This window comes from Oncorhynchus mykiss, chromosome 16 (genome assembly GCF_057628025.1).
Source record: "Oncorhynchus mykiss isolate SJ-2025 chromosome 16, ASM5762802v1, whole genome shotgun sequence".
Lineage (NCBI taxonomy): Eukaryota > Metazoa > Chordata > Actinopteri > Salmoniformes > Salmonidae > Oncorhynchus > Oncorhynchus mykiss.
Window position 1 is genome coordinate 58,637,817 of NC_143037.1, and position 65,157 is coordinate 58,702,973.

The 65,157-nt window shown below is 43.1% G+C and overlaps 3 protein-coding genes and 1 pseudogene across 16 annotated transcripts; 3 read left to right on the forward strand and 1 right to left on the reverse strand.

The window, feature by feature from the left end:
- Positions 1–1,956: 1,956 nt before the first annotated feature.
- On the forward strand, positions 1,957–2,084 carry LOC118939603 (U5 spliceosomal RNA; annotated as a pseudogene).
- Positions 2,085–2,459: 375 nt separating this feature from the next.
- Positions 2,460–14,151, reverse strand: LOC110492355 (SH3 and cysteine-rich domain-containing protein 3). Of its 6 annotated transcripts, XR_016487409.1 has the most exons (14): positions 13,877–14,147; positions 13,330–13,391; positions 12,998–13,076; positions 10,767–10,920; positions 10,559–10,656; positions 10,372–10,432; positions 10,196–10,293; positions 10,006–10,069; positions 8,851–8,998; positions 8,310–8,362; positions 8,092–8,186; positions 7,914–7,965; positions 5,390–5,527; positions 2,460–3,503 (listed from the first exon to the last, which is right to left on the reverse strand). XR_016487409.1 is itself a non-coding variant. In XM_021566596.3 (13 exons), exons 2-13 carry the CDS (start codon positions 13,344–13,346, stop codon positions 3,405–3,407), a joined length of 1,008 nt encoding a protein of 335 aa, XP_021422271.3. In that variant the 5' UTR covers positions 13,347–13,391; positions 13,877–14,151; the 3' UTR covers positions 2,460–3,404. The 6 variants fall into 6 exon arrangements, 4 of the variants coding, with proteins under 4 accessions (XP_021422271.3, XP_021422270.3, XP_090059631.1 ...); XR_016487408.1 differs by having other exon boundaries at positions 10,196–10,432; positions 13,877–14,138; XM_021566596.3 differs by lacking the exon at positions 8,851–8,998 and having other exon boundaries at positions 13,877–14,151.
- A 641-nt stretch (positions 14,152–14,792) lies between these two features.
- On the forward strand, positions 14,793–26,487 carry LOC110492357 (uncharacterized). Of its 6 annotated transcripts, none has more exons than XM_090203502.1 (15): positions 14,793–15,006; positions 15,880–16,086; positions 16,423–16,531; positions 16,883–17,022; positions 17,208–17,310; positions 17,394–17,562; positions 19,732–21,876; positions 22,225–23,141; positions 23,256–23,373; positions 23,601–23,746; positions 24,029–24,253; positions 24,362–24,709; positions 24,920–24,972; positions 25,145–25,211; positions 25,329–26,487. In XM_090203502.1, exons 3-15 carry the CDS (start codon positions 16,493–16,495, stop codon positions 25,398–25,400), a joined length of 4,542 nt encoding a protein of 1,513 aa, XP_090059628.1. In that variant the 5' UTR covers positions 14,793–15,006; positions 15,880–16,086; positions 16,423–16,492; the 3' UTR covers positions 25,401–26,487. The 6 variants fall into 6 exon arrangements, with proteins under 6 accessions (XP_090059628.1, XP_021422277.2, XP_021422272.2 ...); XM_021566602.3 differs by having other exon boundaries at positions 19,732–20,810; positions 20,895–21,876; positions 24,029–24,709; XM_021566597.3 differs by having other exon boundaries at positions 24,029–24,709.
- Positions 26,488–26,847: 360 nt separating this feature from the next.
- Positions 26,848–55,836, forward strand: LOC110492358 (kinesin heavy chain). 4 transcript variants are annotated; one of them, XM_036947340.2, is made up of 29 exons: positions 26,848–27,508; positions 29,151–29,238; positions 29,518–29,591; positions 29,879–29,983; positions 30,128–30,176; positions 30,290–30,345; positions 30,509–30,596; positions 31,220–31,344; positions 31,670–31,774; positions 32,090–32,238; positions 32,649–32,797; positions 33,549–33,733; positions 34,027–34,095; positions 36,148–36,354; positions 36,583–36,729; positions 37,209–37,397; positions 37,661–37,778; positions 40,919–40,980; positions 41,079–41,191; positions 41,357–41,458; positions 41,634–41,694; positions 44,788–44,859; positions 44,971–45,075; positions 47,912–48,128; positions 48,396–48,561; positions 48,690–48,775; positions 53,570–53,597; positions 53,741–53,826; positions 53,994–55,836. In XM_036947340.2, exons 1-28 carry the CDS (start codon positions 27,380–27,382, stop codon positions 53,817–53,819), a joined length of 3,123 nt encoding a protein of 1,040 aa, XP_036803235.2. In that variant the 5' UTR covers positions 26,848–27,379; the 3' UTR covers positions 53,820–53,826; positions 53,994–55,836. The 4 variants fall into 4 exon arrangements, with proteins under 4 accessions (XP_036803235.2, XP_036803236.2, XP_036803237.2 ...); XM_036947341.2 differs by having other exon boundaries at positions 48,693–48,775; XM_036947342.2 differs by having other exon boundaries at positions 41,082–41,191.
- Positions 55,837–65,157: the final 9,321 nt, after the last annotated feature.

Sequence of the window (65,157 nt, forward strand, 5' to 3'; positions counted from 1 at the left end):
TCTTACACCCACATTATATCAGAGTCCTAATTGTTTAAAAATATATATATTCGGGCACTCTGATTAAAGCCAACGTATCATCTTGTGATTTCTTTATTCTGTATTAGCTAAAAAAAAGTTAGAAATTATACAGCATGCAGGCTTTTAGCATAGCCCCTTTTACACACCTGCTGGTTTACCCCTGTGTAAATGTATTTGAAATTGCAAAAATAGAAGTGTATAATTAGATTTTTTATCAACTTTTGCATAACGACCATTTAGATGGAATATAATCAATCTATGTTATTAGATTTGTTCAACATATATTGTGCACCCTTTTACTTCATATTATGAGGCATGTCTTTAACTTGCTTCAAAGTAGCCTATAGCCAAAATCCCACCATAGAAACGTTGAGGCAATTATTTTATAGACTTCCTCATATGCGTTCTCCTGTTCTATTGGTTTTCTTTCAACATTCTTTAATTGTCTATCAGCCAACGGCCTTATCCTAGTCATATTAACAACCCATGATAGTTGTTGCATCTTTAGATCTTCCCTGTTTCAAAATCTCTAACAGATATTTCCATCTTAGATATTTCCCGCAATTGCATTTTGGAACATTCGCGCATAGGCCTACTGCCATGTGCACATTGCTGTGCTTAAAATGTGAAGAAATAATAGTTTATTAACATTTTAAGCTAAATGTTCCATCAGCCATATTAACAGATGCAGCATATACCACCACTACACTACTTTGATACGCATTTTGGGGTGAGTATTAAGAAGTGAGTATATACACAATGGCCACTGAAAAATAAGTGGGTATATGGCGTTTTACCCACGGACACCTGCTACTACACCATTGAGAGAAAGCCCCATTGTCCCATTTTTTTTAGGGTGGCAGGTAGCGGTTAGAGTGGCCAGTAACCGAAAGCTAGCTGGTTTGAATACCTGACTGACAAGGTGAACAGTCTGTTGATGTGCCCTTGAGCAATGCACTTAACCCTAATTTGCACCAGGTGTGCCATACAACTATGGCTGACCCTGTAAAACAACACATTTCACTGCACCAATCTGGAGTATGTGACAATGCAACATTTTCATTTATTTTTTATTTATCCATTATCCTTCACACCGTCACGGGCCACGGCCCTCTTTTCAGAACACCCAAGAGTGATTTACATCATTTGATAATTCAAATGTACTTATGATAGTGTCAGTGTCACAAAAGTGACAGGGCCATATCAAAATGGTTGAAGCCAAACTGCCACCGTGCGCGCTGCAGCGTTTATGTTCTGTCATGGTGGTGTGTAGTACTTAGTATTGACCAAAGCGTGTCGCTAGAATTATTTGTATGATGAAAACAGTTTGGATCATATCGATTTTGCATGAAGTTGATCAATTACCATATATGATGCTTTATAAATATACACGTATGCATAATAAAGGCTTCCAGATCTAATGAAGTTAGTTAAGGTTACGACAGACGAGTTTAGAGAACGTAGGCTTTGTTTGAGAAATGCACGCACTAAAATGGGAAGAGATGTTAGCTATACTACATAAGCATGTAAATGTGTTGAACTCAGTGGCTCAGTAAAATGTAGACGTAACGCATTTGAATTGAGTTTTTTCCCTCTTTTGAGTTAATTACCTTTATTGACAGCTATAAATAATTCTTCAGGCATAATTCGATTGAATAAAAGTCGTTGAGTATGGGCACTGTACTATAAATATTCGAAAATTAGGAAGCGGGTGTCATTCCCAGCATGCCTGTCGCGCATACATTTAGGCTATTAAATATATAAATATAATAATTCTGCCATATTTTGCCATTAAAATTGTGTGATGAATTTGATTTTAAGTTGTGAAGACTGCGATACTCTGACCTTATCGTTTGGGTGATATTGCTATGTAAACCGTTACCGGGTTTTATAATAAATTGAAGTGTGAGGGAGCCGTTTCCTTTGTTTTGTGTTACACTCTAGTGTCTTCTTTTTGAGATCGCTTAAATCTTTCGCCTTTTACTAACGATTTCCTTGGAGAGTATCAACACATTTATATTGAGTATCAACACATTTTTTGTTGTCCGGCCGTATGGTTGAAAACGATTGGTAGTTGTTGAGGAGGTATGTGTTCTAACCATACAATGTTCTGTTGTATGGATGCCTATTCAAATTGTCCCCATTAGAGCCATGCTTGCGTGTGAATATATATAGAATATAATATTTTAATATATAGATATCTAATACTATCATATTTTGAATAAATGTAAGACACTATTTACAATAATTCCATGTGACACTGCTAGCATTCACACAGGACAATGAAGGCTGCATTGTCCCCATCACAGGATCAATACATGACACAAGTAGTATCTGTATTGACTATTTTGTAGACACAAGCTGAACTGATTCCGTCTTTAGGTTGGACACAAAAGTCATGAATCATGGTAGACAAAAAAAAATCAGTGAATGCAAAATACTGATTAAAAAATAGAGGACTTTATTTTGAATTGTGAATTGATTTCACCACTATGATGGTGTCACAGAGGATGCATATCAAGTAAGACAATAAATGGGAAAAGCCTGCACTCCACTGTTAGTACTTAAATAGTAAATTCATAACAAAGGACTGTTGCGTAATGTTACAATATTGTATCAATGATTTCAACTTCATTTGTCTGGCAAAAGTTTGTGGGTCTCTGTCAGCCAGGCTTACATTGTCTATTGCTCTAAAAAATACAACGAATACACAGCACACTGGTATGTTAAAGATGTTAAAAGACCGGCCCAAGCTAAAATAAAATTACAACATGCACTTTAACAAGCCCTCTTGAACATTTGCATCAAGGGGAAAATGAAGCACTAGAATTTCAGCTGACTATATATAAAAAAGGAACTACTACAATAAGAGTAAGCAATACATTAGCCTCCAAGACAATTAGGTTTGCACAACAAAAACAATGTAAAATCCTAGTTACTTAATAGATACAGTCAGTAGTTACAGCCATTGGGTTTAGAAACTTTTTTTGCTTCAAGTTTCTGAAGATGTAGTTTCAGGTTGTCCGGTTTTGATCACATTAAAATGGCACAAACATGTTCACTTTTTAGGTGTCCACCACACACTCCTGGTCCTACGTCACACGTCTCTGTCCAGCTCGGATTGCATGGATAGCTGATCCAGTTCACTAGGGTGGGTAGGCTACAGTATTAAGTTACACTCAACACAATTTACAGAGTTCAAACAGCTTACACATTCACCAGATCAGCTCTATAGGCCCCTAAAAGTGGAAAATACAAGTGTTTGTGTAAATGTTGTGTTAGAAAATGTTGTGATCATGTGTTTAGGTCTTGGGTTTGGTGTTATGTGGTTATGGTCCTGGTGACGGTGTGACTCTAGACCTGTGGTTGTGATCCGGTCAGGCTCAGATCTCCTGGAGCAGGTCAGTGGGAAAGAAGCCCAGCTTGCGGCCTGTGCTGACCTTCAAGTAGCCATTCACCTCCTCTCCCTTCTTCACCACGATCTGCAACACAAAGAGAATGGAGGACAGTGTTGTGGCAAAGTACTTAAGTAAAAAATACTCTAAAGTACTACTAAGGTTTTTTGGGTATCTGTATTTTACTTTACTTTACTATTTAAAGTACCAGCCAAAGGTTTGGACACACCTACTCATTCAAGGATTTTTCTTTATTTTTTGCGTTTGAGCCAATCAGTTGTGTTCTGACAAGGTAGGGGTAGTATACAGAAGATTTGGTAAAAGACCAAGCCCATATTATGGCAACAACGGATCAAATAAGCAAAGAGAAATTACTGTCCATCATTACTTTAAGACATGAAGGTCAGTCAATCTGGAAAATTCAAGAACTTTGAAGATTTTTTCAAGAGCAGTCACAAAAAACATCAAGCGCTATGATGAAACTAGCTCTCATGAGGACCGCTACAGAAAAGGAATACCCAAAGTTACCTCTGCTGCAGAGGATAAGTTCATTAGAGTTAAATGCACCTCAGATTGCAGCCCAAATAAATGCTTCACAGAGTTCAAGTAACAGACACATCTCAACATCAACTGTTCAGAGGAACCTGTGTGAATCAGGCCTTCATGGTAAAATTGCTGCAAAGAAACCACTACTAAAGGACACTAATAAAAATAAAAGACGTGCTTGGGCCAAGAAACATGAGGAATGGACATTAGACCAGTGGAAATCTGTCCTTTGGTCTGATGAGTCCAAATTTGAGATTTGTGGTTCCAACCGCTGTGTCTTTGTGAGACGCAGAGTAGGTGAACAGATGATCTCCGCATGTGGTGCCCACCGTGAAGCATGGAAGAGGAGGTGTGATGGTGTGGGGATGCTTTGTTGGTGACACTGTCAGTGATTTATTTAGAATTCAATGCACACTGAACCAGCATGGCTATCACAGAATTCTGCAGCGAATACACCATGCCATCTGGTTTTCACTTAGTGGGACTATCATTTGTTTTTCAACAGGACAATGACCCGGCGTTCCTTATAAAGCTGGTTGAGAGAATGCCAAGAGTGTGCAAAGCAATCATCAAGGCAGATGGTGGCTACTTTTAAGAATATAAAATAAAAAAATATATTAAGACATGTTTAACACTTTTTTTGGTTACTACATGATTCCATATGTGTTATTTCATAGTTTTGATGTCTTCACTATTATTCTACATCACTACATTCCTAAAGAAAATAATGTACTTTTTACTCCTTACATTTTCCCTGACACCCAAAAGTACTTTAGAATGCTTTGCATGACAGGAAAATTGTATAATTCACATACTTATCAAGAGAACATGCCTGGTCATCCCTACTGCCTCTGATCTGCTGGACTCACTAAACACACATTCTTTGTTTGAGTGTTGGAGTGTGCCCCTTGCTATCCGTAAATACAAATGACAAGAAAATGTTTGCTTAATATAAGGAATTATACATAATTTTACTTTATGTTTACTTTTGATACTTACGTATATTTAAAACCAAATACTTTTATTAGTATTAGTATTTTACTGGGTGACTTTCACTTTTACTTGAGTCATCTTCTATTAAGGTATCTTTACTTTTACTCAAGTATGACAATTGGATACTTTTTCCACCACACATGACCAGACACACACGCACAGTAGCAACAGTCATTACAGTCACTGTCCACATGCACACATTCATCCATACTGCTCATGATCATAAAACAGTTGACATCAGTTACCTGTGCAAAGAAAAACTAAGAAACATTATTTTCATAGACAGACAGCTGACCTGGGTCAAATACTTGAGCTGGGCTTGATTCAGTGTGACCAGCAGTAGCTAAATAAAGCACACCTCAGTTACACTACTTTCAACTGCTGTATGCGATAGTATTTGACTCGGGTCTGATACAGAGACACCCATTTCTTACCTGGTCTTTTTTCAGTGTTATCTGACCCATCTCTCTGTTTCCCACGACGGAGCGTGTCACCTTGAACACCCTCTCTCCCGTTTTTATTCTAATGATGTAATTTGTGGGGAGGTAACCTGTCTTCTCCCCAATCTTCCCCTGAGAATAAAAAATTGCCCTTATTTACAATGGTGACAATAAAATAGAAAGTAGATCTCATGAGGCACTATTATTATTATTATTTTTTTATTTCACCTTTATTTAACCAGGTAGGCCAGTTGAGAACAAGTTCTCATTTACAACTGTGATCTGGCCAAGATAAAGCAAAGCAGTGCGACAAAAGCAACAACACAGAGTTACACATAAACAAACAGAGTCAATAACACAATATAAAAATCTATGTATAGTGTGTGCAAATGTAGAAAAGTAGGGAGGTAAGGCAATAAATTCAGTGGGGCAAAACATTATTTAGTCAGCCACCAATTGTGCAAGTTCTCCCACTTAAAAAGATGAGAGAGGCCTGTAATTTTGATCATAGGTACACTTCAACTATGACAGACAAAATGTAGGATTTTTTATGAATTTATTTGCAAATTATGGTGGAAAATAAGTATTTGGTCAATAACAAAAGTTTATCTCAATACTTTGTTATATACCCTTTGTTGGCAATGACAGAGGTCAAACGTTTTCTGTAAGTCTTCTCAAGGTTTTCACACACTGTTGCTGGTATTTTGGCCCATTCCTCCATGCAGATCTCCTCTAGAGCAGTGATGTTTTGGGGCTGTTGATGGAGACTGGCTAGGCCACTCCAGGACCTTGAAATGCTTCTTACGAAGCCACTCCTTCGTTCCCCGGCCGGTGTGTTTGGATCATTGTCATGCTGAAAGACCCAGCCACGTTTCATCTTCAATGCCCTTGCTGATGGAAGGAGGTTTTCACTCAAAATCTCACGATACATGGCCCCATTCATTCATTCTTTCCTTTACACGGATCAGCCCCAAAGGATGATGTTTCCACCCCCATGCTTCACAGTAGGTATGGTGTTCTTTGGATTCAACTCAGCATTCTTTGTCCTCCAAACACGACGAGTTTAGTTTTTACCAAAAAAGTTATATTTTGGTATCATCTGATCATATGACATTCTCCCAGTCTTCTTCTGGATCATCCAAATGTTCTCTAGCAAACTTCAGACGGGCCTGGACATGTACTGGCTTAAGCAGGGGGACATGTCTGGCACTGCAGGATTGAGTCCCTGGCGGCGTAGTGTGTTACTGATGGTAGGCTTCGTTACTTTGGTCCCAGCTCTCTGCAGGTCATTCACTAGGTCCCCCCGTGTGGTTCTGGGATTTTTGCTCACCGTTCTTGTGATAATTTGGACCCCACGGGGTGAGATCTTGTGTGGAGCCCCAGATCGAGGGAGATTATCAGTGGTCTTGTATGTCTTCCATTTCCTAATAATTGCTCCCACAGTTGATTTCTTCAAACCAAGCTGCTTACCTATTGCAGATTCAGAGGATAAATAACAATATGGGGATGAGGTAGTTCGGTGTGCTATTTACAGATTGGCTGTGTACAGGTACAGTGATCGGTAAGCTGCTCTGACAGCTGATGCTTAAAGTTAGAGAGGGAGATATAAGACTCCAGCTTCAGTGATTTTTGCAATTTGTTCTAATCATTGGCAGCAGAGAACTGGAAGGAAAGGCGGCCAAAGTAAATGTTGGCTTTGGGGACGACCAGTGAAATATACCTGCTGGAGCGTGTGTTCGGGTGGGTGTTGCTATGGTGACTAGTGAGCTGAGAGACTTATAGATGACCTGGAGCCAGTGGGTTTGGCAACGAATATGTAGTGAGGGCCAGCCAACGAGAGCATACAGGTCGCAGTGGTGGGTAGTATATGGGGCTTTGGTGACAAAACGGATGGCACTGTGATAAACTACATCCAGTTTGATGAGTGTTGGAGGCTATTTTGTAAATGACATCGCCGAAGTCAAGGAAGTCAGTCAGTTTTACGAGGGTATGTTTGGCAGCATGAGTGAAGGAGGCTTTTTTGTGAAATAGAAAGCCGATTCTAGATTTATTTTTGGATTGGAGATGTTTGATGTGAGTGTGGAAGGAGAGTTTAGTCTAACCAGACACCTAGGTATTTGTAGTTGTCCACATATTCTAAGTCAGAACCGTCCAGAGTAGTGATGCTGGATGGGCGGGCAGGTGCGGGCAGCAATCGGTTGAAGAGCATGCACTTAGTTTTATTAGCATTTAAGAGCAGTTGGAGGCCACAGAAGGAGTGTTGTATGGCATTGAAGCTCGTTTTGAGGTTAATTAGCACAGTGTCCAAAGAAGGGCCAGATGTATACAGAATGGTGTCGTCTGCGTAGAGGTGGATCAGAGAATCACCAGCAGCAGCGAGAGTGACATCATTGATAAATACAAGAAAAGAGTCGGCCCGAGAATTGAACCCTGTGGCACCCCCATAGAGACAACTAGCAGAGTCATTGCTAGTTTTGATCATTGTCAGCTTGCATGAACATTTTTCAGGAACACTTACCCTCCACCATTCCTCATTTGCATCATCAATTATAGTGATTCGATCACCAGGACTGAAAGACACAAAGGTTTGTATATTTTTATGAAATTGTATCAAATGTTTCATATTACCACAAGACTGAAATGTTGGACATAAAACCTAATTCATACAATATAAGGAAATGTATTGGTAAACCCACTGGAAGTCAAGGTCGTCTTTCTCAATAGCCTTGAAGCGATACAGAGCCAGGTAGTAATGTGACTGATTTCCCATGTTTCCCATCTCCTTCTTTTTCTGTAGCAAACATACACCAATGTTTATTTAACTACTAATTGTATTGATGTACCAGACAGGGTGTTATTATTGATATTTACATGGTTAGTGTATACATGATGTCAGGCAGTTACAGTCCCTTACCTTGTCATCTGCTTTGTCAGCCTTGTCTCCTTTCTTATCCCCCTCTGGCTTTCCTATAAGGACATCACACAGGGTCTTTGTAGAGTTTCAATACAACAATGGTCAACTCCACAACTTTATAGTCAATATAACATTAATTTTATGTTGCTCCTTGACATTCAGCGTGAGATACATGTTTTGTTCTGTACTGGATGTCATTCTGGTTAGTCTGGGAAAAGGTTGACATACATACAGGACCAGTCAAAATGTTGGACACACCTACTCATTCCAGGGTTTTTCTTTATTTGTACTATTTTCTACATTGTAGAATAATAGTGAAGACATCACAACTATGAAATAACACATGGAATAATGTAGTAACCAGAAAAGAGTTAAACAATTTAAAATGTTAAATATTTTAGATTCTTCAAAGTAGCCACCATTTGCCTTGATGATAGCTTTCCACACTCTTGTCATTCTCTCAACCAGCTTCACCTGGAATGCTTTTCCATCAGTCTTGAAGGAGTTCCCACATATGCTGAGCACTTGTTGGCTGCTTTACCTTCAATCTGCGGTCCAACTCCTCCCAAACCACCTCAATTGGGTTGAGGTTGGGTGATTGTGGAGGCCAGGTCATCTGATGCAACACTCCATCACTCTCCTTTGTCAAATAGCCCTTACACAGCCTGGTGGTGTGTTGGGTCATTGTCCTGTTGAAAAACAAATGATAGTCCCACTAAGTGCAAACCAGATGGGATGGTGTATCGCTACAGAATGCTATGGTAGCCATGCTGGTTCAGTGTGCCTTAAAATCTTAATAAATCACTGACAGTGTCACCAGCAAAGCACCCCCACACATCACACCTCCTCCTCCATGCTTCACGGTGGGAACCACACATGCAGAGATCATCCGTTCACCATCTCTGCACCTCACAAAGACACGGTGGTTGGAACCACAAATCTAAAATTTGGACTCATCAGACCAAAGGACAAATTTCCACTGGCCTAATGTCCATTGCTCGTGTTTCTTGGCCCAAGCAAATCTTTTCTTATTATTGGTGTCCTTTAGTAGTGGTTTCTTTGCAGCAATTCGACCATGAAGGCCTGATTCACGCAATCTCCTCTGAACAGTTGATGTTAAGATGTGTCTGTTACACAACTGATTGGCCAAAACGCATTGAGAAGGAAGGAAATTCCACAAATTAACAAGGCACACCTGTTATTTGAAATGCATTCCAGGTGACTACCTCATGAAGCTGGTAAAGAGAATGCCAAGTGTGTGCAAAGCTGTCATCAAGGCAACTTTGAAGAATCTTAAATCTAAAATATGTTTTGATTTGTTTAACATTTTTTTTGGTTACTACATGATTCCATGTGTTATTTCATAGTTGTGATGTCTTCACTATTATTCTACAATGTAGAAAATAGTAAAAAATAAAGAAAAACCCTGGAACGGGTAGGTGTGTCAACTTTTGACCGGTACTGTATATTGTTTAGCATCTGCTTGACAACCAACCACCCCTTATGCTTCGGTTTATTTATCATTCACTTTGATGAGCTTCAATATCATTTCATATGGCACAATATGTTTAAATAAAATACGTTGTTTTAAATAAATAAAGTGTATTTCTGTATAGTTGATGCAGTGGAACCATAGATGGCATCACCTTGAATTGTCACATGCTTCAATATGGACATACTCATCCTTTTTCAATACCTTCTGCCTGCTCGTCTTCTTTGGGTTGTTGCGATTCCTCTTCCTCCATCATCATCATCATCATCTTGGAGGGAAAAAAGATGGTTAACATGCCATTTATGATCCCTATGCAAATGGTTGTCAGTAAATTACACCACTTATTGTCATTCATTTATTTTTTGGCTAATATGGACACGAGGTCCACACTCACATTCTTCTTGTCCTCAGACCCCTTCTTGCGCTCCTTGTTTGCCATGACGACCCCAACCCGCAGGGTGTCAAACACAGGGTCGTTACGGTTGGAGTGGGCTAGACAGGAGGGAAGCAGCAGAGAGAGCACATAGTAAAAAATAAGTTGAACACTTGTTGAGATGGTTAGTGTATTACCTGCATCTGTTTGGTCACTACTGTATAGAGGGGAGCTGTAGGCCCGTCTGAAACCTGGGGGCTATAGGAGAGACAGCAAAATGAACATGTAGAATAATTGTTGTTTTTGGCAACTGCATGCAATGGCAACTTAGTCATTATAATGTCAGAACAAAATCATCTAAATTATGAATTGAAAATGTCTTACAATTTTGCCAAAGCACTTCTGATACTCGACATAGGACTGGCATGAGTGATGGATGTTGGTCTTGCAGTTTTTGCACCTTAGAGCAAACTTGTTGTTGACTGAAAGGTTGAAAAGTCAACTATAAGAAGCTAGCCAGTATTATTAAGCTTCAGCTTTACAGATACTATTAATAAATACAAGAGCCACTGTGGCCAATGTTATAACTTACGGACTATCATACGAGCACAGACGTCACAGAACTTGGGCGTCTTGCAGTAGTGGTCCTTGAACTTGTGTGGTTTGTCATTCACCAATATAACAACGGGCTCAGGCTCAGGCTCCTTCTCCTCCACTTCCACCTCCTCCTCATAAATAAAGTATACCTGCAGAGAGGGTGCCTATGTCTCAATACTTTTACAGATTTCCTTCCTTTCCCCTGCCTAGTGACCGCTGATTGGTATATATTGGATTGGTGTATATATATTATATATTTCTTATTTGCCTTGTTTTACTTTTACATCTGTATTGTCTAAAAATTGTTCAATATTACTGCACTGCTGGAGCTAGGAACACAAGCATTTCACTACACCCGCAATAACATCTGCTTAATATGTCATTTGATTTGATTCAGCTGGAGGTAGAACATTTTTATTGAAATCCAAAGAATGAGTCTCATCAAAACAATGATTTCCTATCATGATTGTTATTTATATCATACAGTGCATTCGGAAACTATTCAGACCCCTTTCCTTTTTCCACATTTTGTTATGTTACAACCTTATTCTAAAATGTATTATATTAGTTTTTCCTCATCAATTTACACACAATACCCAATGACAGAGAAAACAGGTTTTTAGAAATGTTAACAAATATACTAAAAATAAACAGAACTACCTTATTTACATAAGTATTCAGACCCTTTGATATGAGACTCAAAATTGAGCTCAGGTGCATACTGTTCCCATTGATCATCCTTGAGATGTTTCTAAGACTTGAGTCCACCTGTGATAAATTCAATTGATTGGACTTGATTTGGAAGGGCGCACACCTGTCTATATAAGGTCCCACAGTTGACAGTGCATGTCAGAGCAAAAACCAAGCCAGGAAGTCAAAGTAATTGTCCGTAGAGCTCCGAGACAGGATTGTGTCGAGGCACAGATCTGGGGAAGGGTACCAAAAAATGTCTGCAGCATGAAAAGTACCCAATTGTCATACCTAAGGAAAAGTAAAGATACCTTAATAGAAAATTACTCAGGTAAAAGTGAAAGTCACCCAGTAAAATACTACTTGAGTAAAAGTCTAAAATAATTTGGTTTTAAATGTACTTAAGTATCAAAAGTAAATGTATATATCCTTTCACATTCCTTATATTATGCAAACCAGACGGCACAATTTTCTTGTTTTAAACATGTATGGATAGCCAGGGGCACACTCCAACACTCAGACATCATGTACAAACAAAGCATCTGTGTTTAGTGAGTCCATCAGATAAGAGGCAGTAGTGATGACCAGGGATGTTCTCTTGATAAGTGTGTGAATTGGACCATTTTCCTGTCCTGCTAAGCATTCAAAATGTAACGAGTACTTTTGGGTGTCAGGGAAAATGTATGGAGTAAAAAGTACATTATTTTCTTTAGGAATGTGTTAAAGTAAAAATCTACTTAAGTAGTACCTTAAAGTATTTTTACCTAAGTACTTTACACCACCGTCAATAACACAGTGGCCTCCATCATTCTTAAATGGGAGAAGTTTGAAACCACTAAGACTCTTCCTAGAGTCAGCCGCACGGCCAAACTGGGCAATCAGGGGAGAAGGGCCTTGGTCAGGGAGGTGATCAAGAACCCCGATCACTCTGACAGAGCCCCAGAGTTCCTCTGTAGAGGTGGGAGAACCTTACAGAAAGGCAACCATCTGCAGCACTCCACCAATCCGGCATTTATGGTAGAGTGGCCACTCCTCAGTAAAAGGCTCATGACAGCCCAAATAGAGATGTGCCAAGCTTGTAGCGTCATACCTAAGAAAACTGGAGGCTGTAATCGCTGCCAAAGATGCTTTCAATGTTTAATTTTTGATACATTTTCCAAACATTTCTAAAGAGTAGTTTTTGCTTTGTCATTATGGGGTATTGTGTGTAGCTTGATGAGGGATTATTTTAAAAAAAATCAATTTTAGAATAAGGCTGTAATGTAATAAAATGTGGGGAAAGTAAAGGGGTCTGAATACTTTCCCAACTGCACTGTAGAAAAATTTCCATTGAAACCATTATTTTACTTCTGGAGAGTAAGTGGTAAATGAAAAAGGCTAATGATTTAGCCCACAGTGTCACCTTACTGCAGAATATAAATAGGGGAGCATATTAAACTAATGAGGTTACTGTATTCTGACCATCCTAGTTGGCTGCTATTTTAAACTGTTTGAGGGATGGTGTTACCAACAGTGGCAGATTGTCATGCTACTCACAGTATTGTCTTCTTCTTTCACAATATTGTCAGGGGCTGTGGGGTTATCGTGGATATCCACAGAATGTTTATCTTCAAGTCTAACTCAGAGAAACAAACAGAGACTATTAAGCAACATCAACAAACAAGGATATCTGACATTTTTTAAGGGCGGATATTACAGTAGTATTGTTACGGTGGCTGAGCTTTACATTTTTACCAAGTTTTACATGTCTATTGCAATGAATAATCTAATACTTAAATCTTTCCCTCGTTGTTTTGTTTAGAACCAGGTAAATCTATTAAAAAGGAATATCCTATGTATTCAGTTCAGCAACAGGAGAGCAGACTCACTGGTCATATTGGGCCATGGTGTAGTGTGTGAGCTCTCACTTTCGTCCTGCAGTGCTACCCACCTAAGACAGAATACAGTTTAGGGGAACAGAAACACTGGCTCTCAATTTGAATGGGACCATTTTAATGAGACACGTGACCCAATCATGTCCTCTCCTCTCGCATGTAGTAAAGGGGGGAGGGGGAGATGATTTACTCACACAAGCCTGCACACACACACACACACACACACACAATCTCCAAAATACACTCGTCCACTGTACTATTTTGGGGCAGGGTAACTCAATCTCATCATGGCTAAATTTGGGTGCCTTGCCAGACTGGGCATGAGCTGAGAGATTCTGAAAAATTACAATGATATAAAACCAGAATCAGTCTTAGTGAGAATTTGACATTTCAGTCCCCTCTTAATAATGAAACTTAAAGAATTTGCTATATATCTAAATGATAAAATATATAATATCTATTTAGAAAAGGACTAAGCTGAACAGATCACACATATACACAAAAAAAAGGGGCATGCAATATAGTTACAGTTTAGACATACTTGTTCCTACTGGTTGCTAGTCCAGTCAATGAAGAAATGAAATCTGGTATGTGGATGTATGGTAAAGGCTTTCTTCACCAGTTTGCTTTCATGTGTGATGAGCAACCTGTCACACCGGAGGCCTCCGAACCATTCCAACTCTTGATATTTCCCTTTTCAGGTTCATGCAGGTAAATTCCAAAAAGCGATCCAATGGTTAGTGGTTAGAGCAGAGGGGTGAGTGAGTGAGGGACTGTAAAGGCAGGCATCAGTTTGAGTGAGTGAGACAGCTGGGTACCGGTGACGAGGGGAAATCCGATACTCACACCCATTCCTTGGCCCTGTAGATCGGTCATGGCTAGAAGGGATCCAGCTTTGTCTCACTAAAATGGGGGAAAAATGACTTTTGATGTTAATTTGACACAAGCTGGATCCCTTCTAGCCATGACCCCGCAGACCCCTGTCACAGCCTGAGAGGACAGGCCAAGACACACACAGCCAACTGTTGGCTTACTGTACAAACTGCAGGCATAATCACTATTGTTTTAGTTGCTCTCATTGTTGTCAACATCGTTATGACAATTGTTTATTTTTATGGAAAATACTGACAAAGGAATGGAATGGAAATAGGCTATGTTTATCTTTATTGTACTGCCAGGTTAAAGAACATTTTAAACATAAAGAAAAACTTGTAGTTTATATATAAGGAGAGGATCTACATAATATATTAAGTACAGTACTGTATTGTGAAAGACTGATGGTAGTAGAGGTAGCTAATCCATGGAAGAAAACATGACATTCTACAAAAGCCTATTTTTCCGTAGCCCAGTAGAAGAACAGAGAACCATGGCCAGTTTATTCTTCATTTGGGGGGTCGCGTCGGCTACCACTACAAAGGTCCGGTTGCATTGTGGGTACAATAGTCCCTCGCCGCCCCAGTGCGCATGCTCCATAGAAAACTCCATTATTTTTTTTGCACGGAATCTGCAAGAAAAAATAATAACTGTGAAATAGAGATTAAAAGGTGCATCGGATGAGCTCCATTTTTGCTAAACATACACCAGCTTGATTGAACAGTGTCTGGAGATAACGACTGAATAATTTGGCGACACGATCAGACATCCTTGGGTCTTGGGACACTCCAGAATCAAGTAAATTTCTGTCAACGCTAGCTAGCCATCTAACGTTAGCCTAGCCCCGAGATCATAGGCGCAGTAAAATGAAGCATTATTGTCCTTTGTTTTTAACGAGACGGGCAAATGCAGCTAGACAGACGGATAGTTGATTGATGGCGCAAATCATTTGCACTGGAGGGTTGATCACCACATTGTCTGTCTAGATAATGTTAACATCCAAAACAATTTAGCGTTAGTAAGCCAGCTAGCTAACTCTGTCCGGGGTTCTCCCGCGAGCTTACTGGAGAAGACTCCAAAAACTTCGCGACCTTGTTTGAGAACAGAATGGTAGAATACATTTCGCACAATTGCTAAGAGCTAGCTAGCATGCATGACAATATATAAACACATTTCTCCCAAGTTCCCATTATTGAAATGTTACTATTTTGCAAGGTGTGTCTGTCAAGCTGTTACGACACTTTAGACTGCAACATTAGCTAACTAACGTTAGTTGGATAAAGGTAGCCTAGCTAGCTATGTAGGACAATCATTGCTGTGACTGTGATTTAACTTTATGTGCCGTTTCTGTAATGGCTATATTATAAAGTATAGTGTGCATGTGGGCTAGATAACTATTATCAAGTTACAAATGCTGTTTTCCCTTTCAATTTCAACATCCAGCTGCACACACCACCAGTCTCATTTAGCTCGCTAACTATCTAGGTAGCTATTTGATAATACGTCACTCAATTGAAATACCACTACTAGGCCTATCCTAATATATGCATCCCCTTCCTCGAATGCTATGTGGCTGTGTTTCAGAATCGAGAGATTATTTTTGTTCATAATTTTCACGTATTATTTTTTTAGGGCTATCTAACGTCAGGTCTATCTCAATCTTCTTTGCAGTCAAACTGTGGCCTTAGTGTCAGCTGCAGAGTTTTGGAGGAGTTGACCTCTGAAGCAGGGCCAGAAGACTTAACGTTAGTTCTTGGAGAGTTCTGCAAGGTGTTGGGGGGTGGTTGGCAGAGTGTGTGTGCTTCTCCCCTGACACAATGGCCTTCACACGGTGGATACCATAGCCAATAATATATTTGGCATTTCAAAGATGACAAGGTAGGCTTGAGAACATGATATCCTTCCTCACTCATCAGGCTAGCCCAATAACAGAGCCTAATGTTACTCCAAGTCCAAGGACCTTACATGTTCTTTTTAGAGGCGAAATGTCCCTGGCATCCAAAACAGCTAAATACTCCATCTCAATGTGAATGGATTCTCAGTTGCGGTACGATTCTAGAAACATAATGCCCTCTACTTTCATATCACATCAAAATAATTTCACAAATGCAAAATATACACTTACTGAACACTGTTTTAACTGGTTTTAACACAGTTGCAGCCAGCAGTATTTTTCAGTGACAAGTTTGTGGCGTCCGTCTTCCGTTTACACAGGTGTTCGGAGACGCAGATAGCTAATTAGCACAATTGGTCGACTCTGTTTTCCGTAAACAGACGCTGTAACATGGAAATATGGCCGTGTGGGAACCCCAACCCTATAAAGGTGTGTAGTAATTTAACCTTCTTTTTTTCCTAACAGATATGAAAGATAAGATATGTTTTCAAAACCGTACCGCAAGTGATGTGTGTAAACGTTTAGCACAAGCTTAACAAAACTCCCCTGGCCAGAAGATACTATCCACAATAGGTGCTAAAGGTAGTTAGCATTGATGAATGGGCTATCATCAGGCATGCTTTATGTTAGAGACTTTATATTGGTTTCTACGAGTTGGAACTCTGGTTGTCTTTTTTGTGGGATAACATTGGTGTCAGAATCTCAGTATAGTGGTCGTAATAGTTGTTCATCAAAGCATGTATTCATTCTACATTTGTTCCTGCTTCTTCTATCCCAAAGGTGCTGCAAAGCAGTTTTTACAAAATGATGGGAGGCAGTGAGAGTGGCAGTGGAGACAAGGATGGAGTTCACACTGTGGCAATACAAGTCCCCATTGGCTGGCAGAGGAGAGCGAAGGACGGGCTTGTGGTGTATGTCAGGTAAGCAAGTTCAGTAACACAGGCGGGTAAAATACTTTTTATACTTGTGTTATAAGCATATATGAGCCATTATAATGTTTTCATTTCCCAAAAGCTGGTCTGGAGCAGGGAATTGTAAAATATATTTGATTTCCCCTTCCCTTTATTTCATTGCTCATCTCCTGCATCCCTGTCCATTTCTACAGTCCAAGTGGCGCAGTCCTGTCCTCACTGGAAGATGTTAAGTCATATCTGTTGACCGATGGCACATGCAAGTGTGGCCTCGAGTGTCCGCTGGTCATCCACAAGGTGACTCCCTCTACATCTCACTTATTGTCTCACAACCAGTTTTGACTGGGGTTTGCTGAATGTATGTTCCTTTGTCTCTGCAGGTGTTTAACTTTAGCCTAGGGGTCAAAATTCAACAGCACAGCCAGCCGGTGGGGAAGGCAGAGCAGGACATGACAAAGCTCTGTAACCATCGGAGGAAAGTGGTTGCCATGGCAGCGCTCTGTCGCAGTATGCAGGCTTCACAACTGCCCTATGTTGCCCGTCACACAGGTAAATACAGTGCCTTCAGAAAGTCACACAGATAAATATAGTGCCTTCAGAAAGTATTCACACCCCTTGACTTTTTCCAAATTTTGTTCAAAATGGTATTCAAATTGACTTAAATGCCATTTTTTTGTCAACGATCTAAATACTCTGTCAAAGTGGAAGAAAAATACTAACATTTGAATAAAAAAATAACAATAAAACACTATCTTGATTAGATAAGTATTCAACACCGTGAGTCAATACATGTTAGAATCACGTTTGGCATCTGTAATCACTTTCTCTGTAAGTCTCTGAGATTTGCACACCTGGATTCTACAACATTTGTACAAAAAAACTTTTTTTTCTTCAACCTCTGTCAAGATGATTGTTGATCATTGCTAGACAGCCATTTTCAAGTCTTGCTGTAGATTTTTAAGCGGATTTTAAGTAAACTGTAGCTGGGCCACTTAGGAACATTTAATTTCGTCTTGGTAAGCAACGCCAGTGTATACTTGGCTTTGTGTTTTAGGTTATTGTCCTGCTGAAAGGTGAATTTGTCTCCCAGTGTCTGTTGGAAAGCAGACTGAACCAGGTCTTCCTCTAGGATTTGACCTATGCTTAGCTCTCTTACGTTTATTTTTTATTGCAAACAGGATGCATGCTCTGGAATATTTGCATTCTGTACAGGCTCCCTTCTTTTCATTCTGTCAGTTAGGTTAGTATTGTGGAGCAGCTACAATGTTGTTGTTCCATCCTCAGTTTTCTCCTATCACTGCCATTAAACTCTAACTGCGTTAAAGTCACTATTGGCCTCATTGTGAAATCCCTGAGCGGTTTCCTTCCTCTCCGGCAAGTGAGTTAGGAAGGACGCCTGTATGTTTGTAGTGACTGGGTGTATTGATACAGCATCCAAGTGTAATTCATAACCACCATGCTCAAAGGGATATTCAATGTCAATTTTTATCCATTTACCAATCAGTGCCCTTTGGAAGTAATTAGAAATCCTCCCGGGTCTTTGTGGTTGAATCTGTATTTGAAATTCACTACTCGACTGAGGGACCGTACATATAATTGTATGTGTGAGGTACAGAGATGAGGTAGTTATTCAGAAATACTGTTAAACTCTCTATTGCCCCGAGTTCATGCATTTATGATGTGACTTGTTAAGCAAAGGTTTACTCCTGAACTTATTTAGGCTTGCCATAACAAAGGGGTTGAATACTTTTTGACTTATTTCAACATTTTGAAAAACATAATTGAATACATTTTAAATGTGGGCTGTAACACAGAATGTGGAAAATGTCAAGGGGTGTGAGTACTTAATGAAGGCACTGTGTCAGCGCCTAAAAAATGAGTAGATCTAATGTAACAGAAATGAAGTGCTTTAAGGATCATTAAACGGCTATTGATGGTCAGGTACCAAAACATTTTTACATTGTGCTCTTCAAATAGTGCTCTCAGAAATGTCATTAATCATGTTGGTTAGGGCTGTGACAATATGGGATTTTGAGTAACAGTTAATTGCCATGGTTATTGTTGTAATTGCCATTTTTTTGTGAAAAATGTTTTGAGCTTGCAGTATTATAATACATTACATCTTTGAAAATTAGCTACGACATACCTATGATACAACACAGCTTTGAAAATGAGCTACGACATACCTATGATACAACACAGCTTTGAAAATGAGCTACGACATACCTATGATACAACACAGCTTTGAAAATGAGCTACGACATACCTATGATACAACACAGCTTTTAAAATGAGCTACGACATACCTATGATACAACACAGCTTTGAAAATGAGCTACGACATACCTATGATACAACACAGCTTTGAAAATGAGCTACGACATACCTATGATACAACACAGCTTTGGTGACACCCGTCTCAAAACAAATGGTTATGACCACTTGGAACTTTTGGAAACAAAGCTTCTACTCCTGACCATGCCTTTTTTCTCGTAAAATGATTAGGCTACCAACTTTACCCACTTCATGTAAAAATTATTCAAAACTGCTATTGGGTAAACTATATCTACTTGAAAAGGAAGTTGAATCTCACCCCCTACTAATGTATTAAGAATTATGAAGGAAAATGTGAGTTCATGGTTATTGCCCAAAATTGTCGGTTACACTATTATACAATTATTGTGCAAGCTCTAATGTATATTTTTGTTGTTGTTGCAGAGGTCACCAGTGGCATTATGGAGAACAGAGATCCTAAGAGGATGAGAGTGGACAGGGAAGAAAAAGAATGTGGCACTTACACCTCCAAACACCATCTAGTCCAGTCCAGGCCCAACAATAACCTCCACCCCAACTCTTGTGGCAGTCCTAAAAATTCTCCCCAACTTGTGTATTCTTACAATGGCTCCTCGCCCCTCTCACACAATAGCACTAACTCTTATCACACGCCTGATATTTTGAGGAGACTGCCACCTCCTCTCAATCTCCCCCCCAACACCTCTCCATTCTCCAGCTATGGGGCACCTCAGAGGTCCCTACGCACACCAACGCCTCAGAATCTCAGTCAGGGTCAGAGGGCACCACAGACTCCAGAAGCCCTCAGATCTCCTCATATGGGGCCCCTCTCTCCCCCTCATCCCTCCTCCCCTGGGACACTGGGGAGGGGAGGGCAGAGTCATCAACATGGTATCATCGTTGGGTCTCCCCTGTCCCCCTCATGTTCCCCCTCTCCCTCTGTGAGTATGAACTGCCCCTCTCCCCGCCAGCGCTCACGCCACCCCTCCGCCTCTTCTGCTCACTCTGAGCAGGGGGTGGGAGGGGTGGTGCTTGGGGGCTACCCCCCCAGAAGGATATCCTCTTCCTCCTCACACTCTCCTATACCAGGGGGGTCCCCTATCCTCCATTTCTCAAAATACAAGCTTGAGGACATCTTAGAGCAGTTTAAGAACTCTGGCAACAGTAGCACTAATAATCACATCCTTCACCCAAACTCACTGAGCAACCAAAACAATCCTCATATCCTCTCTCTAGCTCTTGAAAAGGTTGGGAGGCCCACAAAGGCACCTGCTTCTGCCTCAGGCATGGAGATCAGTGCTGGTCCTTCTGGTTTGCCTCTTGGAAAGTTCTTGAACCACCAGAAGCAACCCCACCCAGCTTCTTTTCCTGCCAGTAGTCTCCTCTCGGCAGCAGCCAAGGCCCAGCTGGCCAGCCAGATGACTCACAACCAGAGCTCCAATTCGCGCAACATCCTCAACTCAGCCCTCTCTTTGGAAGTCTCGAGGGAGTCTAAGCAATTGAAGGTAACAAACAGCACTTTACACAACAGCCTTCCCTCAATCGCTAGGCCCCTGTCTGCAGCCTCCCCCCTGCTTTCCCTCTCCCAGCCCCTAGCCTCCAGTCCCCTTCACCTCTCCCGTACGGACCGGACATCCCACAGGAAGCGGCAGCGGCGTTCGCCCACAGTGCTCAGCATGCTGAAGGAGTCCCAGATGACCGGTCCCAGAACCCCCGGCGACGTGCTCAACCTCTCCTCGCACTCTCAACCCTCCTCTACCTCAGCCTCGCCTTACCCCGCCATGTTAGAGAACCACCTCCAGGCCCTAAGACTCTCAGTCCGGCACTCTGGCACACTCGCAGGGCCCCAGAAGCAGCCTGACGGCGCCCTGGATTTCACAACAATCATGGCAGGTCAACCGGATCCCCCCACCCAGCCTCTCTCTGCTCTGCTTCACCTGCTCAGTGTGCAGAACGCTCAAGCCACTGGAGCGCAGCCCGGCTCTGGACACTGCACAGGAGGCATGAGGCAGAGCCCCAGGCAGTCTCCCTCGCCCTCCCATTTAAACATCAGACCATTCCCCGTGCAGTCCCCCACTAATCACAGTACCACACAAGGCCCATCACAGCCCCTCTCTCCCTCTCAGTCAAAGTCCAGGCGAGGTAATGCACAGTCTCCGTCTCGACCACATACGAGGACTAGTCCCAAACAGAGACGGTCTCCTTCCATGGCCCTGTCCAACGCTCAGTCAGCACAATATTGCAGTAGCCCCTCGCCCACCCCACACACCCCTAATAGGCTGTGGCAGGCCCAAAACCAACCTATGGATGCCACCACCATCCAGTCACCCATTGGCCAGGCCTTTCCTGAAGTCAGTGAATCAATGGAGATGGAGAGCATGTCAACACTAGGCCCTGGTCTCAACAGCACCTCCACCTCCAACCATAGCAGCAGCGTCACCAGCTACAGCAGCACCACCTCCCCCAGACCCCTGGATCTCAGTAACCACATGCTGGCACTGCTGGCAGCCTCTTCCACCACACCTCTTGGGGAGGGGGGCCTGGACAGAACCACCGGCAACAACACTACAGGTGAGGATGAACCTTTAAAGTGTTGTATTGTCACTTACACCGACCGGATAGGTGCAGTGAAATGTGTTGTTTTACAGGGTCAGCCATAGTAGTACGGCTCCACTGGAGAAAATTAGGATTAAGTACCTTGCTCAAGGGCACATCAACAGATTTTTTACATTGTTGTCTCAGGTATTCAAACCAGCGACCTTTCAGTTACTGGCCCAACGCTCTAACCGCTAGGCTACCTGAGGCCTAGGAAAATACACACATTTTTCATTAGACGTGTTAAGATTTGTTGAGTACTGTCTGTTTTGAAAAAGAACCTTCCTAATGCCGTTAATCCTGGTTCTCTCCAATCCTCTCTAGGGGTGCAAGAGCCTCAGAGTGTTGATCTTCAGGGCTCCACAGTGACCAAACCCCCGGGAGGCTGCAGCCCCCAGACCCTGGGGGACTCCACTTGCTCCTTACCCCTGGCTGAAGCCTTCCCCTTCATGAGTCAGGAGCAGCTTCTCCAGCTTCTATCTGCCACGGCCGGCCTGCCCTCCCTCCTGGACCCCACCATCCTGGGCTCTCTGCCCCTGGGCCTGTGGATTGGCGGTCAGCAGGGTCACCTCCCCATCTCCAACACACCTCAGCAACACCATCAACTGCCCGATCAACAACTACTACAACAATCAGAACAACAACTACTGTTACAGCATGAGCAACAGCAGAAACAACACCAGACTGCCCATCTGAACCACAACTTTCCATTTAGCTTATTCCCCTGTCTAATGGGAGGTCAGGGAGAGCTGCCTCTGAATCTCCTGGGTCTGTTGAACCCACTGCTACCCCCTTCTGCTGCCCCTACCCCAGGCCAGGAGTGTGATCTGGGGATGGGGGAGAAACTGGGCATCCAGGCTCTCCTCATGGCCTCCCTGCTACTAGGCCAGCAGCAGACTGCCATGTTGCCCCTGTCTGGGCTTGGCCAGCTGAGCCTGGACCTCCCCTTCCGGCAGCACATCCCAGCCCTGTTGGACGGTTTGTCTCTGGATAAAGGGTCTGGACTCCTGGACCCGTCATCCCTCCCCGGCCCTGGGCTCCTTGAGGCCCTCCAGGGCCTGCTTCCCCCCGCCGATGGGCCCCTCCAGGCCCTGCAGTCGCTCCTGCTCTCCACCCCCCTGCCTCCCCCGGCCTTCCTTTCCCTCAGCCCTGATCTGCTAACTGCTGCCCTGGGCTCTACTGGCCTCCCGCCTGCCCCTCATCTCCCCCTAACACAGCAACCCCAACAACCCCCACCTCAGGTAGGTTCTCTCCCTTAGCCTGGTCCTCTACCCTGTAGTTTTCCCTTGTCAAATAGTTAACACTGTATCTCTATTAGAGATGTCAGTTTGATGTTTGATCCTGTCTCCATCTAGGTCTCAACTTCAGGCCATGATGGGGGGATGGAAACTCTAATCCCCCTGTCTGTCCAGGGAAAGGACAACCCTGTCCTCCACCAGTTACTGCCTACTCTCCTCAACCCAGGGGTTCTAGGTTAGTCACAGCAACATTCATTTACACTGCTATAAATATCAAGGTTTTGTTGTCAATTACAAATGCGGAATCATAGTTAGTCTTTTCTATTACATTTCACTTTACATTTACAAACTTTGGGAACAGCTACAACAAAGCTATATCTTGTACATTACCCACATATTGCTTAGAATGTCACCTTATCCCATTCACAAACAGTTTTAATGATGAACCATGTGTATTTGTAGGAGACCTGTCTGCTCTGACCAGCCTCCACAGTCTTCTGGGGCTAGGTGCAGGCCCTCTCTTCCTGCCCCCCGTACAGGCCTCTGCCTTGGGCATGCCTCTGCTCCAGGGCCCTGATGGGGCCATCAACCTCCTCAACAACATCCAGGTACTTGTTGTGTTCCACTTATTTTTTTTAGGAGTGGCGCAGTCCCCCTCCTTTTGTAAAAAAAAAATGATTTATTGAAGAGATGGTAGTAAAGTGTTTGAAAGGCCAAGGGAAGGAGGGGGAGTAAAATGCCAGTGTGACGGTTTCGAACCCATGCCGACTCTGGCATACGTGTGCCGGGATCAACGGCTGTAACCACTGGACCACACCGCCCATTGTTTTCCACTCCTGACACAAGCCTTGTCCTGTGATTTTTGAAATATCTCTATCTTCCTTCTTCAGCTCAACATGGCACCACCCTCAGAGGGAGAAAAGCCAATCTCCTTACAGGAAACAGACAGCTCCTCCCTTCAGGAGGATATTCCAGCCAATCGGCTTACCCCAGAGACTGCGCCCAGCCCCTGTCCCGCCCTGGCCCCCGTGTCCCAGCGTGGAGAGGGCTCCGTGGTGAGCGTCCTGGACCCCTACGCTTCCTTCATGGACACTATCTACACCTCCTTCCTCCAGGTCAGTGCTAAAGAGCAGGAAGCAGTTCAGTCTGGGCCGGATGCCTTCGGTGCCTTACCGCCCTCCTACCCTGGGGAGCGTCGTTCCCCCTCCGCTCTCCTCCCTCAGGTCAGTGCCCCCCTCTCCCTGAGCCCTCGGCAGGCCTGCACCCTGAGGAACCCGGACCTGTCCCGGCTCAATATGGAGGCAGCCCACTCCCCGGCTCAGGGCACCCCTAAACCCAGCAACGATGGCTCCAACACGCCCCTGCAGAACAAGTTGGAGTTCCCAGAGTGTCACACTAACCCTCCTCTGCTTCCCATCTACCTGGAGGAAGCCAAGACAGACTCGTACAGCCAGGCTGTGTCCGATCGGCAGGGGGACAGACCCCAGGCAGGAGGGTACCAGAGTCCCAGAGACGGGAGCAGCTGCCCCAAGGAGGAGACTGGGGGTCTACAGCACACGGAGCAGGGCAGGGTGAGTCTGGCTGCTGTTTCCTTTAGTTTATTGTCCTGATTTAAACACAGTCAAAAAGGATCCCTAAATCCATCCTCCAAGCCCAAAGGAGGTCATTTTATTTTACCACTGCATGGCTAAAAATGCCATTTAGACACAATATTGCATTACAAGCAGTGAAAGATTGATGTAATTTGTGCCTTATTGATTAGTGTCCCTTCTCCCTTTCAGAACCAAACTGCACAAATGGGGGGAGCCAGAAGAGGCAGGAAAAGGAAACAAACGTGAGCTCATTTTGATTCTGTACTTGAATCTTTGATAACGATGAGCACCGATTTACTATTCTGCCCATCTTCTCGATGGCACTTATAACACTGCCACTTTTCCAAAGAACAAGGAAATGTAATACCAGTGTAAATATACTGATATTATTGTGTGTTTAAAAAACCAAATCAGGCTACAGAATGTGCTAGAGGACTTCAGAGAACTGGATTCTCCAGCCCTAGAGGAACCTAAACCCAGGGTAAAACACTAGACCACCCCACAACCCTTAACTTCATTGGACCTATTATATCAGTTTGTCCCTTAGTGTCTGCCGTCCAGACTGCTAATGATGATGTGATGTGTGTCTGTGTTGTAGGTGGTGCTGCTGAAGCCTGAGAGGTCGGTCCGGGGCAGGAGGCGGCGGGGAGCCAGGTCCCAGAGACAGTGACGGGAGCAGGTTCACCCCAACCCCGCCCCTATCACTGCTTTATATTGTCCAAGCTCCCCCACTCTGTTTTTACACTGCACTAATATATTGTCATGCCAACCTCTTACCTTTTGAATGGGAGTGATCTAGATGAAAAAATGAAAAATAGTTATGTGGATGCTTTCACTTAGGTCCTCTCTTAAGTCTGTGTGGTTGCTTGACATTGTGATTGATGGAGATCCGTTATGATGTGTTAGAATTATGTCTACAAAAAACTGCACTGTTTCTCAGTGTGTTTACTGTGAGTCAGGATAAGAGTATCTACTTGAATGACCTACATTTGCGCTCTGTTTGAGATTGTATGATGTCTGTGTGCCTGTGGATTGTGCACATTTGAGTGTTCAAGATGCTCAAGGTAGAAGTTGCCCCTGACCACAGATCTAGAATCAGATTACCTGGGGAGGGTTGTGTATCACCAAGCAGATGAGTTAGCCAGCTAAGTGTACTGCCTAAATAATCTGAAGTCGCATTTTCAAATTCATAAAGATAGATGTGAAATTGGCAAGACTCGACACTTCCAACAACCCACATTCAAGATAAGCTTTCTTATAGAACCTGCTCTATAAAGTGGTCATGCTTTGTGATACACCCCTTTGTATGTTCTCTGTGGTGTGTTTAGTAAACGATGCACATTTCAATTAGGTCCTTTCACAGGGGAATGGCTGATGAAAAAGTGTGAGTTATGTGTGGGGTTTTTAACTCAATGTATTTTTGGGTGGGATGTAGTTGTACTTTCTCTCATTGTCCTTCGGATCGCTGTGCTATACACTATTACAGCCCAGTAATGCTGGCATATCTTATTTAAATGAAAAGAAGCAGATTATGCAATTTCTACACATGGAGATTTGTAAATATGTACAGTTAATGTGTTTTATTTTATATTGTTAGAGACAATGAATTGTGAATTTTCGGGGAATTGTAATTAAGTATTTTCTCATTCTACCCTTGCTTTCAATACTTATGTTAAAAGAATATTAAATTGTTGACTGTAGCTTTCTTTTTATATGGGAGTCTTTTTTTTATTTAATATTAAACTATTTACAGAAAATGTGCCTCCTTATTTGATTTTGGCAGCTTAAATCTACTGAATTGTCTAGCAAGTAACCACCCTCTTATTTGCAAAATTATACGTGTTGCATCAGTAGAAAGGACCACGAGCCCAAACTCCGCTTTTGATCAATAAATGTAATTCTTTCCCATTGTGAATGTGGTTAGCTTTACATTCCGGGAAGAATGCCTTCCTAGCAGAGAGAAGAAACAATCCAAACGACAAAACGTTCACAATTGAAAAAGCAACATAATTTACTTAAGTCTTGGTTGCATATGAAATCTTTCATTTATATATAGTTGAATCAAGCAGTTGATTCCATAAAGCGGAATAGGCCTACGTAAATGACGTTCTGATGCTGCTGATAGGCTACATCCGGTGCCTGGATGCTGATATGGATGCTGAGGCGGGTACCACTTTAAAGGGAAGAGGCAGACCACGCCCTACGCTCCACACAGTAAAGAAGTCTCACCTTCAACCAGCCTGACCGACTGTGCCGCCAACTATCTGACAACGACACATCTGAGAAAAACATCCGTGACTACGTCCATCTTTCAAGATTTAGCCAGAGGAGGAATTTAGCAAAAAATCTATATATTCTTACAAGGATGTAACCCATTGCGATTTTAATTCGAATTTACATGGCCTATTTTTGCTGCGACATGCTCGAAGCATCATTTTTGGCCTCTAAATTGTAGTTTATCTGTTGTCAACTGTCAAGCGTTACCTCTTGAGTTGAAATATTGTTCTACCTTTAAGACATACGTTTAAGGACGTTTCTGGTTGCATCTTAGCAGATCGTTCATTCATTATTTTACGATCGACGGGCTGCAAATTGCTTTAATCTGATTCTCGATTAGTTTATTCCAACCCCATCCGTTGAATTTGCGCAATGGCCGATGTAACCTCAGAATGTAATATCAAAGTTTTGTGTCGCTTTCGCCCCCTGAATCAATCGGAGATTCTGCGTGGGGATCAATTTATCCCTACATTTCAAGGAGATGACAGTGTCAACGTTGGGGTAAGGCGCTTTGTTTCTCATATGCTCATTAATAAATAATTAACCTGTTATAATTAACCTGTTATGTTTTCGTTTGGACTGCCAATAATAACAATGATTTGTGATTGAAATTAGGCCCTACCTGATGATTTACAATCGTTATTACTGCGTAGCCTAGCCTGTAAAGGCAAATGTGATTCTATTCAGTGCAGTCGGCTCAGTGTAGGCTCATTTACTGGTCACGTTTTATTTTCTGCAGTTACATCGGCCCCCATAAAATCGACACCAACTTACATTAACCTTTTCCCTGCTTAGGCTATGAATAACATACATGAAAACGGGCTGAAGATACTACACGCCTATTTGGGTGATCAACCTAGCCTGTCTATAACACCAGTGTTATGAAACAGGCAGGGAGCAGGTCTCGAACCCTCGACCTTCTAGCCCGAGGTCCGGTGCGCTATCGACTGTGCCGCAAAAGCATGCTCGTGCAGCAGAGTCGATTTCCGCGCTTATAATCGTTACACGATTGCTTTGATTATCGGGGAGATGTTCAGGATAAAACATTCAGGCTGCTGTTATTCGTGTTGTAACGAGTTGGTTCGTAGGTAATGACAATGGTACATTAGATGTATGTTCAAGGAATGTAGATAATGTAAGCCCAAGATCAATGCCAGTTCATAAAACACAGTGCCGCTTAATCAGTCCCTCTTCAGACAGGACTACTAGTCTTCATGGTTCGATCAGGGCCAGGGCAGAGTGGAAAGAGATGGTGGATTCATTTAGAGTTTAGCTAAGGATGTTCATGGAAACCTTAGGCTGACCTCTTCAGTCATAATTCTTAACAATGGGCCAAGAACCTGTTCTCTTATTGCACATGGAGGAGAGGATCAATATCATTCTACTGTTTAGAACGGATCCACTCTCCTCTGTGCCAGACTGACTCTGTGGACAATGATTTTGTCATGGGGATGCGTCTGTAGTGCTAGTGATCAGATACTCTTCTGTTTTTCTAAAAGGATTGAGATTCAATATATTATATGCCTACAATGCAAGTTTGAAGGATCCTATATGCATTCTGAATGATTTCCATATTTGAAGACCTGCTGTGTTAAAATCCAGTCTGAGTCAAGCTCTTGGTTATGCGTCATCTGCTTCAGTCAATGATAACCTATATGACATCATTTCCCAAAGGCTTACATGACTAGCATGTGGTGAAGAGACAAGCAGGGTTGCATTCAAGATCACATCGTTGTGAGATGATTCTAAACCTTTTTGGTAGGCACGCAGATGAAACACTATGCCCTCCAAACTCTATCCTAGGACGTTTTGGAAACGGGATTATTTCTCTACGGTTTTGGTACTTATTGTCTCTGACCTTTTTTCATCTGTCCCTTTAATTGATTCAGTGATTGACAAACATATATTGTCTACCACTATCCATAAATAAGGAACCAAGAACAAACTTGATTGCATTTCCATTGTTGTTTGTTTGTTTGGCATATACAGTTTACATGAAATAACAATGCTAATTGGAAAGACAATTGGAGACAAGAAAATGTCCCTCATTATGTCTAGGCTATATCTTGCTTCATCCTGGTCTGTGTAGTTACAGCTACCATTTTTGGTTTACAAAATGACCTAATGTCTTTGTGTTTCCCAGGGGCGGTCCTATGTGTTCGACCGGGTTTTTCCCACCAACACCACTCAGGAGCAGGTCTACAATGCCTGTGCTAAGCAAATTGTCAAGGGTAAGGACCAGATACGGTCAACAATGGCAGAACAACATCCACATGCAGACTATGGAGGTGTAGAGAGATAAAAGAGAAATCGACATGGGGTTTTGACTCATCAATTGATTAAACCAGTCGGTGACATCACACAGTATTACTTGCTGCCGTTGTTTCCCATAACTGTGTTCATATTAAATGTTGTTGGTGTTTTTCTTATTTTCAGACTTGAAGGCCTGAAGAAATTATTTTGTTTGTATAATTTCCTCAAATGATCTTGGTTTCCCTCTGTTTATATAGATGTGCTGGGTGGATACAACGGCACTATTTTCGCATATGGACAGACTGCCTCTGGGAAGACTCACACCATGGAGGTACAGTGGGAGTCATTACAATGATGAGAAAAACGAATATACATAATCCAGTATTTTAAAATACTTTTTATCTTCTTAAAAAGTGATGATCTCGCATTATGAAATAACTCCATAAATCAGCATAAATATGGCTTCAGTTTGGTTTCAATCAAAATGTAATACCCCGGATCTTGCTTTGGGGGCATTTGTACCCCCCCCCCCCTGGTAAATCCTTTTGGAAAAACACTGCTTGTAATGATACGAGGGTTTTAAACACCAGAGACTGACTGCACAGTATGTCTTTATAGGGAAAACTGCATGACCCCAATCAGATGGGCATCATCCCCAGGATTGCAGAGGACATCTTCAACCATATCTTTGGCATGGATGAGAACCTGGAGTTCCACATCAAGGTTTGGATTCATCTCCATCTCCTCAACCAAATGTAGGATGATACCACAAAGACTCAGTGGCAATAAGTATTGCTCTTACATGAAGCCACAGCATGTTTGACTTTTGATTGTGATTATCTCATCTTTTCTCTTTCCTCTTTGAAGGTTTCATATTTTGAAGTCTATATGGACAAAATTCGTGATCTCCTGGATGGTTTGTACACAGTTTACCGAAATGTTATATACCAAGTCCACATCCAATGCCATTACTGAGCCAAATCTTCTTCAAAGACTGTCTGCTCTGAATGTTATTTATTTATCTTGTAGTGACCAAGACTAACCTGGCTGTTCATGAGGATAAGAACAAGATCCCATATGTAAAGGTGGGTTTACCAAGGCCAACCATACCTAACTACCCCAACATCTGTTTATAACTGTGCATTAGATTTTCCAATAAAAAAGGAGCATGCATATTCATTATTAACCCTTTATTATCTCACTTCTCTACCATCCCTGTCTCCCCCTTCCCCACACCCTGTGATGTAGGGTTGCACTGAGCGCTTTGTGTCCAGCCCTGATGAGGTCATGGATGTCATTGACGAGGGGAAAAACAACCGCCATGTTGCCGTGACCAGTAAGCCTTCAGAATGTTTCATTCCACCACTATCCATCTAAGAAGATAATCCAGTGCCATGTTTTTCTGCTAGCAGGAGAGTTGCATGGTTAGTGGAGTGTCTGGTGACAGTTCAGCCATGTGACTCATTATGGCTTATATAGTATCACTTCTTCCCACTTGTATTCTACTTACAAGCAGTATCTCTACATATATGGAGGACCTTCTCAATTACAAGGGTCCAACTGGGTGTCTGCTGGCTAATGTAATGCTGACTCACTGTAGCATAGTCATAACACTGTAATGGGCTCAGGTCTGCTGATAATGAGTTGGTACTATAAGATAGGAGCAGCTTACTAACATGAGCCTTTATTCTGGGCACTGTAGGTCGCATCAGGAGAAGGACTCCGATATTGGTCCTATCCTGAAATGTTTTTTATAGAGTACAGAGTACAATTTTTATAGAGTACATTGCGTACTCTCATTTGCATCGTATATCAGTGAGAAACTTGCATTATTGATCCAGAAAAACATGGATTCTGCCCATCAAAATAAACAAAATACACGTAAATCCCTTAATACACTATAGGCTTATTTTGTGCAAAGATGCTCATTCGACTCCATGTTGTTCTTTCTCCCCATAGACATGAATGAGCACAGCTCTCGCAGTCACAGCATCTTCCTGATCAACATCAAGCAAGAGCATACGGAGACAGAGCAGAAGCTGTGTGGGAAACTCTATCTGGTGGACTTGGCTGGTAGTGAGAAGGTAAGACCTGTCTGTCTGTCTGCCTGTCTGGTTTACCTGGCTGGGTTAAGGTGAGAGAGACTATGGACCGCTGAAGCAATTTCTCCTCTGTATACTCCATTGTAGCAGCATTTCTCAGAACCAAGAGATGATGTATGGAGCTATGTCCACAAGGACAGATTTTAGTGACCTTTTAGTGACCTTTCCATGGGTCATTAAGTCACAGTCGGTAATTCAGTTTCTCCATCTCTCCCTCTCTCTGTTTCACTCTCTCTCTGTTTCTCTCTCTGTTTCTCTCTCTGTTTCTCTCTTTGTTTCTCTCTGGCTCTCTCTCTCTCTCTCTCAGGTCAGCAAAACCGGTGCTGCGGGCGCCGTCCTTGATGAGGCCAAAAACATCAATAAGTCTCTGTCCGCTCTGGGCAACGTGATATCTGCTCTGGCTGAAGGGACGGTGAGTCCAGTACACAGCCGTCCACCTTACTTATCATTCATCCCAGCACCTCCACACATCCATCTGTATCAACTTACTGCACATTCATCTCCAAGCCACCAACCCAACCCAACCCCTGGACCTGCTAATGAAGGTTCACAACTCAGTGCCAACCCATCTGAAGCCTAGTCAATGCCAACTCACTACTCACCACACACACCAATGCCAACCTCCTGGCCTTACTCTGCCAGCAAGGTTAACTGAATGCTGCATTTGTACTCCTACTTCCCCTTCTCTTACTCACTGTATCTCTTCTTCCTCTGTTTTATTTGTCAGAAAACTCACGTGCCGTACCGTGACAGCAAGATGACCCGTATTCTGCAGGACTCTCTGGGGGGAAACTGTAGGACCACCATGTTCATCTGCTGCTCCCCCTCCAGCTACAACGATGCCGAAACCAAATCCACCCTGATGTTCGGACAACGGTAACAAACACTCAGCCCACTCTGTCAGGTTCTACACTCTGCTCACAGTTCTACTCAAAAACGGCCAATGTGTTATCATGGCCCTAGTCAAAGGATTTTGAATCAGTATTTCCTAAATCCGTATTCATAATCTATTGCTCCAGAATAAATATACAGTATAAACCTGTATTATATTATCCCCACTATAATTTATTTAATTTAACTAGGCAAGTCAGTTAAGAACAAATTCTTATTTTCAATGACAGCGGGTTAACTGCCTGTTCAGGGGCAGAACGACAGATTTGTACCTTGTCAGCTCGGGGATATGAACTTGCAACCTTTCGGTTACTAGTCCAACGCTCTAACCACTGCCGCCCCAATCTGTGACTGCATTATCATGGCATTAACCCCCATTCGCTCTACTTTCGCAGTGCTAAGACCATCAGGAACACGGCGTCCGTCAACCTGGAGCTGACGGCCGATCAGTGGAAGAGGAAGTACGAGAAGGAGAAGGAGAAGAACAAGGCCATGAAGGAGACCACCCAGAGGCTGGAGGCTGAGCTCAACCGCTGGAGGAACGGTTAGACTTACTGAGAGATAAAAATAGTTTACTGGATTGAAACATTTTATAGGTCATAATTACATTCCTAGTTTATTACATTTGATTCTTGTTAATTACAGTATTTTTCACAATGTTGATTCATTTACAGTTGTAAAGGTATGCGTAACTGGCCGCACTGAAGTCAGGCGCAGGAGAGCAGAATTGGGTAGCAAACGGAGCCCTTTATTATGGCGAACAGACACCTGGCACTAAGAAAAATAAACAAATACGGGTTGACATAACCCGGCGCAAACCAGTCTGATGTGCACATACACGTAACAACAAACCATTCCACACACAGACAGGGGGGGAAATAGAGGGTTAAATACACATCACATAATGAGGGAATGTAAACCAGGTGTGCGGAAAAACAAGACAAAACAAATGGAAAATGAAAAGTGGATCGGCGATGGCTAGAAGACCGGTGACGTCGACTGCCGAACGCCGCCCAAACAAGGAGAGGAACTGACTTCGGCGGAAGTCGTGACAACAGTCTTAATATACTTTGCCTTGCAAAATGCTTGCCTTGCATATTCTTGATACGCCTATAACTCTGTTTACCTAAGGATGGGAACAAGGCACATCGTGTCAGCACACTTATGTTCCAGGAAAAAGCTTGTCTTAGCTTCTCTAGACAGATGAGTAGGAAGTCCATTCTCTTAAGCGCTGACATAGGCTGCTGACCCATCATCTCCTTTCTCCATCCTCTCCACTCTTCATGCTCCTCCAGGGGAGAACGTTCCTGAGATGGAGAGGACCACTGCTGACGTGGTGCGTCTGGAGTCGGTGGAGGAGCGGAGCCCCGTGTTGATCTTGGACAACGACACCTCCTCCATCGTGGTGCGTATCTCAGAGGAGGAGCGTCAGAAATACGAGGAGGAGATCCGCAAGCTCTACAAGCAGTTGGACGACAAGGTCAGTGCCTGTTCAAACACACACACACACACACACACACACACACACACACACACACACACACACACACACACACACACACACACACACACACACACACACACACACACACACACACACACACACACACACACACACACATACTCATTGGGGGATATGGAGATCTACACATGCACACACTGTATACAAAAAAACAAAGTAGACCAGTATCCCTTAAAACAAACAGTACAATGTCTTCAATTCATTTCCACCAGTAAACCGAGTGACCATAGTGTGTGTGCGTGTCTCCACAGGATGATGAGATCAATCTGCAGTGTCAGTTGGTTGAGAAACTGAAGGAGCAGATGCTGGATCAGGATGAGGTGAACTTTCTCGGACACACACTGTTCCCCTCTCTGTCTATCTCTGTTCCCCTCTCTGTCTGTATCTCTGTTCCCCTCTCTGTCTGTATCTCTGTTCCCTTCTCTGTCTGTATCTCTGTTCCTCTCTCTGTCTGTATCTCTCTTCCCCTCTCTGTCTGTATCTCTGTTCCCCTCTCTGTCTGTATCTCTGTTCCCCTCACTGTCTGTATCTCTGTTCCCCTCTCTGTCTGTATCTCTGTCTGCATCTCTGTTCCCCTCTCTGTCTGTATCTCTGTTCCCCTCTCTGTCTGTATCTCTGTCTGTATCTCTGTTCCCTCACTGTCTGTATCTCTGTTCCCCTCACTGTCTGTATCTCTGTTCCCCTCTCCGTCTGTATCTCTGTTCCCCTCACTGTCTGTATCTCTGTTCCCCTCTCTGACTGTATCTCTGTTCCCCTTTCTGACTGTATCTCTCTTCCCCTCTCTGTCTGTATCTCTGTTCCCCTCTCTGTCTGTATCTCTGTTCCCCTCACTGTCTGTATCTCTGTTCCCCTCTCTGTCTGTATCTCTGTCTCTATCTCTGTTCCTCTCTGTCTGTATCTCTGTTCCCCTCTCTGTCTGTATCTCTCTCTGTATCTCTGTTCCCCTCTCTGTCTGTATCTTTGCTCCCCTCTCTGTCTGTATCTCTGCTCCCCTCTCTGTCTGTATCTCTGTTCCCCTCTCTGTCTGTATCTCTGTTCCCTTCTCTGTCTGTATCTCTGTTTACTTCTCTGTCTGTATCTCTGTTTACTTCTCTGTCTGTATCTCTGTTCCCTTCTCTGTCTGTATCTCTGTTCCCCTCTCTGTCTGTATCTCTGTTTACTTCTCTGTCTGTATCTCTGTTCCCTTCTCTGTCTGTATCTCTGTTCCCTTCTCTGTCTGTATCTCTGCTCCCCTCTCTGTCTGTATCTCTGTTCCCTTCTCTGTCTGTATCTCTGCTCCCCTCTCTGTCTGTATCTCTTCTCCCCTCTTTGTATGTATCTCTGCTCCCCTCTCGGTCTGTATCTCTGCTCCCTTCTCTGTCTGTATCTCTGCTCCACTCTCTGTCTGTATCTCTGTTCCCCTCTCTGTCTGTATCTCTGCTCCCCTCTCGGTCTGTATCTCTGCTCCCCTCTCAGTCTGTATCTCTATTCCCCTCTCTGTCTGTATCTCTGTTCCCCTCTCTGTCTGTATCTCTGTTCCCCTCTCTGTCTGTATCTCTGCTCCCCTCTCTGTCTGTATCTCTGTTCCCCTCTCTGTCTGTAGCTCTGCTCCCCTCTCTGTCTGTATCTCTGTTCCCCTCTCTGTCTGTATCTCTGTCTGTAGCTCTGTTCCCCTCTCTGTCTGTAGCTCTGCTCCCCTCTCTGTCTGTATCTCTGTTCCCCTCTCTGTCAGTATCTCTGTCTGTAGCTCTGTTCCCCTCTCTGTCTGTATCTCTGTTCCCCTCTCTGTCTCTATCTCTGTTCCCCTCTCTGTCTGTATCTCTGTTCCCCTCTCTGTCTGTATCTCTGTCCAGGCATCTCTTGGCCACGCAAAGGTCTTCTTCACAAATGTATTGTGATTCAAATCTTGATTATCCTGAATCTAAACATGTTGGTAATATAGGTAGTATATAGTGCTCTTTGTGTTATGGACACTAGGGGGAGTAGTGGTAGAGGTTACATCTAATGGGGATTCAATGTCAGTGCATGTGCACTAGGTCTATACAGAAAGTAGTAGAATTATAACCAAGCAAACAAATAGCCTGGAATCCTCTACATATAATACCCAATATATGTGATAATCTGATACATTTGACTGTATAATCCATTTCCTACCCTTTCAGTTAGCCAACAAATCTCTTTCAATAGATCAGTTGTCATAGCAGCAGGGATGACTCTGCGCCAGTTCTAAATCTAGGACATCTGTGTGTGCCTTGTGTATGGTTGTGTACTGTATGTGTACTGTGTGTGGATATTACTTATATTGTGTGTTGTCTGTATACTGTGTTCCTACATATGATCATGTTTGTGAGGCTGTGTTTATGAGATCGTTATCACTCTCTCTCTCTCTCCAGCTGCTGGCATCTTCTCGTGGGGATGGGGACAAGGTGCAGGCAGAGCTGGGTCGTCTGCAGGTGGAGAGCAGCTGTGCCAAGACAGAGGTGAAAGAGGTGCTGCAGGCCCTGGAGGAGCTGGCCATCAACTATGACCAGAAGAGCCAGGAGGTGGAGGAGAAGGGCCTGCAGAACCAGCTGCTGGCCGACCAGTTGGCCCAGAAGATGGTGGGTCCACAGGGCATAGAAATACATGCCATAGAGTGTACAGAAAATCTACTATGAACTTCTATAAAGTCTTGTATGGATTTTTTTGCTCTACTTGAAATTACCAGAGGTCTGCCAACGTGGTGGCATTACTTAGCTGACATTTTTGCATAAGTAAATCTGTAGCCTATGTCTCTCGTTTATTCCACTCATCCCTCCCTCCCTCCTTCCATCCTGTCTGCTGTGCAGGCCAGTCTGATGGAGCTGGAGGCGGAGCTATCCCACATGCAGGAAGTGAGTGGTCAGCAGAGGAAGCGCATCGCTGACGTCCTCAACGGCCTGATGAGGGACCTAAGTGAGTTCAGCACCATCGTGGGCAACGGGGAGATCAAGCTGGTGAGTTAATTACATCTCATACTGCTCTCCTCTGGAACTGCTGAGAGGTAGAACAATTAGGTAGATTAGTAGCAGAGGAGGTTGGTGAGGGAAGGACAGCTCATAATAATGATGGAATGGAGTGAATGGAATGGTATGAAACACATCGAAAACCAGGTGTTTGATGTGTTTGAGACCATTCCATGCATTATGTTCCAGCCATTACAATGAGCCCTACCTCCCAATTTATAGGCCACCAGCCACCACTGATGGGCAGATAGAGAGGTTTTGTATACAGTATACTCTTCAGCTTAGGAGCCACCGCCCCATCATTAAAATCCACCCTGTCCGCCCCCTTTCTCATCCCTGCATCTCTCTCTCTGTGTACCTTTCTTTCAATCCCTCTCCCTCATTTTCTCTAATCTGTCATTCTCTCTCTCTCTCTCTCTCTCTCTCTCTCTCTCTCTCTCTCTCTCTCTCTCTCTCTCTCTCTGCTGTAGCCGGTGGAGATCAGCGGGGCGATCGAGGAGGAGTTCACAGTGGCCCGTCTCTACATCAGTAAGATCAAGTCGGAGGTCAAGTCCATGGTGAAGCGCTGTCGCCAGCTGGAGAACCTGCAGCTGGAGTGTCATCGCAAAATGGAGGAGACAGGCCGCGAGCTCTCCTCCTGCCAGCTCCTCATCTCACAGGTCAGCCTCCAGCTCTACTGGGCACCTCAGTATCAACATCACAACTTGCTAGAATGACTATACACAGCATATGTGTAGAAATACATAGGGTATGTTGATACCGTGTATACATACAGTAGATACACTTTACCACTGCACACTATGACAACATTCTTCCCTCATGTCATTGACAAACTTTAGAGACTTTGTACATTTTCTAAACTGTATAGATGGGAGTGTAGTGTGCCACGTCAGCTGAGTGACTCTGTTTGGGGTGTTCGCAGCATGAAGCCAAGATCCGGTCTTTGACAGAGTACATGCAGAGTGTAGAGCTAAAGAAGAGGATGCTGGAGGAGAGCCACGACTCCCTCAGCGAGGAGCTGGCCAAGCTGCAGGACCAAGGTAACACATCGCTATATACCTGTAACACACCTGTACACACCCTCCACCCTCACTTCAGCCAGGCTACAGGACCCAGGTAACACACCTGTACACACCCTCCACCCTCACTTCAGCCAGGCTACAGGACCCAGGTAACACATCGCTATATACCTGTAACACACCTGTACACACCCTCCACCCTCACTTCAGCCAGGCTACAGGACCCAGGTAACACATCGCTATATACCTGTAACACACACCCTCCACCCTCACTTCAGCCAGGCTACAGGACCCAGGTAACACACCCTCCACCCTCACTTCAGCCAGGCTACAGGACCCAGGTAACACACCTGTACACACCCTCCACCCTCACTTCAGCCAGGCTACAGGACCCAGGTAACACACCTGTACACACCCTCCACCCTCACTTCAGCCAGACTACAGGACCAAGGTAACACATCGCTATATACCTGTAACACACCTGTACACACCCTCCACCCTCACATCAGCCAGGCTACAGGACTCAGGTATCACACCTGTACACACCCTCCACCCTCACTTCAGCCAGGCTACAGGACCCAAGTAACATACCTGTACACACCCTTCACCCTCACATCAGCCAGGCTACGGGACTCAGGTAACACACCTGTACACACCCTTCACCCTCACATCAGCCAGGCTACAGGACTCAGGTAACACACCTGTACACATCATCCACCCTCATATCAGCAAGGCTACAGGACTCAGATAAAACACATGTACACATCATCCACCCTCACATCAGCCAGGCTACAGGACTCAGGTAAAACACCTGTACACATCATCCACCCTCACATCAGCCAGGCTACAGGACTCAGATAAAACACATGTACACACCCTTCACCCCCCAGGTAACACACCTGTACACACCCTTCACCCTCACATCAGCCAGGCTACATGACTCAGGTAACACACATGTACACATCATCCACCCTCACATCAGCCAGGCTACAGGACCAAGGTAACACATCGCTATATACCTGTAACACACCTGTACACACCCTCCACCCTCACATCAGCCAGGCTACAGGACTCAGGTATCACACCTGTACACACCCTCCACCCTCACTTCAGCCAGGCTACAGGACCCAAGTAACATACCTGTACACACCCTTCACCCTCACATCAGCCAGGCTACGGGACTCAGGTAACACACCTGTACACACCCTTCACCCTCACATCAGCCAGGCTACAGGACTCAGGTAACACACCTGTACACATCATCCACCCTCATATCAGCAAGGCTACAGGACTCAGATAAAACACATGTACACATCATCCACCCTCACATCAGCCAGGCTACAGGACTCAGGTAACACACCTGTACACATCATCCACCCTCACATCAGCCAGGCTACAGGACTCAGGTAACACACCTGTACACATCATCCACCCTCACATCAGCCAGGCTACAGGACTCAGATAAAACACATGTACACACCCTTCACCCCCCAGGTAACACACCTGTACACACCCTTCACCCTCACATCAGCCAGGCTACATGACTCAGGTAACACACATGTACACATCATCCACCCTCACATCAGCCAGGCTACAGGACTCAGGTATCACACCTGTACACACCCTCCACCCTCACATCAGCCAGGCTACAGGACTCAGGTATCACACCTGTACACACCCTCCACCCTCACTTCAGCCAGGCTACAGGACCCAAGTAACATACCTGTACACACCCTTCACCCTCACATCAGCCAGGCTACGGGACTCAGGTAACACACCTGTACACACCCTTCACCCTCACATCAGCCAGGCTACAGGACTCAGGTAACACACCTGTACACATCATCCACCCTCATATCAGCAAGGCTACAGGACTCAGATAAAACACATGTACACATCATCCACCCTCACATCAGCCAGGCTACAGGACTCAGGTAAAACACCTGTACACATCATCCACCCTCACATCAGCCAGGCTACAGGACTCAGATAAAACACATGTACACACCCTTCACCCCCCAGGTAACACACCTGTACACACCCTTCACCCTCACATCAGCCAGGCTACATGACTCAGGTAACACACATGTACACATCATCCACCCTCACATCAGCCAGGCTACAGGACCAAGGTAACACATCGCTATATACCTGTAACACACCTGTACACACCCTCCACCCTCACATCAGCCAGGCTACAGGACTCAGGTATCACACCTGTACACACCCTCCACCCTCACTTCAGCCAGGCTACAGGACCCAAGTAACATACCTGTACACACCCTTCACCCTCACATCAGCCAGGCTACGGGACTCAGGTAACACACCTGTACACACCCTTCACCCTCACATCAGCCAGGCTACAGGACTCAGGTAACACACCTGTACACATCATCCACCCTCATATCAGCAAGGCTACAGGACTCAGATAAAACACATGTACACATCATCCACCCTCACATCAGCCAGGCTACAGGACTCAGGTAACACACCTGTACACATCATCCACCCTCACATCAGCCAGGCTACAGGACTCAGGTAACACACCTGTACACATCATCCACCCTCACATCAGCCAGGCTACAGGACTCAGATAAAACACATGTACACACCCTTCACCCCCCAGGTAACACACCTGTACACACCCTTCACCCTCACATCAGCCAGGCTACATGACTCAGGTAACACACATGTACACATCATCCACCCTCACATCAGCCAGGCTACAGGACTCAGGTAACACACCTGTACACATCATCCACCCTCACATCAGCCAGGCTACAGGACTCAGGTAACACACATGTACACATCATCCACCCTCACATCAGCCAGGCTACAGGACTCAGGTAACACACCTGCACACATCATCCACCCTCACATCAGCCAGGCTACAGGACTCAGGTATCACACCTGTACACATCCTTCACCCTCACATCAGCCAGGCTACAGGACTCAGCTAACACACCTGTACACATCATCCACCCTCACATCAGCCAGGCTACAGGACTCAGGTATCACACCTGTACACATCCTTCACCCTCACATCAGCCAGGCTACAGGACTCAGCTAACACACCTGTACACATCATCCACCCTCACATCAGCCAGGCTCATGGACCCAGGTGGGAAAACATATCTTATAGATCTATTTCTATGTTACAGATAACTCTCTGCTTGAAGAGAAGGATGGAGAGAAGGGTGAGACTGAGGAGGGCAACGTCAAGGTAAACAAGGATTCCAATAATGCTAATTATGTCACCCAGTAATGACTGAAATAAAATGAAACCGGCAGTGTGATTTTCCTCATTGTTCGGTGGTTCAGAAGGTTCCTCGGCAGCAGGGGGAGGAGTCTCACCGTGGTCTGCACCACATGCAGATGGCCCGTCTCCGGGATGAGATCAACGAGAAGCAGAGGATCATCGATGACCTCACTGAGTCAGTGTCATCAGAACTACTGGAAGCCTCTTCATTTATGTGCCATTGATGAGATAAAACAAAACAATGATGAAAACATTCACTTTTAAAAACCTTGAACATTCAACTTTTTCACTCTCTCTCTTTTATTAAACATTTTATTATCGGTCTCTCTCTCTCTCTCAGTCATAACCAGAAGCTGCAGATTGAGTTGGCTCAGGTGCTTGCCGACTTTGACCGTCTGAAGAGCGTGGACAGCAGCAAGAGCGAGCGGCTGGAGGAGCTGTCGTAAGTCTGAACACACACATAAACACACACATAAACACACACATAAACACACACACACACACACACACACACACACACACACACACACACACACTGACACAATGTGAACTCACGTCACAGTTTAACAAAGTTAAGAAATGTGTTCTGATGAGGATGTGTTTCCTCTTCCTGTCAGATTTCTACATGAGCGCCATGAGCAGACCAAGCAGGATCTCAAAGGGTTGGAGGAGACTGTCGTGAGTGGCCCTCTCTCTCTTACCCTCCTTTCTTCCTCTTTCTCTCCCTCATTCCCCCTATACCCCTTTTCTTGTCCCATCTCCCTCTTTCTTCTCTCTCTGCTTTAGCTCTTCTTTTCTGCACCTTCTCCCTCTTTCTTCTCTCTCTGCTTTAGCTCTTATTTTCTGCACCTTCTCCCTCTTTCTTCTCTCTCTGCTTTAGATCTTATTTTCTGCACATTCTCCCTCTTTCTTCTCTCTCTGCTTTAGCTCTTATTTTCTGCACCTTCTCCCTCTTTCTTCTTTCTCTGCTTTAGCTCTTATTTTCTGCACCGTCTCCCTCTTTCTTCTCTCTCTGCTTTAGCTCTTATTTTCTGCACCTTCTCCCTCTTTCTTCTCTCTCTGCTTTAGCTCTTATTTTCTGCACCTTCTCCCTCTTTCTTCTCTCTCTGCTTTAGCTCTTATTTTCTGCACCTTCTCCCTCTTTCTTCTCTCTCTGCTTTAGCTCTTATTTTCTGCACCTTCTCCCTCTTTCTTCTCTCTCTGCTTTAGCTCTTATTTTCTGCACCTTCTCCCTCTTTCTTCTCTCTCTGCTTTAGATCTTCTTTTCTGCACATTCTCCCTCTTTCTTCTCTCTCTGCTTTAGCTCTTATTTTCTGCACCTTCTCCCTCTTTCTTCTCTCTCTGCTTTAGTTCTTATTTTCTGCACCTTCTCCCTCTTTCTTCTCTCTCTGCTTTAGCTCTTATTTTCTGCACCGTCTCCCTCTTTCTTCTCTCTCTGCTTTAGCTCTTATTTTCTGCACCTTCTCCCTCTTTCTTCTCTCTCTGCTTTAGCTCTTATTTTCTGCACCTTCTCCCTCTTTCTTCTCTCTCTGCTTTAGCTCTTATTTTCTGCACCTTCTCCGTCTTTCTTCTCTCTCTGCTTTAGCTCTTATTTTCTGCACCTTCTCCCTCTTTCTTCTCTCTCTGCTTTAGCTCTTATTTTCTGCACCTTCTCCCTCTTTCTTCTCTCTCTGCTTTAGCTCTTATTTTCTGCACCTTCTCCGTCTTTCTTCTCTCTCTGCTTTAGCTCTTATTTTCTGCACCTTCTCCCTCTTTCTTCTCTCTCTGCTTTAGCTCTTATTTTCTGCACCTTCTCCGTCTTTCTTCTCTCTCTGCTTTAGCTCTTATTTTCTGCACCTTCTCCCTCTTTCTTCTCTCTCTGCTTTAGCTCTTATTTTCTGCACATTCTCCCTCTTTCTTCTCTCTCTGCTTTAGCTCTTATTTTCTGCACATTCTCCCTCTTTCTTCTCTCTCTGCTTTAGCTCTTATTTTCTGCACCTTCTCCGTCTTTCTTCTCTCTCTGCTTTAGCTCTTATTTTCTGCACCTTCTCCCTCTTTCTTCTCTCTCTGCTTTAGCTCTTATTTTCTGCACCTTCTCCCTCTTTCTTCTCTCTCTGCTTTAGCTCTTATTTTCTGCACCTTCTCCCTCTTTCTTCTCTCTCTGCTTTAGCTCTTATTTTCTGCACCTTCTCCCTCTTTCTTCTCTCTCTGCTTTAGCTCTTATTTTCTGCACCTTCTCCCTCTTTCTTCTCTCTCTGCTTTAGATCTTATTTTCTGCACCTTCTCCCTCTTTCTTCTTTCTCTGCTTTAGCTCTTATTTTCTGCACCGTCTCCCTCTTTCTTCTCTCTCTGCTTTAGCTCTTATTTTCTGCACCTTCTCCCTCTTTCTTCTCTCTCTGCTTTAGCTCTTATTTTCTGCACCTTCTCCCTCTTTCTTCTCTCTCTGCTTTAGCTCTTATTTTCTGCACCTTCTCCCTCTTTCTTCTCTCTCTGCTTTAGCTCTTATTTTCTGCACCTTCTCCCTCTTTCTTCTCTCTCTGCTTTAGCTCTTATTTTCTGCACCTTCTCCCTCTTTCTTCTCTCTCTGCTTTAGATCTTCTTTTCTGCACATTCTCCCTCTTTCTTCTCTCTCTGCTTTAGCTCTTATTTTCTGCACCTTCTCCCTCTTTCTTCTCTCTCTGCTTTAGTTCTTATTTTCTGCACCTTCTCCCTCTTTCTTCTCTCTCTGCTTTAGCTCTTATTTTCTGCACCGTCTCCCTCTTTCTTCTCTCTCTGCTTTAGCTCTTATTTTCTGCACCTTCTCCCTCTTTCTTCTCTCTCTGCTTTAGCTCTTATTTTCTGCACCTTCTCCCTCTTTCTTCTCTCTCTGCTTTAGCTCTTATTTTCTGCACCTTCTCCGTCTTTCTTCTCTCTCTGCTTTAGCTCTTATTTTCTGCACCTTCTCCCTCTTTCTTCTCTCTCTGCTTTAGCTCTTATTTTCTGCACCTTCTCCCTCTTTCTTCTCTCTCTGCTTTAGCTCTTATTTTCTGCACCTTCTCCGTCTTTCTTCTCTCTCTGCTTTAGCTCTTATTTTCTGCACCTTCTCCCTCTTTCTTCTCTCTCTGCTTTAGCTCTTATTTTCTGCACCTTCTCCGTCTTTCTTCTCTCTCTGCTTTAGCTCTTATTTTCTGCACCTTCTCCCTCTTTCTTCTCTCTCTGCTTTAGCTCTTATTTTCTGCACATTCTCCCTCTTTCTTCTCTCTCTGCTTTAGCTCTTATTTTCTGCACATTCTCCCTCTTTCTTCTCTCTCTGCTTTAGCTCTTATTTTCTGCACCTTCTCCGTCTTTCTTCTCTCTCTGCTTTAGCTCTTATTTTCTGCACCTTCTCCCTCTTTCTTCTCTCTCTGCTTTAGCTCTTATTTTCTGCACCTTCTCCCTCTTTCTTCTCTCTCTGCTTTAGCTCTTATTTTCTGCACCTTCTCCCTCTTTCTTCTCTCTCTGCTTTAGCTCTTATTTTCTGCACCTTCTCCGTCTTTCTTCTCTCTCTGCTTTAGCTCTTATTTTCTGCACCTTCTCCCTCTTTCTTCTCTCTCTGCTTTAGCTCTTATTTTCTGCACCTTCTCCCTCTTTCTTCTCTCTCTGCTTTAGCTCTTATTTTCTGCACCTTCTCCCTCTTTCTTCTCTCTCTGCTTTAGCTCTTATTTTCTGCACCTTCTCCCTCTTTCTTCTCTCTCTGCTTTAGCTCTTATTTTCTGCACCTTCTCCCTCTTTTTCCTTATTTGACTTATTTTCTTCTACATCTTTGTTTTTCAGGCCCGGGAGCTCCAGACCCTCCACAACCTGCGCAAGCTGTTCGTTCAAGACCTCACGTCGCGGGTTAAAAAAGTGAGTGAGAGATGGAGAAAGAAAGACAGAATATAACCCTATTAATAACTATGAAGGGTACGAAGCCCCCCTTTCCTCTCTCTCTCTGTTCCTCCCTTCATTCTTACACAGAGTACCGAAATGGAACCTGATGATAGTGGGGGGTCTTGCACCCAGAAACAGAAGATTTCCTTTCTTGAGAATAACCTGGACCAGCTTACAAAGGTTCACAAACAGGTGAGAGCCTCACAGGATAAACGTGTTGTCTGACTTGTTTTGAAAAAGTAAAACCTAACCAGAAACCTCTCTCCAGCTCTAAGTGTGAACACCTCACAACCCAGCATCGTCCCTTTCCCCCTTGCACAGTCAACTCTCTACCCTTCCCACTGGGCACAGATGTGAATTCAACGCCTGTTCCACATTGGTTCAATGTCATTTAGTTGAGATGATGAGGAAACAACGTTGATTCAACCAGTTTGTGCACAGTGGGTTGGCTCCTCTTGGCTCTGTTTCACTCACTCTTTTTTCACCTCTTGTCCTTGTGCTGTTTTGTGTGTGTGGGCATGGATGTGTGTTTGTGTGTGTCTTTGTGTGTTTGTTTCATGGGTTTCTGTTGTTGTTATTATTGTTGTTGTGTGCATTGAGAGCACACCCTGCAGATGATGGAGTGTTACGGACAGGTACAGGCCCTCGCTTCTCCTTCGCCTCCATGCATCCCTTTTTCTTCTTCATATTTTCAACCTAAAACTTCCCTCTGCTTTGGGCACTATCCATTAGGCTTCTAAAGGGACACAAACTCGATGCTTCCTTAACACTCTTTCTATGCATGCAATATTTTTTATGAATCTGAGAGATGTTTGAAAGAGAAAAAGAGTGAGTTGTATGTGAGTGCTCGTGTGATACAATACTCACAAAGATGTTGTCACGTGTTATCTGACTGGTTTTTAGCTGTTTTAGTCTGGCATGAACCAAAAGAAGAGGAAAGGTTTCACAGTATATTTACTAGAGGTCGACCGATTATGATTTTTCAACGCCGATACAGATTATTGGAGGACCAAAAAAACGCCGATACCGATTCATAAAAAAAACAAAACAATTGCAATAATGACAATTACAACAATACTGAATGAACACTTTTATTTTAACTTAATATAATACATCAATAAAATCAATTTAACCTCAAATAAATAATGAAGCATGTTCAATTTGGTTTAAATAATGCAAAAACAAAGTGTTGGAGAAGAAAGTAAAAGTGCAATATGTGCTATGTAAAAAAGCTAACGTTTCAGTTCCTTGCTCAGAACATGAGAACATATCAAAGCTGGTGGTTCCTTTTAACATGAGACTTCAATATTCCCAGGTAAGAAGTTTTAGGCTGTAGTTATTATAGGAATATGTCTCTCTATGCCATTTGTATTTCATATACCTTTGACTATTGAATGTTCTTATTGGCACTATAGTATTGCCAGTGTAACAATATAGCTTCCGTCCCTCTCCTCGCCCCAGGGACACATCGACCACAGCCATCCTCGAAGCATCGTTAACCATCGCTCCACAAAAGCCGCGGCCCTTGCAGAGCAAGGGGAACAACTACTTCAAGGTCTCAGAGCGAGTGATGTCACCCTGCTAACTAGCTAGTCATTTCACATCGGTTACACTGGCCTAATCTCAGGAGTTGATAGGCTTGAAGTCATAAACAGCTCAATGCTTGAAGCACAGCGAAGAGCTTCTGGCAAATGCACGGAAGTGCTGTTTGAATGAATGCTTACGAACCTGCTGTTGCCTCCCACTGCTCAGTCAGACTGCTCCATCAAATATCAAATCATAGACTTAATTATAACATGATAACATTCAGAAATACGAGCCTTAGGTCATTAATATGGTCAAATCCGGAAACTATCATTTCGAAAACAAAATGTTTATTCTTTCAGTGAAATACGGAACCGTTCCGTATTTTATCTAACGGGTGACATCCCTAAGTCTAAATATTACTTTTAAATTGCACAAACTTCAATGTTATGTCATAATTATGTACAATTCTGGCAAATTAATTACGGTCTTTATTAGGAAGAAATGGTCTTCACATAGTTCGCAATGAGCCAGGCGGCCCAAACTACTGCATATACTCTGCTTGCACGGAACGCAAGAGAAGTGACACAATTTCCCTAGTTAAAATAAATTCATGTTAGCAGGCAATATTAACTAAATATGCAGGTTTAAAAATATATACTTGTGTATTGATTTTAAAGAAAGGCATTGATGTTTATGGTTAGGTACATTGGTGCAACGACAGCGCTTTTTTCGCGAATGCGCTTGTTAAATCATCACCCGTTTGGCGAAGTAGGCTGTGATTCAATGATAAATTAACAGGCACCGCATCAATTATATTCAACATAGGACAAGCTAGATAAACTAGTAATATCATCAACCACCTGTAGTTAACTAGTGATTATGTTAAGATTGATTGTTTTTTATAAGATAAGTTTAATGCTAGCTAGCAACTTACAGTGGCTTCTTGCTGCACTCGCATAACAGGTAGTCAGCCTGCCACGCAGTCTCCACATGGAGTGCAATGTAATCGGCCATAATCGGTGTCCAAAACTGCCTATTACCGATTGTTATGAAAACTTGAAATCGGCCCAAATTAATTGGCCATAGATTAATCGGTCAACCTCTAATATTTACCTTTGAATGATATCATGATTTTATGCTAAGGGATATGAGAGAAGAAACATTTCAATTCAAAATTCTTATGTGATACAAGATATTCAGAGGACACAAAAAATATTGAAAGAAAACTTGCTCATGTGGGTAAATTTAACATTTGGGGAGTCATAAACGCATAGTTTTATGCCAAGGTCAGTATCCAGTCTCCTCTCCTTCCCTGTTGTTAATACAATCTCCTTTTCCCCTTATTACCCAGTCTCATCCCACCCCTCTCTTACCTTATCCATCCCTGATCAATAAATATTCAGGCAACAAATCTCTCTTCCCTTGTGTCACTCTTATTTCTTCTCACTTCCTCTCTTCTCTCTCTCTCTCTCTCTCTCTTTCTTTCTGTATTTCTCTGTAGCTGGTTCGTGACAATGCAGATCTGCGCTGTGAGCTTCCAAAGTTGGAGAAACGTCTTCGGTCTACTGCTGAGAGAGTTAAGGCCCTGGAGACGGCACTGAGGGACGCCAAGGAGGGCGCCATGATCGACAGGCGTCGCTACCAGCAGGAAGTGGACCGCATCAAAGACGCCATGAGAACCAAGAACACTCTGAGACGCCCCCATGCAGCACAGATCGGTAGCGCACCCACCCCAAATACAGTTCTACTGACTGTGCTGACGTGTCCTCTGTTTATGGATGGAGAGCTTCATAGACAGTCACTGATAAATAGAATACATGATCGGAATGACACAGAACATTTTGAAGATAAAATAGGCGCTTAGACATGGGTCAAATATAGCTATTTTAAGTAACAGGTGGTATATATATATATATGTTTTTTTTTAAACATAATTTACCTCTGTATTGTAATACTGATTGATTGGCCTCTGTGTTACCCTGCAGCCAAACCAGTGCGCCCGAAGCAGCTGCCAGTGTGCTCTCCTACCAACCCTTTCTACACACATGTCAGTGAGCCGGCCAACACCTACTGTAATGCCCTGTTCCAGAGTGCCATCACAGAACAGACCACCGTACCTAACTCTCAGCTCAGCTCCGTCCAGACAAACATGTGAGTCCCATCTCACACACTCATATATATATAGATCAATCCTTTAAGTAAATTTAGCTTTGAATAATTTACTTTTATTGGTGTGTTATTAGACTCAGGAGTGACTGTGTTCTAATGTCTATGTTAAGCAGAGTGTCCACAGGACTGGTTAACAGAGCAGTCAACCCCACAGACATGCTCGAGTCTTACCCACTCAACATAGACAGGGATAACGGTGAGTACCAGAGCCATACAGTTCACCCATCACCCACACCAACAGTTCTGGTTTTTACTGTATATTACATTTTACCATGGTTAAAAGCTTGTAATTAAGTAATTGAATGTCAGAAAAAAATATAGTAAAAACTTTAGACACACCTTCTCATTCAAGGGTTTTTCTTTATTTTTTTTTACTATTTTCTACATTGTAGAATAATAGTGAAGACATTAAAACTCTACAATAACACACGTGTTTGAGCCAATCAGTTGTGTTGTGACAAGGTAGGGGTGATAATCAGAAGATAGCCCTATTTGTGAAAAGACCAAGTCCATATTATGGCAAGAACAGCTCAAATAAGCAAAGAGAAATGACAGTCCATCATTACTTTAAGACATGAAGGTCAGTCAATCAGGAAAATGCTAAGAACTTTGAAAGTTTCAAGTGCAGTCACAAAAACCACCAAGCGCTATAATGAAACTGGCTCTCATGAGGACCGCCACAGGAAAGGAAGACCCAGTGACCTCTGCTGCAGAGGATAAATTCATTAGAGTTATCAGCCTCAGAGATTGCAGACGCATCTCAACATCAACTGATGAGCTAAATTCCATCTATGCTCGCTTTGAGGCAAGTAACACTGAAACATGCATGAGAGCATCAGCTGTTCCGGAGGACTGTGTGATCACGCTCTCCGTAGCCGATGTGAGTAAGACCTTTAAACAGGTCAACATTTCCAAGGCCGCAGGGCCAGATGGATTACCAGGATGTGTACTTCGAGCATGCGCTGACCAACTGGCAAGAGTCTTCACTTACATTTTCAATCTGTCCCTGACTGAGTCTGTAATACCAACATTTTTTAAAGCATGTGCCCAAGAACACTAAGGTAACCCACCTAAATGACTACCGACCTGTAGCACTCACGTCTGTAGCCATGAAGTGCTTTGAAAGGCTGGTCATGGCTCACATCAACACCATTATCCCAAAAACCCTAGACCCAATCCAATTTGCATACCGACCCAACAGATCCACAGATGAGGCAATGTCTATTGCACTCAACACTGCCATTTCCCACCTGGACACTGCCCGTTCCCACCTCAACACTGCCCTTTCCCACCAAAGGAACACCTATGTGAGAATGCTATTCATTGACTACAGCTCAGCATTCAACACCATAGTGCCCTCAAAGCTCATCGCTAAGCTAAGGACCCTGGGACTAAACACATCCGCCACGCTGATCCTAAACACGGGGGCCCCTCAGGGGTGTGTCCTTTACTCCCTGAACACTCATGACTGCATGGCCAGGCACGACTCCAACACCATCATCAAGTTTGCCGATGACACAACAGTGGTAGGCCTGATCACTGACAACGATGAGACAGCCTATTGGGAGGAGGTCAGAGACCTGGTCTTGTTGTGCCAGGACAACAACCTCTCCCTCAACGTGATGAAGACAAAGGAGATGATTGTGGACTACAGGAAAAGGATGACCGAGCACGCGCCCATTCTCATCGATGGGGCTGTAGTGGAGCAGGTTGTGAGCTTCAAGTTCCTTGGTGTCCACACCCCCAACAAACTATCATGGTCCAAACACACTAAGACAGTCGTGAAGAGGGCACGACAAAGCCTATTCCCCCCCAGGAGACTGAAAATATTTGTCATTGGTCCTCAGATCCTCCAAGGTTTCTATAGCTGCACCATCGAGAGCATGACTGGTTGCATCATTGCCTGGTATGGCAACTGTTCGGCCTCCGACCGCAAGGCACTACAGAGGGTAGTGCGTACGGCCCAGTACATCACTGGGGCCAAGCTTCCTACCATCCAGGACCTCTATACTAGGCAGTGTCAGAGGAAGGCCCTAAAAATTGTCAAAGACTCCAGCCACCCTAGTGATAGACTGTTCTCTCTGCTACCGCACGGCAAGCGGTACCGGAGTACCAAATCTAGGTCCAAAAGGCTTCTTAAAAGCTTCTACCCCCAAGCCATAAGACTCCTGAACAGCTAAGGTCTACCAGACCCATCTTTTACGCTGCTGCTACTCTCTGTTTATTACCTATGCATAGTCACTTTAACTCTACCTACATGTACATATTACCTCAACTACCTCGACTAACCGGTGCCCCCGCACATTGACTCTGTTCCGGTACCCCCTGTATATAGCCTCGCTATTGTTATTTTACTGCTGCTGTTTAATTATTTGTTACTTTTATTTTCTACTTATCTATTTTTTTTTACTTAACACTTCTTTTTCTTAAAACTGCATTGTTGGTTAAGGGCTTGTAAGTAAGCATTTCACTGTTGTATTCGGCGCATGTGACAAATGTATTTGTTCAGAGGAGACGTGAATCAGGCCTTCATGGTCCAATTGCTACAAAGAAACCACTACTAGAAGACACCAATAAGAAGAAGAGACTTACTTGGGCCAAGCAACGAGCAATGGAAATCTGTCCTTTGACTCCAAATCTGAGTCCAACCGATGTGTCTATTTGAGACGCTGAGTAGGTGAATGGATGGTCTCCACATGTGTGGTTCCCACGTGAAGCATGGATGAGGAGGTCTGATGGTGTGTGCGTGCTTTGCTGGTGACACTGATCTTTAGAATTCAAGGCACACTTAACCAGCATGGCTACCACAGCGATACGCCATCCCATCTAATTTGCGCTTAGTGGGACTATCATTTGTTTTTCAACAGAACAATGACCCAACACACTTCCAGTCTGTGTAAGGGATATTTGACAAAGAAAGGGAGTGATGGAGTGCTGCATCAGATGACCTGGCCTCCACAATCACCTGACCTCAACACAATTATTATTTTATTTTTTTACCTTTCTTTAACTAGGCAAGTCAGTTAAGAACAAATCCTTATTTACAATGACGGCCTAGGAACAGTGGGTTAACTGCCTTTTTACCTTGTCAGCTACGGGATTCGCAACCTTTCGTTTACTGGTCCAATGCTCTAACCACTAGGCTACCTGCTGCCGCAATTTCTAATCATCTTTAGCAATTGAGATGGTTTGGGATGAGTTGGACCGCAGAATGAAGGAAAAGCAGCAAACAAGTGCTCAGCATATGTGGGAACTCCATCAAGACTGTTGGAAAAGCATTCCAGGTGAAGCTGGTTGAGAGAATGCCAAGAGTGTGCAAAGCTTTCATTAAGGCAAAGGGTGGCAACTTTGAAGTACTTTGTTTCACACTTTTTTTGGTTACTACATGATTCCATATGTGTTATTTCATAGTTTTGATATCTTCGCTATTATTCTACAATGTAGAAAATAGTAAAAAATAAAGAAAATCCCTTGAATGAGTAGGTGTCCAAACTTTTGACTGGTACAGTATATACAGTGTGTTCAAAAAGTATTCAGACTCCTTGACTTTTTCCATGTTTTGTTACTTTACAGCCTTATACCCTCATGAACCTACATACAATATCCCATAATGACAAAGCAAAAACAGGTTTTGAAAATTTTAGCAAATGTATAAAAAATATTACATTTACATAAATATTCAAACCCTTTATTCAGTACTTTGTTGAAGCACCTTTGGCAGCGATTACAGCCTAAATTATTCTTGGGTATGACGCTACAAGCTTGGCACACCTGTACTTGGGGAGTTTCTCCCATTCTTCTCTGCAGATCCTCACAAGCTCTGTCAGGTTGGATGGGGAGCGTCGCTGCACAGCTATTTTCAGGTCTCTCCAGAGATGCTCAATTGGGTTCAAGTCTGGGCTCTGGCTGGGCTACACAAGGATATTCAGAGACTTATCCCGAAGCCACTCCTGTGTTGTCTTGGCTGTGTGCTTAAGGTCGTTGTCCTGTTGGAAGGTGAACCTTCGCCCCAGTCTGAGGTCCTGAGCGCTCTGGAGCAGGTTTTCATCAAGGGTCGCTCTGTACTTTACTCTATTAATCTTTCTCTCGATCCTAACTAGTCCCCCAGTCCCTGCCGTTGAAAAACATCCCCACAGTATGATGCTGCAACCTTTATGCTTGTCTTTTGGAAAACTCCAAGCAGCCTGTCATGTGCCTTCTACTCCGTCTGGCCAATCTACCATGATTGATGGAGTGCTGCAGAGATGGTTATCCTTCTGGAAGGTTCTCCAATCGCCACAGAGGAACTCTGGAGCTCTGTCAGAGTGACCATCGGGTTCTTGGTAACCTCCCTGACCAAGGCTCTTCTCCCCCAATTGCTCAGTTTGGCTGGGGGGCCAGCTCTAGGAAGAGTCTTGGTGGTTATTAACTTCTTCCATTTAATAATGATGGAGTACACTGTGTTCTTGGGTACATTCAATGCTGCAGACATGTTTTGGTACCCTTCCCCAGGTCTGTGTCCCGACACAATCCTGTATCTGATCTCTACGGACAATTCCTTTGACCTCATGGCTTGGTTTTTGCTCTGACATGCACTATCAACTGTGGGACTTTATATAGACAGGCATGTATCTTTCCAAATCATGTCCAATCAATTCAATTTACCACAGGTGGACTCCAAGTTGTAGAAATGGATTAAGGATGATCAATGGAAACAGGATGCACCAAAGCTCAATTTGGAGTCTCTCAGCAAAGGGTCAGAATACTAATGTAAATTGTTGCTGATATTGATATTTAATACATTTGCTAGAATAAAAAAAAAACTGTTTTCCCTTTGTCATTATGGGGTATTGTGGGTAGATTTCTGAGGATTATTTTATTTAATACATTTTAGAATAAGGCTGTACCGTAACAAAATGTGGAAAAGGGGAAGGGGTCTGAATACTTTCCGAAGGCACTGTACAGTATATACACACTAATCCTAATTATTCCCTGTTATATTCATGAACAGGAAACACCGTAGACATCAATGACAACAGGTAAGCATATCTGTATATTGTAAAAGCATTACAAAGAGACTAATATTACTCCCACTTCTACCTCTGTTACTCTATTATTACTACTACTACCAGTGCTACTTCTCCCACTCTACAGTACTGAACAGTGTAGTGTGTGTCTGCAGGAGTGATGGGCACTGTGGCAGTGAGGTGGAGGACCCAGGCAGACTGTACATCATTCAGCAGGAGACTGCTGCAAGTTAATGCCATGGTAAATAACGCGCACGCACACAGGTGCAAACACACATTAACTCTCTCATCAGACGCATTGTTTACATTCACAACAAATGATGAATTCAATATACATGTTGAAGGATGAATTCCTACTCCTTGTTTGGAATGCATCTCCTAACGACCTATTTCCTTTTCTTTCCACAGGTGACCAAATACTGTATTTAGGACCGCTCCCATATATTTGCATGCAGCCGTCTAGGTTCCCTCCCCCTGCACCCATACCTGGCCACGGATTCTCCCCTGTAGTCCCAAGCTCAGCCCCATGCTCCCAATGGCGACCACCCTCACACTCCTGTGATTAGAACACATCGTAATGTATACTCCTGTAGAGGTATTGACCAGCACTGTTTCTGTGTATGTACAGTTCTACTTTACTCGACAGTGGCATCATAATGCTGACCTATAGCACCGTCATAACCATGCCCTGGCGCCTCTCCTATAAGACGTTATGCCAGCCTACAACAAAGGATCTCACTCTGCATGTTGCCCAGCTAGCTGAGTAGCCAACTAAATCTGTGCATGTTTCATGACAGTGTTACTCAATTTGCTTTTAACTGTCATGAACCACCACGGTGGTATTGACAGATGTCATGTAGAGTTTATGATGCTGTTGTATTAGATGTATGATGTCATTGTCCAGTCAGTACTGAGGCATGTGGAACTCAGCCATGCCCTATGCCCTTTAGAGTCTAACCCAGCCTTAATAATAATGACAGCTGATTTCACATGATCATAACATGCAGTCATGTGTGTACATATATAGAAGTACAGTATCTGTGTATTTACTACCTCTAGATCTACTGATACAACTTATCAACTTAAATCATTATTCCAACATGTTGTTATATTAGTGGATTGTAAGGCAGTGAAGGGAGCTGTTATGTCCTGTCAACTGATTTGTTTGTACAAAGATTCCTCCTCCTTAACATCATGAAGTAAGGTATGATGTTATTGATGAGATAGTCACATCTCTATTTTAAAATGGTACCCCTTCTACCTGCTCTGTGTATTCTGTTATAGGGCACAACATCCTGCCAACATTTCCCAACCCCTATAAAAAAAAACATTATTCAATATACCACAAAACACCTTCTGGATGTGTTTTTAAACTGCTCCTAACCGAGCTGCCACCAGTATGGGGTTTGAAAGCATTTTATTTGATTGTAACAGTGGCATGTTAGTAATGGCAGCTTACCAATGTGAACTTTACATGGTCCTGTGCTCTGCTGTGTTTTCTCAGTCAGAATCCTGATCAACCAATCGGGACAGAGAAAACCAGCAGCTGCTGGAGCTGTGATTGGGAGACCAAGGTCTTTTGACAAGTACTGTACAGTAGAGTTGGTTCACTAACTAGCCGGACTGTACAGTGTTTACTTCAGGTCTACCTAACAGACACTATGACCTAGAATTTGGCCTACTAATGACTGACACCTACAGCACCTCAGGATCTCTGATTGATAACATTGTGTTGTGGGGCCAGGGCCACCTATATCTTTCAAATCCTTTTGGCTGCATAATTGCTAATTACTGAAGAAAGTGATGAGATAAAGTAACAGTTTGAAAAACTCATTATCCCCTCCACTTGGATAAATTAAAGACTGAATTATTTCAAACGAGACCTGCCCCCAACGATTATTTAGATTCCCATTTGAGGTCATTTTTGGATGTAACAAGTTTGAGAAATTGTACAAGATATTCGACTGTCTGACTTTAGCATATCTAAAATATGTGATAATATTGTTAAACTTGTAAGTATAACAGCATATCATTATGTAGTAAAATGAAAAAAATTACACACATAATATTACTTTGTTAGGGAACCATAATGTGTACTGTATGTATTTATATATTTCTGTAGGCCTATATGCTCATTGTGTGATTCATTGTGCGACATGCATATTTTTGTATATACTCATTAAAATATGTGAATCATTATGTTGTAGTTGGCAGAAATAAACCCTTACAGAAATAAGTTCATAGAAGAAAATCATGTCCAAAGAATCATTGTGAAACCTTTTGGACTGTGTATTGTGTGAGTGAAGACTGTCCGAATGGTTACTGAGTGAGTGCACAATATAGTGCATTAGGAAAATATTCAGACCCCTTGACTTTTTCCATATTTTGTTACGTTGCAGCCTTATTCTAAAATGGATTAAACTGTTTTTCTTCCTCATCAATCTACACACAATATTAGAAAATGTAGCAAATGTATAAAAATTAAATCAATTAAATATCACATTTACATAAGTATTCAGACCCTTTACTCATTACTTTGTTGAAGCACCTTTGGCAGTTGTCATGCCGTTGCCCTATTTGGGTACAGCAAGCTCCCTCTCCCATCCCCCTCTCCCTGCCTCCTTCAACTAGGTTGCTGTGGTCAGAGAGAGGTCGTAAATTCCTGGGAAGACCCTGCCTCATGGCCACACCGTGTAAAAGACAGAGTGAATTTTCATAGAGAACAAAGGAATTTCTTCCACCTCACAGAACTTGAGGTCCAAACAAATTTCATGTTCCGGACAAGGTATAAAAGATCGGGGAAGAATCCAGCTACGAACTGGTCCGTTTGTTACATTTTGGGGAAGCTCATGGGAGACGGTGTGGCCACATTGCCACATTGCCATATTTACCTGGGGCGGCAGGGTGGCCTAGTGGTTAGAGCGTTGAACTAGTAACTGAAAGGTTGCAAGTTCATATCCCCAAGCTGATAAGGAACAAATCTGTCGTTCTGCCCCTGAACAGGCAGTTACTAACTAGGCCGTCATTGAAAATAAGAATTTGTTCTTAACTGACTTGCCTACTTAAAGGAAAAAAAATAAAAATTGCCATAACACTGTTAGCCTCAGATATGAGGTTTCCATCTAATTGTTGTATAAGATGAATGAGTGAGTATGATACTGTTTGTAAAATTGTGTGATGTGATTTTGGACTGTTTAATGAAGGATTCCCTTTTGAGTTTAACTAAATCAGAGGACCGCCCCTGAGCCCAGTTCTTAGGGTCAGGCTCTTAGACTATTGATACCGACAGAATAAGAACAAGTCTTTGATATTAATTACTAGTCTGCAGCTAGGAGTTCGGTATCATTGAACGCGAAGAACGACAACCGCCGAAACATCCATTCTATAACAAATGAATTAATGTCACTCTGAACCATTCCCTCTAACAAAGACAGAGAGAGAGCGAGAGAACGAAACTCTCCAACAGAAACAAACTTTTCAACAGCGATCAAGACGTCACACTGAGCATTAATATATATATTGATTGCAATTGTTCCCAAATGAGTGAGCGTTCATGTGCAAAGGATCAGCATTTCAATTGTTAGAATTATCACTGTAGTGACTTCTCAGCTGACTCCCCCTTTTGTCCACCAAGATGCCGGTTTCGCCCACTAGGGTACATTCCCCTATAATTTCTTGTAACCATATTTACCTTGTTTGTTTCTTTATGCATTTTTGTGCCCCGACTTCCTAGTTAATTACAGTTACATGATGAATCCGTTTAATCGAGTAATACTAATTACAGAGAATCTTTGATAAAAACTAAAAGTCTTCATTTAATGATAGTAAAGACACGACACGGTGATTACAGCCTCGAGTCTTCTTCGGTATGACGCTACAAGCTTGACGCACTTGTATTTGGGGAGTTTCTCCCATTCTTCTCTGCAGATCCTCTCAAGCTCTGTCAGGTTGGATGGGGAGCGTCATTGCACAGCTATTTTTCAGGTCTCTCCAGAGATGTTTGATCGGGTTCAAGTCCGGGCTCTGGCTGGGCCACTCACGGACATTCAGAGACTTATCCTGAAGCCACTCCTGTGTTGTCTTGGCTGTGTGCTTAGGGTCGTTGTCCTGTAGGAAGGTGAAACTTTACTCCAGTCTAAGCTCCTGAGTAAATAAGGTACTTCTGTTTTTGATTTGTAACATATTTCGCTTTGTCATTATGGGGTATGTGTGTAGTTGGGATTTTTATTTATTTAATACATTTTAGAATAAGGCTGTAACGTAACAAAATGTGGAATAAGTCAAGGGGTCTGAATACTTTCCGAATGCACTATGTCCTGGGAATATACACTGAGTGTACAAAACATTAAAGACACCTTGCTAATATTTAGGTGCACCTTTTGCCCTCAGAACAGCCTCAATTTGTCAGGGCATGGACTCTACAAGGTGTCAAAAGTGTTCCACGGGGATGTTGGCCCATGTTGACTCAGTTGTGTCAAGTTGGCTGGATGTCCTTTGGTTGGTGGACCATTCTTGATACACACGCTGCAGTTCTTGACGGTGCACCTGGCACCTACTACCATACCCAGTTCAAAGGCATTTAAATATTTTGTCTTGCCCATTCACCCTCTGAATGGCACACATACACAATCCATGTCTCAATTGTCAAAGCTTAAAAAAAGGTCCCTCTTTAAATGACGTTCAGCTTATAAAGCCTTCATAAACACTACATAAATGTGTTACAAAGCATCTATAACCTTATATCATGCTTTATAAAGGGTTCATAAATGTGGCATACTTGTGTGACATAACCACCAATGTCAAATGTTTCATAACCCACTACGTCAAATATGACATAAACCTGTGCTTTATAAAGGGTGGCATAAACTCCCCTTAATAAAGGCCTTATAAATCATATTCAATTGAGGCTTCACAAAGCATTTAGAACCCTGTCATGTATGTTGGTCGAGCATTGCAAGGCCAGGATATTGGGTTTAATTCCCTGGACCACCCATACGTAAAAATGTATTCACGCATGACTGTAAGTCGCTTAGGATAAATGTGTCTGCAAAATTGTATATATAATATTATATTTCACTAAAACACTTCTAGGATGGCCCAACCTATTTCCCTCTTGGGTGCATAACTAATATTGGACCTGTCCTCAACTTCCCCCAAAATGCTGTGCTGAAGGATGACACACACTTTATAGTACAGCAAAAAATGCTTACTTCTGTTTGATTTGAGATTTTTGAGTGTAGTTTCCAATTAATTCAGTGAGCTGCACTGTTGTTTGGTCAGTGTATTTTCTGTAGTGTGGTAAGCGCACGTGATGTGATTCGGCAACCAATGGAATGGGTGGAGTAAAAGGCCAGCAACAGCAACACTCCCTATTATTCAGTGACCCATGAAATGACACCATATTTACATTCTACAGACCCTACTCAGTATTCCCTACAATATTTACTGCTGATCCCAGAATAGTTCTTGATTTAACCCAATCTGTATTCCATATACAGTGATTCGCATAGGGGGCATTTATTTGACCTTGGAACATGTTTTAAAACCCAAGTATAATGCAAATGTCACTTAAATATGAACAAATAGGAATCATTCATGTTTAGACAATTATTTGTTCACATCATCAACGGTTATTGACACTTTTCTACTATTGTGTGGAGGTCATCTATTTAGAAAATGTCTGTAATTCCGTGACCCAGAAGTACATTTTTGTGTGTTGCTGACGAGATACTGATCATGTGATGAGTTCGCCAATCAAATGCCCCACTTGTGCTGCCACTGGGCAGCAAAACAAGTAAGTTAAGCTTTATTTATTGTAATTTAAATTAGTTTGTAGTAGGTACAGTTCAAGTCGGATGTTTACATACACCTTAGCCAAATACATTTAAACTCGGTTTTTCACAATTCCTGACATTTAATCCTACTAAAAATTCCCTGTCTTAGGTCAGTTAGGATCACCACTTTATTTTAAGAATGTGAAATGTCAGAATAATAGTAGAGAAAATGATTTATTTCAGCTTTTATTTCTTTCATCACATTCCCAGTGGGTCAGAAGTTTACAAACGCTCAATTAGTATTTGGTAGCATTGCCTCTAAATTGTTTAACTTGGGTCAAATGTTTCGGGTAGCTTCCCACAATAGGTTGGGTGAATTTTGGCCCATTCCTCTTGACAGAGCTGGTGTAACTGAGTCAGATTTGTAGGTCTCCTTGCTCACACATGCTTTTTCAGTTCTGCCCACAAATGTTCTATGTCTTGAGATGTTGCTTCAATATATCCACGTAATTTTCCTTCTCATGACGCCATCTATTTTGTGAAGTGCACCAGTCCCTCCTGCAGCAAAGCACCCCCACAACATGATGTTGCAACCCCCGTGCTTCACGGTTGGGATGGTTTCTTCAGCTTGCAATCCTCCCCATTTTTCCTCCAAACATAACGATGGTCATTATGGCCAAACAGTTCTATTTTTGTTTCATCAGACCAGAGGACATTTCTCCAAAAAGTACAATCTTTGTCCCCATGTGCAGTTGCAAACTGTCTGGCTTTTATTATGGTTTTGGAGCAGTGGCTTCTTCCTTGCTGAGCGGCCTTTCAGGTTATGTCAATATAGGACTCGTTTTACTGTGGCTATAGATACTTTTGTACCTGTTTCCTCCAGCATCTTCACAAGGTCCTTTGCTGTTGTTCTGGGATTGATTTGCACTTTTCGCACCAATGTAGTTTAATCTCAAGGAGACAGAATGTGTCTCCTTCCTGAGTGGTATGACGGCTGCGTGGTCCCATGGTGTTTATACTTGCGTACTATTGTTTGTACAGATGACCATGGTACCTTCAGGCGTTTGGAAATTGCTCCCAAGGATGAACCAGAATTGTGGAGGCCTACAATTGTTTTTCTGAGATCTTGGCTGATTTCTTTTGATTTTCCCATGATGTCAAGCAAAGAGGCACTGAGTTTGAAGGTAGGCCTTGAAATACATCCACAGGTATACCTTCAATAGACTATCAGAAGCTTCTAAAGCCATGACATCATTTTCTGGAATTTTCCAAGCTGTTTAAAGGCACAGTCAACTTAGTGTATGTAAACCTCTGACCCACTGGAATTGTGATACAGTGAATCACAAGTTAAATAATCTGTCTGTAAACATTTGTTGGAAAAATTACATGTGTCATTCACAAACCGACTTGCCAAAACTATAGTTTATTAACAAGAAATTTGTGCACTGGTTGAAAAACGAGTTTTAATGACTCCAAACTAAGTGTATGTAAACGTCCGACTTCAACTGTAAGTGTTGAGTTAGATTACACAATGTAGTTACCTCAATTTTTGTGACTTCACAGCAATTGTGTGAAGATGAAATGTCGCTAGCTAGCAGGTTCAGCTAAATACAAATCCCCTAGATACAACCATGTCTCATAGTCACATCATGAGATTTGTAAATGAAAGAGGAAGATAATATTATGAATTGAATGGAGTTTTCCATCTTTCCATTTAGAGTTTCTGGTGCAGTACAGAAATGCCCTTACCCAGATGGTGTAACAAAGGCATTTCCTAACAGAACTGCTAACTTTCTTTGATGTTACTTTTAAGGGTGGAACCAACATGCAGTGCCTGCAGCAGGAAGAGAGGCAAGAACCAATTTCATTGCTGGACTTTTTGAAACGTCATGTATTTGTTTTAAAAATGTACAGATAAAAGGGTTGTTGTATGGTTTAAACATGTCTTTAATGTTTAGTTGTTTTAGCTGTTAGTGATAATTCCCTAAGTGTTAATATATTAGTGTTTACATAATCCTTTATGTATGTGCTATGAATGACCAAAGGTGTCTGGCCTTATAGTAAGTACAGCGTCATATGATACAAGGCATTTATGTATAAGTTATATATGACCAAAGGGGTCTGACTTTAAATTAAGTACAGTGTTATGCAGTACAGTCTTTATGGATGTGTTATGAATGACTGAATGTGTCTCACTTCAGAGTAATATTACAGGACACTACATAAAGTTTCAATAAATAGGTTATTAAAGTTCTGATGATTTATGAAGGTTTTTTCATGATCCACAGTTTACTGTAGGGTGTGATAGGTATTTAAATGGGTTAATGGACCTGCAAAGCTTGCATTTGTGTTAGTGTCTGTGTGCCAGAACCAAGATGATTTGGAGTAGTCCAAGCTGAGACTACTGCACCAGGTATTTCTCTTCTGTTCCCATGCTGGAGACCAGGGCTTCATTACAACCTGTTACAATGGTGCCAACATTTTGTGGCTGATCTTTCAGCAGGGGGAGTAGGTGAATGTGTCAAAGACCTGACTGGGCCCAGTACCACGCGGTCTGGATAGTTTTTGTTGCGTGTGTGTTTGTGTACTGAGGAACATGTAACTTAGTTCCAGATGAAAGACCTTTTCAATTTCTTTAGGTTGGGGGCTTTCATCAAGATAAGTATTTCTTGGTGTAACGTTGTCTCCAGGCTATTGCACACACATAACATACAATATAAGCCTGGGATATCAACCATTAAAAGTCGGCCTTAGTGGGTGTGCCATAGAATTATATAGGATTCTTACTGAGTAGAATGTTTGTCATCCTCACTACGTAACACAGTCAAAAAGTCATAATTATTGCTAAACTCTGCCCATTTCTACAACTGATCTTCTTAAAATTGTATTTGAAGCCTAGCCCTAACTAATGAAGGCCAAGTTTTATGCATTGCTCCACCAGAAATACCGCGCATTTGGGCAGAAGTATCTGGGAATGAGACTAGGTGTAATGTGACTAACATTACATCACGTTAGAGTGTATCCTTCCTTCAGCACAATATGTCGCCCTTTATAAAGCACACGTTTATATCATATTCGACATAGTGGCTCAGGTCACATTTGACATTGGTGATTATGTCACACAGTTATGCCACATTTATCAACCCTTTATAAAGCATGGCATATGGTTATAGATGCTTTGTAACACATTTAGTGCTTATGAAGGTATTATGAAGGCTTTATGAAGCCTTTATAAGCTAAATTGAAGTGGGCAGCTGAGCAAAAATGAAGGAAAACTAAACATCCGGAGGACCTATCATCCTTTCACTCCCTCCTCTCTACCTTCTCTTCCTCTGTATCTGCCGCTAAAGCCACTTTCTACCACTATACATTTCAAGCTGCCTCTAACCCTAGGAAACTCTTTTCCACCTTCTCCTCCATTCCTAATCCTCCACCCCGCCCCCCTCCCTCCTCCCTCTCTATGAACGACTTTGTCAACCACTTTGAAAAAAAGGTTGACAACATCCGCTACTCATTCACTCAGCCTATTGAGTAAACTGGTCTCACTCACACATACATTGGGGCAAAAAAGTATTTAGTCAGCCACCAATTGTGCAAGTTCTCCAACTTAAAAAGATGAGAGAGGCCTGTAATTTTCATCATAGGTACACTTCAGCTATGACAGACAAAATGAGAAAAAAAATCCAGAAAATCACATTGCAGGATTTTTAATGAATTTATTTGCAAATTATGGTGGAAAATAAGTATTTGGCCACCTACAAACAAGCAAGATTTCTGGCTCTCACAGACCTGTAACAACTTCTTTAAGAGGCTCCTCTGTACTCCACACATGACCCTACCTCACACAGGAAGCGGCGCAGGTCCTAATCCAGGCACTTGTCCTCTCCTGTCTGGACTACTGCAACTCGCTGTTGGCAGGGGTCCACATGTGTGACACTTAAACACCTGCAACTTATCCAGAATGCTGCAGCCCACCTGGTTTTCAACCTTCCCAAGTTCTCTCATGTCACCCCACACTCCTCTGGCTTCCATTCGAATCTTGCATCCACTGCAAGACCATGGTGCTTACCTACGGAGCAGCAAGAGGAACTACCCCTCCCTACCTTCAGGCTGTGCTCAAACCCTACACCCCAACCCAAGCACTCTGTTCTGCCACCTCAGATCTCTTGGCCCTCCTACCCCTTCGGGAGGCCAGCTCCCACTCAGCCCAGTCCAAGCTTTTCTCTGTCCTGGCACCCCCAATGGTGGAACCAGCTTCCTCATGAAGCTAGGACAACAGAGTCTGACTCTACTGACTCTACTGATAGCTATGTTATTGAGGAAAAGTGTACTTTCTATGCCTGTGATATATGGTTGACCCACCTAGCTATCTTAAGATGAATGCACTAACTGTAAGTTGCTCTGGATAAGAGCGTCTGCTAAATGACTTAAATGTAAATGTATAATGTGAGTGTACATACACCTTTTGTTGTGCAAAGGTATATGGTGGATATTTTTTTTTATTTTTATTATTTTTATTTCACCTTTATTTAACCAGGTAGGCTAGTTGAGAACAAGTTCTCATTTGCAACTGCGACCTGGCCAAGATAAAGCAAAGCAGTGTGAACAGACAACACAAAGTTACACATGGAGTAAACAATTAACAAGTCAATAACACAGTAGAAAAAAAAGGGGGAGTCTATATACATTGTGTGCAAAAGGCATGAGGAGGTAGGCGAATAATTACAATTTTGCAGGTTAATAACACTGGAGTGATAAATGATCAGATGGTCATGTACAGGTAGAGATATTGGTGTGCAAAAGAGCAGAAAAGTAAATAAATAAAAACAGTATGGGGATGAGGTAGGTAAAAATGAGTGGGCTATTTACCGATAGACTATGTACAGCTGCAGCGATCGGTTAACTGCTCAGATAGCAGATGTTTGAAGTTGGTGAGGGAGATAAAAGTCTCCAACTTCAGCGATTTTTGCAATTCGTTCCAGTCACAGGCAGTAGAGAACTGGAACGAAAGGCGGCCGAATGAGGTGTTGGCTTTAGGGATGATCAGTGAGATACACCTGCTGGAGCGCGTGTTACGGGTGGGTGTTGCCATCGTGACCAGTGAACTGAGATAAGGCGGAGCTTTACCTAGCATGGACTTGTAGATGACCTGGAGCCAGTGGGTCTGGCGACGAATATGTAGCGAGGGCCAGCCGGCCAGCCGACTGGTGGGTGGTATAAGGTGCTTTAGTGACAAAACGGATGGCACTGTGATAAACTGCATCCAGTTTGCTGAGTAGAGTGTTGGAAGCAATTTTGTAGATGACATCGCCGAAGTCGAGGATCGGTAGGATAGTCAGTTTTACTAGGGTAAGTTTGGTGGCGTGAGTGAAGGAGGCTTTGTTGCGGAATAGAAAGCCGATTCTTGATTTGATTTTCAATTGGTATATTGTGTGTGACTGTGAGTGAATTATTATTTGTAGTCACTGTGCTACTGCTGCAACAATTGCTCTATAAGCGGTCTTCACCTGCTGGTGTGCAAACAGAAAAAAAGTGAATTCTCAGAACTGCTCTGGAAAGCCAGATACACTTCTAATAGTGTCACGACTTCCACCGAAGGTGGCTCCTCTCCCTGTTCGGGCGGTGCTCGGCGGTCGTCGTCGCCGGCCTACTAGCTGCCACCGATCCATTTTTCCTTTTAGTTTGTGTCTGTCTGTTGTTGTTATCACCAGTGTCTGATTAGTTAATTTCGGTGGGTTTATTAACCTCCACTGCCTGCTAGTCTTTGTGCGGGATTATTTTGCTGTGTTAGCTCTGTT

Coding starts and splice junctions, on each gene's coding strand:
- LOC110492355 (XM_021566595.3), bottom strand. Junction 7,966..8,091: donor AAAGACGACCTTGACTTCCA/GTGGGTTTACCA, acceptor TGTGTCTTTCAG/TCCTGGTGATCGAATCACTA. Junction 5,528..7,913: donor CAAATGAGGAATGGTGGAGG/GTAAGTGTTCCT, acceptor TTTTATTCTCAG/GGGAAGATTGGGGAGAAGAC.
- LOC110492357 (XM_021566597.3), top strand. CDS start 16,493: ATGGAAATATGGCCGTGTGGGAACCCCAACCCTATAAAG. Junction 17,023..17,207: donor GGGCTTGTGGTGTATGTCAG/GTAAGCAAGTTC, acceptor CCATTTCTACAG/TCCAAGTGGCGCAGTCCTGT. Junction 23,374..23,600: donor CCTCAACCCAGGGGTTCTAG/GTTAGTCACAGC, acceptor GTGTATTTGTAG/GAGACCTGTCTGCTCTGACC.
- LOC110492358 (XM_036947340.2), top strand. CDS start 27,380: ATGGCCGATGTAACCTCAGAATGTAATATCAAAGTTTTGTGTCGCTTT. Junction 48,129..48,395: donor CCCCCATGCAGCACAGATCG/GTAGCGCACCCA, acceptor GTTACCCTGCAG/CCAAACCAGTGCGCCCGAAG. Junction 48,776..53,569: donor CAACATAGACAGGGATAACG/GTGAGTACCAGA, acceptor ATTCATGAACAG/GAAACACCGTAGACATCAAT.